The sequence below is a fragment of the Herpailurus yagouaroundi genome, unplaced genomic scaffold, assembly GCF_014898765.1.
Source record: "Herpailurus yagouaroundi ecotype Mexico unplaced genomic scaffold, PumYag 566, whole genome shotgun sequence".
Taxonomy (NCBI): domain Eukaryota; kingdom Metazoa; phylum Chordata; class Mammalia; order Carnivora; family Felidae; genus Herpailurus; species Herpailurus yagouaroundi.
The window spans coordinates 1,070,518-1,142,606 of record NW_024412783.1 but is presented as its reverse complement, the minus strand read 5'-3'; the positions used below and the strand labels follow the sequence as shown (position 1 = coordinate 1,142,606).

At 37.2% G+C, this 72,089-nt stretch overlaps 1 protein-coding gene and 2 pseudogenes across 1 annotated transcript; 1 reads left to right on the top strand and 2 right to left on the bottom strand.

Moving 5' to 3' along the window:
• Positions 1-6,676: 6,676 nt before the first annotated feature.
• Positions 6,677-7,654, bottom strand: LOC121023613 (olfactory receptor 2T8-like). Its single transcript, XM_040465563.1, has one exon. The coding sequence runs from the start codon at positions 7,613-7,615 to the stop codon at positions 6,677-6,679; it is 939 nt and encodes a 312-aa protein (XP_040321497.1). The 5' UTR covers positions 7,616-7,654.
• An 11,399-nt stretch (positions 7,655-19,053) lies between these two features.
• On the top strand, positions 19,054-63,166 carry LOC121023589 (piggyBac transposable element-derived protein 2-like; annotated as a pseudogene).
• Positions 63,167-70,043: 6,877 nt separating this feature from the next.
• Positions 70,044-72,089, bottom strand: part of LOC121023588 (olfactory receptor 2T27-like) — a 2,475-nt pseudogene continuing 429 nt past the window's right edge.

Here is a 72,089-nt window from a genome sequence, read left to right as displayed (position 1 = left end):
ACCCTGGGGCTTAACTCTAACCCTAGCCATGGCTCTGGACCTAAATGGGCTCACCTCCTAGGTCTTAAGAAAGAATTGAATTGGCACTCATGAATGGCACATAATTATTCAACAAAGGACCCAGAAGGTCACCAAGACACTTATAGGATTGACATAGAGCTACAGAAGGGGATCCTAAGCCAAAACCTAAGCCTAGCCCACACTCTTGGCCAGCCCCTGAGCCTAAACCTTAAGCCTGACCTGCACCAAAATATGCACCCTCAGCTCACCCTTGTTGGGAGATCACTGCACTGTTGTTGGTTTTGCCTTTGACACCTCTAGAGACCTCAACCTGAAGACTGAAGCTCAAAGTAAAGTGCACCCTCAACTCTGCCCTCTGGGGAGATCACTGCACTGCTGTTAGTTGAGAACCTGTCTCCTCCTAGGACCTAAATCTAATCCTAGCCATCGATATGGTTTTAAGAGGCCCCACCACATGTTGTGAGCCAAGAATGGAATTGGTATTTATGGCCCAGATAGATTTCCTCACCAAAGAACCCAGGAGTTCCTCATGATATTACATGGTCATGATGGGTCTGCAGAAGAAGGTCATGAGCCACAGTCTAGGCCTAGCTGAGACAATCAGCCAGCCCATGAACCCAAGCCGGACCAGCACCTTAACACATACCCTCAATTAAACCCTCTAAGGAGATCATTACATGAATGTTGGTTCAGAGCCTATATCCTCCTGGTTTGTAATACTAAACCTAGCCATAGTTCTTGTCATGTTTCATAAGGAGGCCCACCACTTAGGTCTTAGCAATGAACAGAATTGGGGCCCAGGCCCATCACAGAATTATTCAATGAGAAACCCAGAAGTTCTCATGACGTTTATAAGACATTGACGGGGTTATATAAGGAGATTCTGAAACTAACCTAAACTTAGCCCACACAAGAGGCCACCCCAGAAACCAAACCCTAACCCTGAACTACACCCTAACATGTGCCCTCATCTTAGCCCTCCAGGAGTATCTGTACTTTGCTGCTGACTCCTCCCTGGACCTAATCCTAACTGTTTGTCTCAGCTCTGGCCAGTGGTGTCCCAACTCCAAGGTCTGAGGAAGGAATGGACCTGAGGCCCATGAACAGTGAAAAATTATTCAGGGAGGAACACAAAAGTCCACTTGAAATGTTCATTTCCAGGATGTAACTACAAGAAGGGATCCGAGCTAAAGCAGAAGTCTCATCTACACAATTGACCAAACCCTGCTCAAACCCTATGACTGACCTGCACCATAACACATGACCTCAACGTAGCTTACAGGGGAGGTAGATCACAGTAATGCTGGTGAGTCAAGCCCTAATACTTCATGGAATATAACACTACACTTAGTCATGGTGTGGCTCTAAGCGTGTCCACAGAGTAGGTTTGAGGAGGTAAACGACTTAAGGTCCATGTTTGGCACAAATTATTCAGTGAGAAAATCTGAAGTTCACCATGATATTTATACAGGAGAGATGGGGCTACAGAAGGAGATCCTGAGTCAAACCTTCAGCCTAGCCAACAGCCTCAGGTGGACCTTGAACTCAGTACCTAAGGAAGACCCACATAACAAGTCCCAACACTCAGCCCTCCAGGGATATCACTGTACTGCTGTTGGTTCAGACCCTGTTCCATTCCAGGGCCTAAACCTCACTGTAGACATGGATGTGGCCTTATGGCACCTTGGAGCAAGGATGGAATTGGTGCCCATGGCAAGGAGAGCTTTCTTCAGGGAGGAAGCCAGACATTCCTCATGATATTTATACAGCCTGGATGGGAGAAGCAGATCATGATCCAAAACCTATCCCTAGCTGAGACTATTGGCCAGCCCTTAAATCCAAATCCTAACCCTGACCAGCACCCTAACATAAGCCCTCAACTCAGACTTTTGTGGAAATCACTACATGGCTGTTCATCCAGGTTCTGCATCCTCCAGGGGCTTAATCCTTACCCTAGAAATGGTTCTTGTCTTAAAGCGGTCACCTCCTATGTCATAGCAAATATAAAAATCAGGGCCCATGCCTGGCTGAGAATTATTTAGCAAGAAGCCCAAAGGTTCCCAATGACATTTAAAAGGCAAGGACGGGTCTACAGAAAGGATTCTGAACCAAAGCCTAAACCTGACCCACACAAACTATCAGCCCTTTACCCAAACACTAAGCTTGACCTGTACTGTAACACTCACCCTCAACTCAGCACTCAGGGGGATAACTGTCCTGCTGTTGATTCGGACCCTGTCCCTTCCCTGGACCTAACACTAACCCTACACTTGGCTTTGTCCTTATGGGGCCCACGTCCAAGGTCTGAGGAATGAATGGACTTGAGGTCCATGACTGACACCGAATTCACCAGGGAGGAAGGGAGAAAATCACCATGACCCTTTCATGTTGGGGATGGATCTATAGAAAGGAATCCAGGGCTAATGTGTAAGCCTGTACCACATGACTGGCAGACCACTGAACCCAAATCCTAAGCCTTACCCACACCCTCACATGTGTCTTCAACTTAACCCACCAGGGAGATCACTGCACTGCTTGCAGTTCACCCCTTGCAACTGCTGGGAACTGAAACTTAATCCTAGCCATACCTCTGGCTCTAAAGGGGTCTACCAAGTAGGTCTGAAGAGAGAAGTGACTTAGGGCCTTTGAGTGGCACAGAATCACTCAGTAAGAAAGCCTGAAGTTCACCATGACATTTCCAGGGAGGGATGGGACTACAAAAAGGGATTCTGAGCTGAAACCTCTGCCTAGCCCACTGAGTCATCTGGCTCTTAAAGACAGATCCTAAGACTCAGCCACACCCTATCAAACACTGTCATCTCAGCCAACTGAGGAGATCACTGCCGGACTATTGGTTCAGACCCTCCCCCCTCCCAGGACCTAAATCCAACCCTAGCCATGGATCTGGCCTTAAGGGGCCACTCAGGGGCAGAAATCCTGCTTTCGCAGAATCATTAATTCTGCTTGAAAGGAATGAAATAAATGGGAAAAGGATTAAAGTAGGATGAGAGTCACACATGTTTAATGCAATATCAGATGTCTGGTTGTGGCTGGTAGAACGGAGAGAGCAAGTCTGTGTCTGAACAAATGCGGGGATGAGGTGACCCTGCACCCACATCACCCTGTCCCCTACATGGGTATCTTAATCCTCACAGCATCTCTGAGCAATCAGAACCAATCACCATATATGAGAGGAGGAACTGAATGCTAATGTCCTTTATGGCTGCACTTTTCTTATCCAGGACCCATATCTGAACCTGGCCTGTGGCACAGAGCTTGGTAAAGTCTACGTGTACTCCACAGCTGTCCAGGGGCTAAAAAGAAAGCAAAAGGGGATGATATCCTTGGGACCAAATATTAGTGACAGTGGTAATGATAGTGGGAATGGAAATGTCTGGCCAAAATTAAGTGGGACTGAGCACTATTTAAAATAGCTAAACAACAATAAGCAACAGAGAGATCTATAACATATCCTTCTCCTGTCGTAAGGTTGCCCATTATTTTAGGAACTTCTGTGCCATGTATTCACATGTAAACAAAAGCTTACACATGCTCTCTTAGTACTAAGAACTAACTCTCCTCCAGGACAATTTTTGCCCTTCTCACACTTGGCCTAACTTGCCGATGAGCAAACATGTGGTTACTGTTACATCTCATCAGTGATAGTGACAGTGGTAGGTCACCATCAGTGATAGATCAGTGATGGTGACATGGACCAGGACTATATTTCACACTACTGGATCCTTCTAAAAGTCGTCATCAAATACAGGCGATTTGCTACATAACAGTGGTGAAGATTATCTTCTGGGCAGTGTTTGAAATTCTATCAGTCATTTGAAATGTAAATGAATATTTATTATAAATGAGTAAAATATGGTCCTATTTAATAATCATTATCAATGTGACCAATTGAATAAAAACAATAAATTCAAATAAATGAAACAGCATTTTATTTATTTATCACAGAAAAGTGATAACTATGGATGAAACATAGATTTTATTGGCCAGCAAATGTTTACAAATAATTAAATGATAATAAGTAACAGAACAGTAGAATTAATTCTAATGCTTGTACCATTATGTGGTTTGCTAGGTTTCATAAAGAATAATAAAAATTCATAATAAGAATATAGCCTTAAAGAATGTAATATTGTCAGTTATTTAATTTCCACTACATCCCCAAGGGTTCAGGAAAAAATGGTTTTTGTCCATATTCAGAAAATGAAAAGAGATTTGAAGGAAATGAAGAGTACACAATGTACTTCATCCTTGCCAAACAAACTTCAGAAAAATGGACATCATGAGAGAACTTTAGGTACTTTCTATACTGTTTTATGTCTTCAGGCTATATGCCACACAAGCAACGTGTTAGTGCTTGTTAGTGCTATTGATACCATATAAATACAATCATACATTGAATTTAAGAAACAAAATGGACATAGGGTCACATAGGGTAAGGGGTGAAAAGGAAAGGGAAGAAAAGAATAAGAGACTCTTTTTTATCTTTTTATTTTTAGAGAGAGAGATTGCAAGTGGGAGAGAGGTAGACAGTGAGAGAGAGAATTTAAACAGACTCCGTGTTCAGTGTAGAGCATGATGTGGGGCTTCATTCCACAACAATAGAATCATAACCAGAGACGAAATCGAGTTGGTCACTCAACCAACTGAGCCACCCAGGTTTCCCCAAGAAACTATAGAAAAAAATTGAGGGGCAGTGCATGGAGGATGGGCTAAATGGATAATGGGCATTAAGGAGGGAACTTGTGTTGAGAACTGGATGTTATAAATGATGAATTACTAAATTATACATCTGAAACCAATATTACATTATATGTTAACTAAGTAGAGTTTATATAAAAATTTTCCAAATAAAATTAAGAGTTCTGAAAAATAGAATTCAGATTAAGCTAAAATGGCAAAGATAAGAAAAATGTAAAATTAATTTCTAAACTTATTTTAAACTATTCCTAAAGTACATTTCGTATTTTATTGTTAAGTCTTTGGAGAGTACCTATATATGAATTCGTAAATATAGAGATGTGTTAAAATATATGTATATATTTATAATGGTTTTCTATGCAAAAATAACAACTTCTGCAAGGGTTCCAATTTTATTGGCTGAAAATTATTGTAGGTATATAATCATTAACCAGGAAAAGTAAAGAAATATACCCTGAAAAAACCCTAGAACCCTAAATTCTGTAACTTATTTTTTATGCTTTTCATTTAGGCAAAATTTACCTACTACAGAAAAAATGTATCAGATTTTCAAGACATGATACCACCAATAGAATTGAAATATTATGTTATGATGCATAATTAAACAAATAAGCAAATAAACTTATAAATCAAGCCCAATGGACGTTAAGGAAGAAATGTATTACATAAATAGCACTTTAATGAAAATAATTAACTTTTGAAAATGGAATAAAAGCAGATTTGTCAGAAAAACATAGTAACAAGTAACCCAAATATAATTTAATTTCAAAAATTCCAAATAATTCTGTGAATATTATATACTGCTTGCTACAAAACCACCACGTTTTTTTTTTTTTTCCCTTTGGAAGTATCTAAATGGGTTTTTTTTTGTTTGTTTTTGTTTTTGTTTTTGTTTTTGTTTTTGTTCCAGAAAATGAAAATTGGTAGTTCAGAAAGGAAGATAAGTACATTGCCATGAGTTAATAAAAACATCCCCAGAAATCATTAGGGAGATAAAAAATAAAACCAAGATGAGTAAGTATATCCATGTTAGAATAGCTAAAATGAAAAACAAAGTTGACATTACCCACAATTGCTGCCAATAGGAGCAAGTGGTACTCCTGTGACTTGCTGGTGGGCATGTAACATTGAACAAACATTGTTACTGTTACACTGTTCACTAAAAAACTAGACATGTATCTATCAAATTAAGTAAAAACATTTGATTACAAAAATGATTTTAAAGCTATTTTAGTAATAACAGTTACAGACTGAAAATAGCCCACATGTTCATCATCATAGTAGTATCTAAACAAAGACATTTAGATTCAGAGATGGGAATATTAATCAGGAACAAAAAAGGAAACATCTGATTAATGTAAAGTTGTGGCAGAATCTTTAAAAACATATTGAGAAAAAGACAAAATATATAGAAATCTACCTATTTTGTATTTTCATTGGAGAAAAATTCTAGAATAGGCCAAACTGCAGCATAAAGATACAAATGTGACCAGTGGTAGTATATTGGTTGAGTGGTTTTACTGGAAAAGGAAATGAAAACACTTCTGGTCTGGTGAGAATTGTCTTTTGCTAGTGAGTTAAGTTACAAGTCCAAGTTGGTGACACTGGTTGAATATTAAGCTTCAGGTGTGGGCATTTTAGTGTTTGTAAGTTAAACCACAATTTAAAAGAAATTAACAATAAATGTTCAAAATCGTTTGGCTACTTAGTTCAATTCTTTGAGCAAATACTTATTAGGTGGTGTGATGTAAAAACATTTTAATGATTTTTGTTTAACAGATTTTTAACAATCCACAATTTTATGTGTTCATGACAGCTTAGTAAAAGATCCAAACTACAGATCTGTGCCTGCATTTCAAAGTAAAATAGTAATAACAAAGATATAATGCACACAATTTTTTTCTCTAGCAAATCCCACACAACCACTTTTACAATCTTAGTCATGACTTAAGGCAGAACACTGACCCAGACACTTTCTCAGGGCTAACTTGACTTCTCTGTTCCTCAGACTGTAAATGAGGGGGTTCAGTATAGGGGTGAAGATAGTATAGAACACTGACACTACTTTATCATGGTGAGCTGACCTGGAGGATTTAGGTTGCATATAGGTAAAAATTGCAGCTCCGTAAAAGAGTCCCACCACAGAAAGATGTGAGGAGCAGGTGGTAAAAGCCTTTTTGCGGGCTTCTCTAAAACGCATCTGGAGAATTGCAGCAAGGATAAGACTATAGGAAATCAGAATGAGAGAAAATGGGACCAGGAGCATTAACACACAGCATATGTACATCACATACTCAAAGACAAACGTGTCGGCACAAGCTAAACGCACCAGAGTAGGGGCCTCGCAGAAGAAATGATTGATCTCATGTGCATCACAAAATGGAAAACTCAGGGTAGCAGCAGCCTGCATGAGCCCATCAGCTGCCCCCAGGACCCAAGACCCCACAGTCATTCTCAGGCATAATTGCCAGTTCATGAGGATGGGGTATCGCAGTGGGTGGCAAACAGCCACATACCGGTCATAGGACATGGCTGCTAAGAGGAAGCACTCGCCCCCTCCCAAAGTGATAAAAAAGAAGATCTGCAACCCACAGCCGGCAGGGGAGATGAACTTCTCTCCAGTCAAGTAGTCAGTAACCATTTTGGGCACAATGGTGGAAACCAGCATCATGTCCATGAGGGAGAGTTGACTCAGTAGGAAGTACATGGGTGTGTGGAGTCGGGCATCTTGATGAATCAAGAAGATCATGAAGGCATTGCCCACTAGGGAGGCGAAGGAAGTTGTCACAACTATCACAAAAAGAAATAGTTTGGCTTCTGTGTGGTTAAAGAGTCCTAGGAGAATGAAATATGAGGTGGTGTTCCCGTTTTTCATGATTTCAAACAGGAATGATGCTGGAAATGAAGAAGTAGATGACAGAGATCATTTGCAGTGCTCTATTTCAATTACATATTACTTGATAATTACATGACTGAAAATTATAAAACCTATTTAAAATCTTTCATTTGCCATTTTCAAAATAGTTTAATATGGACATAAAATTAGTTACAACTTTTTCCATTTTTTATCACTTTCAGAGTTTTCAAAATTAGTACCCCCACCTTTACTATTGATTAATGGGCACAATTAATAATTCTTTTGATAAATTACAGGAATATGGTAAGTATGTCTGTTGCACCACATGACACCAACATAAGTGAACATTATTCACATAATTTGTAATTTATAATTGTGCCTTGCCTTGTATCATGTGTAGTCAGTATTCTTAGAAGCTGAGTTAAATCTATGTGTTTAACTATATAAAACCCAAACCCTTCAAACAGGAGTCACACATATAAAACATCAATATTTACTGAAACCTGTCAAAATCAGATCATCTTTCTTGATATCATTTAATTCAGAAAGGTATTGTTTTTCCAAAATAAAAAAAAAAAAGGAGTCAGAGGCGGAACTTATATTTTCATGTCTATGAGCCAAAATACTGAGTCTGCAGAAGGCATATGATTTAATTCAGAATTGTTAGTACATTTAGTTTAACTTTTCTGTGTTATACACTGAAAAAGGTAATGAAATCAGGCTATTTCCCTCAGTGTGACACTGTAATACTAAGTGCAGAATTTCATTAACTAAAAAAGCACTTTTTATAATGAGATTATTCCCCCTCAAAGTCACAGAAACACAACTTTATTGGGTAAAGTAGAGAAAATAAAAATTCTGAATTATTCATCTAGCCACAGAGGTTAGTTAATTTCTTCTGCAGTTCAAAAATAATCTAAATCTTTAAAGGCATTTTTATCTCTGATCTATTATAACTTGTTGAATAAAACCATAGCTGCAGACATGGGGATACACATTCTTTCTCAAAGATATGGTATAATTCCATGAAGTTATATAGCAGAAGGAGTCCATCTCTTCCATGGACATTCCCTTTGCCCCCACTTTACATAGACGTTCCCTACTTGAGGTCCTTTCAAGATGGAGAAAGGCAATACAAAAGAATTGCTCAATCCCTAACTCCAGTTCTTGAGCATCATTACTGTACTGGTAGTATTCTACTTGAGAGTTTTAGTTGGTTATTTCAAAATCAGACACGATGAAAATACACTTCCTCCTTGTCAAATGTATTTTGCATTTGCCAAAATTCTGTGATATGCACATCCTCATAACATTAACATGTAGTCTGTACCCTTAGTAACTAATGGAAATCTCTAATTTTGGAGTTCAGTATCAGTTTCCTGAAGAACCTCAAACCTTCTTATTCATTTCTTTGGCTTGTGGGCTTCTTATTTTTCACTATTTCCATCTCCCTATTGCTGAAGATTGATAGAACTTTAAAATTATTTAAAAATCAGTGGGTAACTTATTAATTGTAGGATGTTGGACAAGTTTCTTAATTTTTGCTACTCTCTTACTTATTTTTGAGTGTACTGTCAGTACATCGGCATTAAATATGTTCATATTGTTGTACAATCATTACGAATATTAACCCCTGGAAACTTTTCATATTCTTAAACTGAAATTCTTGTATCCATTATACAATAAATGCTTTTCCTTTTTCCTCCAGAACCTGACAAGCACCATTCTATCTTCTGCCTCTGTATACTTGACTAATCTAGGTACTTCATATAAGTGGAGTTATACAGTTGTGTGTGTGTGTGTGTGTGTGTGTGTGTGTGTGTGTGTGATTGGCTTATTTCATGCAACATAATTGTCTTCAATGTTCATCCATGCTGTAATATGTGTCAGAATATTCTTCCATTTTAAGGCTGAATAATATTCCTTTGTATGCATATACTATATTATACTACATTTTACTTATTTACTCATTCCATCTAAAGACATTTGCGTTGCTTTTACTCTAGTTGTATTCTTAAATAACTTTTTAATGGGATTTTTGATAACATATGCTCATTATTGGTTATTTTGATTAGGTGAGTATATATATAGTATAATATATAGTAATTTGTGCTAAATTTTTGCTTACATCATGCAAGATAAGTGTGTATGGTTTTAGAGAATATTTACAACTTAAATGCATTTCCAGATTAAAAAATGCATTTTATTATTATGATATTTCTACTTGTGGTTGTGTATTAATGAATATGAAATAATTAACTACTTCCTTTTCAAAAGATATGTGATAACACTGCACTTTTTTTAGGTGAATAAAATGTATAAAAATAGTCAACATAATATCATTGACTAGTTAGAGTGCTCATAGTGCTTAGAATATTTAATGGAAAAATCAACTAAATATGTCAATTACATAAGATGAGTGGAAGGTATTTACATTTTCCTAAAATGTGATAATATATAATTATTTGTTTAATTGAAATCCTACATATCTTTTCATATTACACAAGTAAGACTATTTTCCACTAATTGCAATGCTTGTAAACCTACACAAATAAGATTCTAAAGGATAATTTCTAAAAATATTGATGATGGATACAAAGTGCAATGGAAACTTAAAATGAAGAATTAACTTATCTTGCAAGTAAAGTATCTACAATGGTTAAATGGAATAATGAAAACTCAATATTTACTAGTGTGACAATATGAAAATTTAATACTTTGGGAAAGTATTTTCTTTTTCATCTTCACTATGGCTTGAGAACATTAATGATTTATTTTATTTTCTTCTGTTTCCATAGAATGCCACTTAGAATACAGCTAAACTTATGATGTCTTTAAATCACAAACTCATCTCTTTTGCAATGCTATTAGAAAACACGAATATACCCTCTATTTTTTCTCATAAAGTAATCATAGAATATTTAGGATCTGTCTGAAAATTTTCCTTCTATATTTTTACGATCCCATTTGCCATCACTTAGTATTACAATTATTAATCTTCCACCTCAAGATACTTAGATTAGCCAATTCTTTCTGTATAAAATATAATGGTAACAACTAAATCATTTATATTACTGAATTGACAAGTTGTTACAAGACTTCCAATCTGATTAAGTTAGCATTCATTTTAAATCTTCAGATTGTAGGATAGATAACAGAGTGGATTTTATATGTTAAACTGTATAGAAAGTGTACAATTACTGCAGATTTTCTGGAGTTCAAAATTCATAAACAAATTACTAAACGTTAAGAAATTAGTGTGACCTACTCACATAAAATGATGTCACCCCACAGGCTTGATCTGAATCTCATTTGAGCAACATTATCCTGAAACACCTCTTGTAGTCTCGCAACAACAAAATTGCTCATATCAGAGTCTGCAGTGACCTATTAAGGGGTGTGGCACCTTGACATATTTTGCTAAAAATACTTTCTTATTAATATGCTAGTGCTGCATAGGTTTGACTCTTTGGATGCCAATGGTGTTTAATTTTAAAGGGTTTTAGAGATTTCATAACTGAAATATACTTTCTTTGGCCCTGTCAGAAAGCTCTGATTCATTAAGATAAGAGAGAAATTTTACAAGGAAAAGTAAATGTACATAAATGATCTTGGAAAAGGATGATGATTTAAAAATACACTAAAGAGTAGATTTGTCTACCCTGGAGTTACTTGGTTTAATTTTGATAAGGAGGAAATGTTAAATAATTTGTTTTTAAGAGACAAGCTTTTGTCAAGTAATTAAAATGATGAAATGCATATGTGGAATTTAAGAAATGAAATAGATGAACATGGAGGGTGAAATGAGAGGCAAACTATAAAACAGACTTTTAAATATAGAGAACAAACTGAGAGTTACCACAGGGGAGGTGGTCAGGAAGATGGGTTAAATGGGTAATGGGTATTAAGGAGGGCACTTTCTGTGATGAGCACTGGATGTTATATGCAGGTGATGAGTCACTAAATTCTAAATATAAAACTAATATTACACTGTATGTTAACTAATTGAAATTTAAATAAAAACGTGAAAACAAAAAAAAACATGACATGCATGGTAAAGTTCAGTTGTTCTTTCCTCTTTGAACTAACTTGACAGTATTATTGTGTTTCACAAATTTCAATTTTTATACCTATATTATTTTATTTTATAGCTTATATGTTTCTCTGTATCTAAGTAACAGAATATATAATCATAGAAACAACAGCTATAGCAGATTGCGTTTGTTGTGCCAATCTCTTTGCAATTAGATTCTATCTGGGTTGCTTTTACATGATTTTATCTATGTTTGTAGTTTATATTTTAAGTTTCTGGGCAAACCTTTGTTCTTAGATTCATTTTTACCTCTTCTGTGACCTTGAATTTTGTAAGAATAAATGTAAGTATCATATTCCACATCTATATCTATATCTATATCTATCTATATACACACACACATATAATATATATATATATATAATTACATACATATATTTTATAATTACTTATATTATATATACATATGATGTATTTATAAATTATAGACACACACACATACCTTATGCATCATGGAATAGTTGATGGGAAAAGCTACCTCTGTAAAATTGTAAGATGTTTTAGTTGCTTAAATCAGGTTTTCTGTAGTAATCATTTTATTTGTTTGGAAAGAGAGCATATCATGGATTTCAATATGCTTCTGAATTTGCATGTTGAGTAGACTTTGTGCAATGTCAATCAAATGCTATGTGGTTACCAAAGGGAATGAGAATGAATATCAGAGAACCTCAATGTCAAAAAGAGGAGGGCATACCACAAAGAACTCCATTAGGAAACTGAAATTATAGTGAATCTGTGTTTCCTAAATTGAAACAGTTTAGGTTTATTTTTAAATATGTGGGCATAATTTAAATAAACCAACAAATTTTTCACCAGACCCTCATTTTAACAAGAACAAGGTATTTTGTCCATTGATCCTCCTGAAGAAATGTGGGGATGGAATAATTTCCAGACATCACGAAAGAGACTGTGTGGAAAAGTCCATGTAACAAGTGCTGAGACCTGGACAGAGTGCAGAGCTAAGAAGCCACAGATCAGCAGGAGAGAAGCAAATAAAATAGCATCACATAAGTTGCAGGAAGTTTATCATGGATTTCCCTTAGGAATAAGTCCCTAAGAATGAAGGAATCAGAGTTGGCCACAGGGAGATGTTGAACCGTGTTGCAGTTATAACAAAGTTCTCAGTTACCCCAGGAGGAATTCTAACATGTTCCTTATAAGTTGTCTTGCTATAGGGAAAGGGGTTCCTCTTGCACCCCAACAAGAGCATTGATAGGATGTGTGGCCTTCAACCAGGAAAGGAAGCATGGCCTTGGGCTATGTTGTTCAAATAAGAACAGTGTTCTTCACATAAGAACAAGTTCTTGAGAGGCACTTAACTGAGGGTGTCTGACTAGCACTCCTAAACAACTGGGGAGTAAATAATTTAATCCTGAAAGGGGAAGGAGAATATGGGAGCACAGAATAGTAACGTGCATACTCTATAAGTAACAATCAGAAGTCAATATGGAGGGGTCTCTTGGATATCATTCACACAGCTTTGTTCCTGCACATAGCATGTGGCTCGTGTGATTGTTGTGCACAGAGACTTCTAACAAGAATGATAATTCAGTAAAAATATGGTTTTCTTCCAGTATAAGACACATTGTAGTTTGGAATTTACCCACAAGGAGTATGCTGGTACTAAGAGCTCAAAACCTCTATTGGCAGGCCTAGTTTGTTTTTTGTTTGTGTGTTTTGTTTGGAAGAGCTGCTAATATGTCTCTGATAAAAGCATTGGTCCTGAACCAGGAACCTGGAACTCCATCCAGAAGAGCAAAAGTAGAGGTGCCTAGCTGATTCAGTCAGTTGAGCATGCAATTCTTGATCTTTGGGCTGTGAATTTGAGCCTCACATTGGGTATGAGGATTATTTAAAAGTAAAATATTTTTAAAAAGAGCAAAAATAGATGTGATGGATAGCAGAAATTTCTCACTTTGTAGTGAGAACTTCTCAATTTTAGTGAGTTCACTCCCTTATAAAAGAGTGTTCTGTAGTGTTAGCTCAGAGTCTATAACAACAGCTCTCAAAAGATGTCAGGATTTTGCTTTCCCTAGGATCCCTTTGCTCTGTACCCTAGACTAAATTGCACCCTCCCAAATTTCAATGTTGGATACCCTGACTACAAATGTGGAAGGTTTAGGGGATAAGACTGTTACAGAAATAATTCTGGTTAAATTAGTTCATATGGGCATGACCTCATTGTAAGGTTTAGTGTGCTTATGAGAGAGCACTAATCCTCTTACTCTTCTCAATGATGAAAGGCCATATGAGGCAGTTTTCTGTAAACTAAGAAGAAAGGTCTCACTTGAAGCCAAATTGGCATGTAGCTTGATCTTAGACTTTCTGGCCTCCAGAGCTTAAGAAAATAAGTTTCTGATGTCTAATTTAACCACTCTATGTTACTTTTTATTCAAGCCTGAGCTGACAAATCCGTTCTGGTATGTAGATGCAAGTTTCTTTGGAGAAGGATTGATATATAGTGCCAATATGCAATTATTCTGTCATTGTTGGACCTTTCTTCAAAGTGACCTGGTGGCTTTCATTAGATAAATTCTGGGACTGGATATTGACTCAAAATAGGAAATAAGAATGTACTTTTTTCTGATGAGAGCTTTTATCAGACTTTGACCCCTCAAGTCTTTATCTTAGTTTTATCAGTTAAGCAATACTCTGGTGGCTGCACATATAGCTCAGCTTAAGAGTGTCAGTGTCCATGTTCATTTAGTAAGCTATGTACACCATACCTTTAAAGTGTTTTATACAAAACATGGGCCATGTTATGCCTGGGCCCTTTCTTTCCCACTTATATATGTAGCTCTGATTACTCTGCAATATATTTGTCTATTAATCTGGCCAAAATGGACAGCTGCTTATGAAATTCTCAATGATGCTTTTGGTATTTCCAGAGTGCATCCAATATCACTCTAGGCTCTTTTGGGGGATCATGGTCACCTGGAAATGCATGATAAATGCCAACATGTCCTCTGTTCTTTACTTTTTCATAGTTTATCAATAGTCAGCCAAGATCAGTCAGGCATCATCATCTTACCTATTGTAGGTCCTCGTGGTGGTTACTTTTTGCCTCAACTATCGTACCCAGTTATTTTTTAATTCACAAGCAATGCTGCTTTTTAAAATCATTTTTATGACATGTAATAGACATATAACACTGTATGAGAATAAGGTGGACAATATGATAACCTGATACATGTATAGATTCCCAAATAGTTACCACAATAAGGTTAGTTAACACATTTTACTCCTCACATAATTGCCATTTTATTTCTGTTGCTATGGCGATAACATTAAATCTATACTCTCATAGCACCTTTCAAGTATCCACTACAGTGATCCTAAGTGATTATTTTAGTCATGACTCTATACATTAGATATAAACAAAATATAATTCTAGCAGGTAAATTCCAGGGCTCATAAAATTGACAATAATATCTGTAACAAGAAAAAGAGCAAAGTTTGCAAAATAGAAATTATTTCTGTCAATTAACAACACTTTTTCTTATTAATAGAGGATGTATTTGTCTTTCCTCTGTTACACCCTGGGCCAATCACTTTCTCAAGGCTGCCTGGAAAGGTACAGGAAAATAAACATACAGAGAAAATGATCCATGGGAGAAAGACCTATGGGAGATGGAGATGGCTCCTTCACATAGTGATAACCACCTTGTTAAGGTAGTTGTTAACATGATTTTTATAATTGAGATAAAACTGGTGTATAACAGTATTTTAATTTCAAGTGTAAAATATAATAAGACAATATTCGTATACATACAAAGTGTTCACCACAAACATTCTAGTTACCGTTTGTCACCATTCAGTTAAACCCCCTTTACCCACTTTCCCCATTTATGAAAACTGTTCCCTCTGTTCTCCCTGTTCCAACAATTTGTTCTCTGTATCTAAGAGTATGATTTTGGTTTTGTTTATTGTTTTTAATTTTTTAAAATGTTTTTATTTATTTTTGAGACAGAGAGAGACACAGCATGAGCAGGGGAGGAGCAGAGAGAGAGGGAGACACAGAATCTGAAGGAGGCTTCAGGCTCTGAGCTGTCAGCACAGAGCTCAATGTGGGGCTCAAACTCACGGACTGTGAGATCATGACCTGAGCCGAAGTCGGACGCCCAACCGACTGAGCCACCCAGGTTCCCCATGTTTTTGTTTATTTTAAATTCACCCCATAAATAAAATCATGTGTTATTTTTCTTTCTCTGACATTTTACTCAGAAAAATACACTCTGAAGAGATTGGAAGATGGATGCTAAGAGGAAGACCCTAGGCACACATCTTCCCACGAATACAACTATATAACTATCAAATCATCTTAAATACCCCAGAAATCAACCTGGCAGAATCAGACTGTCAGAACAAACTCCACAACTAAAATCAGAGAAGAGGCCACATCAAAGAATGTAGAAAGTGTGAAGACACAGTTTGGTAGAGAAATGGATCATGGTTGCTGCATTTGGGTGGGAGCAACAGACATGGAGAAGGGTAAGAGACAGACTAACATACAGAGGAGGGTATAGGGAAAACAAATTCCCAGAGCAATTGGATTTAAAAATGAGAGAGACTGAATTTTGTGACTTTCGGCAACAAACTGGGCTTCAGCCTGGATTCTCAAGTCAGCAGCCTTTACAGGTATACAGCCTGAATGGCAATGGGGCTACTCTTAGAGAAAAGACAGGGAAAGAACTTGCCAACAAACATCATGGAAAGACCCTTTGCAGAGCACCTGGAGCACACAGTGGGGAGGTTATCTGGTCATCTTGGAGCCTGTCCCAGAGAAGCAGCATTCATGGAGAGACTCCTCTGGGAGAAAAGAAACTTGCAGGCATCACTTCCCTCCCCACACTCAGCATAAGCTCAGGACTACCTGTGAGAACCTATGCAGTGCAATCACTAGCTACCTAACTTGTTTACACCAAGCTGTGCCCCCAATTCTCTGATAGAACTACCTTTCCCTGTCACACTTGCCTCAGTCCAAACACAACATGTTCTTTCCCCCCAGAAGACCTGCCCATCCCCCTGCCCACATCCCATCTCCCAAGCCTAGAGTTTTGCAGAGTATCAGTTCCAGCAGTGGACATAACTCATTTCACAAGCAGACCAAAGCACACCTATTTAGAACTCACCACATTCAGGTAAGGGACCAAATGCTGTTCACAACATGCAAAGAAAGCCTAAGCAAAAGACTGGACTGAAGGATAAAATGACCAGAAGAAAACATCAAGGTATACTCAAAACACATTGGATATATTTCCATGAGGGTCAGGCCCTGGGAAACAGTGAATACTACATGGCGGGGGTGGGGGGACTACACAATCTCTCCTCCATAAGGTCATCATCCTCAAGAACAGCAGACATAGCTGACTTTCTTAATATACAGAAACAGGCACAGAGATGTAGACAAAAATGGGAAGACAGAGGAATTAATATCAAATGAAAGAACAACACAAAACCATGGCCAGAGATCCAAGCAAAACAAATATGAGTAACATGCTGTATGGAATATTTAAAGCAATTATTGTAAGTATATTCACTGGGTGTGGTAAAAGAGTGGAGGACATGAATAAGACTCTTAATACAGAAATAAGGATAACAGGGACATCTGGGTGACTCAGTCGGTTAAGCAGGCCTACTTTGGCTCAGGTCATGTTTTGGCAGTTTGTGGATTTGAGCCCTGCATTGGGCTTTCAGCTGTCAGTGCAGACACTGCTTTGGATTCTCTGTCTTCCACTCTCTCTGCCTTTCCCTACTCACACACTCTCTCTCTCTCACAAAAAGAAATAAACATTAAAAAAAGGAAATAAGGAATAACATATAAGAAACAAAGTGCTCAATAAATGAAATAAGAAACATGCTTGATGAAATACACAGCAGGCTGGAAGAAGTAGAAGAATGACTCATTATCCAGTAGACAAAGCATGAGGAAGTAACTAATCTAAGCAAAAAAAGAGAACAAGAATTATGCAAAAAGAGAAAAGACTTAGAGAACTCAATGGCCCAATCAAGTAGAATAACATTCATATTATAGGAGTCCCAGAAGAAAAAGAGAGAGAAAAGGGGCAAAAAAAATATTTGAAGAAATAATAGAAAACTTCCTAATCTCTGAAGGAAACAGATATTGAGATCCAGGAGGCACAAGGAACCTCCCAAAAAATCAACAAAAGCAGATTCACTCCAAGACATATTCTAATTAAATTGGAAACTATAGTGATAACGAATGAACCTTAGTGGCACCTGTGTGGCTAGGTCGGTTGAGCTGAGCGTCTGACTTCAGCTCAGGTCATGATCTCACAGTTGGTGGTCTTGAGCCCCTTGTTGGGCTCTGTGCTAACAGCTTAGAGCCTGTAGCCTGCTTTGGAGTCTGTGTCTCCCTCTTTCTGCCCCTCCTCCACTCACACTCTGTCTCTAAAAAATCAATAAATGTTAAAAAAAAAAACAATGAACCTTAAAAGCAGCAAGATAAGTGGCACTTCAGTGGCTCAGTCAGTTGAGCATGTGACTCTTGATTTTGACTCAGGTCATGATCTCACAGTTTGCGGGATTGAGCTCTGCATCAGAGTCTGCACTGACAGTGCAAAGCCTGCATTGAATTCTCATTCTTTCTCTTTACCCCTCCCCCACTCTAACATGAGTGGGTGCTCTCTTTTATCAAAATAAATTTATTTTGATAAAGTTACAATTTACATTTACAATTTACATTTTTTACAATTTACAATACAATTTACATTTACAATTACATATGGCTTCCCTGAGAGCTCAGGAAAGCCTACAGCATTAAAAGTTGAAATTTTCTGTATCATTTCCCCTTTTTGATCAATAATATTTCTTCAGAAATAAATAATAATCAACTTTATGTCATTATGTCCCTCAAGGCCAGGATCTGCCTCAGATCCATCAAGTCTCTCATTGCTAGGTATGAATAAGCATCTTTTTATCTAGAGTTCATTGTTGGGGGCTCACTTGTTTAAACAGTAGATAATGAGAAGCCTAAAAATGATATATGTTTTCTATTAATTTCAATTGTTGAGCAAGCATAATACGTGTATTTGCCCTAGATTATCTCATCTTACATTTGGTATAGCATTTATAACAATGATATGTGGATAGAAAAAGGGCTCCAATAAGTGCAACCTGAAAAAATAAATGCAGTGGTGGAATGGCTTTGAATAAACAAGAGAAAAAAAAAACAGATAATTCATCACATATGACTTGCATTTTTAATATTTAAATCCAAGTTACTTAACATAGAGAATAATAATGACTTCGAATGACTAAGGAATAGAATTTAGTGATTCATCATTTACATAAAACACCCAGTGCTCATCCAAAATGTGCCCTCCTGGAGGGAGGAGTCAACATGGCAGAGAGGTAAGGGGACCGGAAGTTCCCTTGTCCCTCAAACACAGCAGTATTGAGGCCAGAAGACTTGGAATTCCAGGAATTCAGGCTATAGAGTGACAGAAACATCTCCAGGGGCCCATGGTGCCAACTTGATGGGCCATCAGTGTGTGATTGCAAAGTGGGAGAGATAAAATGGGCAGTTTAGGCATGCAGAGGATGGATCTCCTTTTGTGAAGAGACAAAAGGAAGAGAAAGAGAGGGTGAGAAAATGTTGAACTGTATTTGGACAAGAGAAAAAAAACACAGACTGGGATACAGAAAAAAAAACAAAAAAAAAACAGAGAAAGAACCAATTTCTAACTGCCAAGCTTTCTTCACCCTATTCACACACCTGGAGAGGAGGGGAGCCAGGCCCAGGATCAGTAGCTAGCTCCAAGAAGTAGTCAGAGAGAGCAGTCCACTCTCTTGAGTGCTGTGGGAATAAAGCAAATAGCCATTCAAAGGACAAAAGACCTTGTATGACCCCGCTGGCCAGAGGCTCTTTGTCAGCTGGCTGGTGGAGTGACAGCACCCCAGAACTGGAGACACTGATTGGTATTCTTTAAGACATTAGGGTTTGAATCCAAGCCAAGAGGCCTGGAAGGCAGGGTAGATGGTGGAGCATAATATAGCAGCCCACTCATGCCTGTTCAGCACTGTGAAGGGCCAGAGGACCTTTGCTGGCAGGTGGGGTGAAGTGGCATTTCCCCATAACCAGGGCAGGTGGAATAGGATCTTTTAAGACATTGGGGTTTGAATCCAGCCAAGCACCTGGGAGGCATGGGAGACTGTGGCGCAGAGAAAAACTGGACCACTTGAGCCCATATGGCACTGTGAAAATCCCATGAACAGAGTGGTTTCAGACACCTGGTCTGGGGAAGAGAGACTTGGGTATGGTCATGTTTCTCCCCATCACCAAGGTGGGTTTTGCAGAACAGACAACAGGTCCAGGGTGGAGGTGGGACCTGCCTACACCAAACCATGTGCCTCCATGCCAGGTAATTGTATATGTCACAGAACAAGATTGACACTGAAAGAACCAGACAGTCACAACTTCAGACCAATGAAGCCACTGGTCCCGAGGCGCCGTCAAATATTGGTCCAGTGGTTTTGCATTCTTTGATTTGATTTCTGGTCAATTATTACTTTAGGTTTATGTTTATATATTTATGTTATATTTATATTATGTTATGATATATTATGTTATATATATATATATATATATATATATATATATATATACACATATGTGTGTTTGTGTGTGTGTATTTTTCTTCTTTTTCTTCCCCTTATTTCTTTCCTTCTCTGGTCTGGTTATTCTGGTTTTTGGTGTGTTTAAGCAGACTCTTTTTAACTATTATTTTTGCACCTCTTCTGTATCTTCTTTATTTATTTTTTTCTCTCTGGACTAAGCCATATAGTTTCTCTGATTCTCTGCCTGGTCAATTGTGTTTTTTTTTCTTTTTTTCTTTTCACTGCCCTTGACATTTATCTCTTCTATAGGATAAGGTCTCTTCCACCACCCCATCCTTTTTTAAAAAAAAAATTTCCAGGGATACTTCAACAAAAAATCAAAGCACAATTAGTGGAAGGTCTAAAACACCAATGCAAGTAGGGAGATAAAGCAATTAGAGTCACAACACAGAACATGAAACACACTCCAAAAACACCTCCTGAAGGGCAGGACCCAGACAGCATAAGAATCCTTTTAAATATGGAAATGCTCACAGGCGCACGACTCATAATAAGCTATTAAAACACATAAGGGACAGAAAACTAGCCAATATGATGAAATGGGCGATTTCTCCTTAAAATAAATTCCAGGAATAAATGACAGATAAGGATTTCCTGAAAAATGGATATAAACAATATAACTGACCAAAAATTTAGAATAATAGTCATAGGATTAATAGGTAGCTTGAAAAAAAAAAGCATAGAACAGAAGAGAATATATTGCTGTTGAGATCAAGGAACTACTAAATAGTCATAACAAACTAAGAAATCCTATAAATGAGGTGCAAAATAACTATATTCAGTAACAGCAGGGATGGAGGAGGAAGAGAGGAGATTAAGTTAAATAGAAGGTAAAATTATGGAAAATGATGAAGCCAAGAAAAAGAGAAGAAAACACTAGACCATGAGACAATTAGAGAACTAAATAATTCAATGAAATGTAATAATATTCATATCATAGGAGTTCTGGAAGAATAAGAAGAGAGAAAAAGGGGCAGAAGTTTTACCTAAACAAATTATTGCTGAGAAATTCCCTAATCTAAGGAAGGAAAAGAACTTCCAAGTCCAGGAGGCACAGAGAACTCCCTTCAGATTTAACAGGAATATCTTATCCATGGCATATCATAGTGAAACTGGCAAAATTCAAAGAAAAAGAGAAAATTCTGAAAGCAGCTAAGGACAAAAGGACCCTAACTTACAAGGATAGACACATAAGAGTAGTAGCAGACCTGTCCACTGAAACCTGGCAGGCCAGTAGAATGTGGTGGGAAATATCCAATGTGAAGAATAAAAAAATATGCAGCCAAAAATCTTTTATCCAGCAAGGCTGTCATCCAGAATAGAAGGAGAGATAAAAGTTTCCCATACAACAAAAACTGAAGGAGTTCATGACCACTAAACCAGCCCTGCAAGAGATTCTTAGGGGGACCTGTGAGTGGAATGCTGCAAACACTACAAAGGACCAGAGACATTGCCACAAGCATGAAACCTACAGATAACACAATGACACTAAATCCATATCTTTCAATAATAACTCTGAATGTAAATGGACCCAATGCTCCAATCAAAAGACATAGGGTGTCAGAATGGATTAAAAAAACAAGGCCCATTGTCGACTTGAAGGGAACTTCAGATTGAAACTGTGGATGGAGAAGCATCTATCATGCTACTGGAAGTCAAAACACAATTGGAGTAGCCATTCTTATATCAGACAAACTAGAATTTAAACTAAATGCTGTAACAAGAGTTGGAGAAGGGCATTATATCATAATTACAGTTCCTATCCGTCAAGAAAGCTAACAATTATAAATGTTTATGCTCCCAACTTGGGGATAACCATATATATGCATCAATTAATCACAAACATAAGAAATTTTATTGATATGAATACTGTAAGTGCAGGACACTTTAATACTTCACTTACAGGAACGGGCAGATCACCTAGACAGAAAATCGATAAAGAAACAATGGACTTAAAGATGAAGTCAAGCTTTCACTTTTTGCAGATGACATGATATTATACAGAGAAAACCCCATAGATTCCACCAAAAAACTGTCAGAAGTGATACATGAATTCAGCAAAGGGGGAGGATACATAATTAATATACAGAAGTCATTGCATTCTTATACACTAATGATGAAGCAACAGAAAGACAAATAAAGGAACTGATCCCATTCACAATTCCACCAAGAATCATAAAATACCTAGGAATTTTATGTTTAGAAAAACATAAAATTATGTTTCTGTTTAGAAAATGGTGCTGGAAGAACTGGACAGCAACATGCAGAAGAATGACACTAGACCACTTTCTTACACCATTCACAAAAATAAACTCAAAATGGATGAAGGACGTGAATGTGAGACAGGAAACCATCAAAATCCTAGAGGAGAAAGCAGGAAAAAACCTCTCTGACCTCAGTCGCAGCAATTTCTTATTTGACACATCTCCAAAGGCAAGGGAGTTAGAAGCAAAAGTGAAATATTGGGACATCATCAAGATAATAAGCTTCTGCACTGCAAAGGAAACAATCAACAAAACTCAAAGACAACCAACGGAATGCGAAAATATATTTGCAAATGACATATCGGATAAAGGGCTCCTATCTAAAATCTATAAAGAACTCACCAAACTCCAGACCCAAAAAACAAATAATCCAGTGAAGAAATGGGCAGAAGACATGAATAGACATTCAGATGGCCAACAGGCACCTGAAAAGATGCTTAACGTCACTCTTCATCAGGGAAATACAAATCAAAACCACACTGAGATATCACCTCACACCAGTTACCATGGCTAAAATAAACAAATCAGGAAGCTATAGATGCTGGAGAGGATGTTGAGAAATGGAACCCTCTTGCACTGTTGGTGGGAATGCAAACTGGTGCAGCTGCTCTGGAAAACAGTGTGGAGGTTCCTCATAAAATTAAAAATAGATCTATTGTATGACCCAGCAACAGCACTGCTAGGAATTTACCCAAGGGATACAGGAGTGCTGATGCATAGGGGCACTTGTACCCCTATGTTTATAGCAGAACTTTCAACAATAGCCAAATTATGAAAAGAACTTAAATGTCCATCAACTGATGAATGGATAAAGAAATTGTTGTTTATATACACAATGGAATACTACGTGGCAATGAGAAAGAATGAAATATGGCCCTTTGTAGCAACGTGGATGGAACTGGAGAATGTTATGCTAAGTGAAATAAGTCACAGAAAGAAAGACAGATACCATATGTTTTCACTCCTATGTGGATCCTGAGAAACTTAACAGAAGACCGTGGAGGAGGGGAAGGGGAAAAAATAAGTTAGAGAGGGAGGGACACAAACCACAAGAGACTCTTAAAAACTGAGAATAAACTATGGGTTGAGGGGTAGTGGGAGGGAGGGGAAATTGGGTGATGGGCACTGAGGAGGGCACCTGTTGGGATGAGCACTGGGTGTTGTATGGAAACCAATTTGATAATAAATTTCATATTAAAAAATAAAAAAAAAGTAGCAATGGCCTTGAATGATACCTTGGACCAGATGGACTTGGCAGATACATTGAGAACTTTACATCCAAAAGCAGTAGAATACACATTCTTTGCAAGTGCACATGGAACATTCTCCAAGATGGATCACATACTGTGTCACAAAACAGCCCTCAGTTAATATAAAATAATTGAGATCATACCATGCATATTTTCTAGTCACAACAGTATGATACTTGAGATCAACAACAAGAAAAAATTTGGAAAGCCCCTAAATGCATGGACATTAAAGAACATCCTACGGAAGAATGCATTGGTCAGCCAGGAAATTAAAGATTACATATATATATATATATATATATATATATATATATATATATACACACACACACACACACACACACACACACACACGCATGCACGCACACACACACAACAAAGGAAAATGAAAACAGGACATTAGAAACATTTTGACATGCAGCAAAGACAGTCCTAATAGGAAAAGGCATTACAATCCAGGCTTATCTCAAGAAACAAGAACAATCCCAAATACAATATATAACAGCACACCTAAGAGTACTAGAAACAGAAGAGGAACGAAACCCCAAAGTCAGCAGAAGAAGTGAAATAATAAAGGTCACAGCAGAAATAAACAATTTGGAATCCCAAAACAAAACAAAACAAAACAAAACAGTAAAACAGATCAATGTATCTAAGAACAGGATTTTGGAAAATAAACAAAATTGATAAACCTATAGCCAGATTTTTCTTTTTTTTAAAATGTTTTTCAACGTTTTTTATTTATTTTTGGGACAGAGAGAGACAGAGCATGAATGGGGGAGGGGCAGAGAGAGAGGGAGACACAGAATCGGAAACAGGCTCCAGGCTCTGAGCCATCAGCCCAGAGCCTGACGCGGGGCTCGAACTCATGGACCGCGAGATCATGACCTGTATAGCCAGATTTTTCAAACAGAAAAGAAAGAGAACCATAATGATACAATCATGAATGGAAATGGATTTATCACCACAAATCCCTTATAAATAAAAGCAATTCTCAAAGAATATTATGAGAAATTATACATCAAGAAACTGGACAACCTGGAAGAAATGGACCAATTCCTAGACACCCACACACTACCAAAATTCAAACAGGAAGAAATGGGAGACTGAAGAGACCCATAATCAAAGAACTTGACTCAGTTATCAAAAACCTCCCAGCAAATTAGAGTCCTGGGCCATATGGCTTCCCAGGGGAATTCTACCAGACATTTAAAGCAGAGTTAATACCTATCCTTCTCAAGCTGTTACAAAAACATTGAAATGGAAGGAAAGCTTCCAGATTCATTTTACAAAGCCAGCATTACTTTGATTCCTAAACCAGACAGAGACCCCACTAAAAGGAGAATTACAGGCCAATTCCCCTGATGAAAATGGATGCGAAAATTCTCAACAAGATACTAGCAAATTGAATTCAACAGTATATCAAAAGAATTATTCACCATGATCGAGTGGGATTCATTCATAGGCTGCAGGGCTGGTTCAACATTCACAAATCAATCAATTTGATACATTACATTAATAAAAGAAAGCATAAGAACTGTATGATTCTGTCAATAGGTGCAGAAAAAGCATTTGACAAAATACAGCATCTTATAATAAAAACCCTCCAGAAAGTCAGGATAGAACGAACATACCTCAACATCATAAAAGCCATTTATGAACAGCACACAGCTAATATCGTCCTAAATCAGGAAAAATGGAGATCTTTCCCCTGGTGATCAGGAACACGGCAGGAATGTCCACTCTCACCACTGTTTTTTAACATCGTGTTGGAAGTCGTAGCATCAGCAATCAGACAGCAAAATGAAATGAAATGCATCCAAATTGGGAAAGAAGTGAAACTTTCACTTTTCACAGATGACATGGTACTCTACATGGAAAACCCTAAAGATTCCACGAAAAAGCTTCTAGAACTGATACATGAAATCAGCAAAGTTGAATAATACAAAATAAATGTGCAGAAATCAGTTGCATTTCTATACACAAATAATGAGGCACCAGAAAGAGAAATCAAGAAATCAATCCAATTTATAATTGCTCCAAGAACCATAAAATAGCCAGGGATAAACCTAAACAAAGATGTAAAAGTGCTGTATGCTTAAAACTATAGAAAACTTTTGAAGTAAATTGAAGAAGACGCAAAGAAATGGAAAAATATTTCGTACTAATGGGTTGGAAGAACAAACATTGTTAAAATAACAATACTAACTAAAACAGTCTACACATTCAGTGCAATCCCAATCAAAATTGCTCTGACATTCTTCTCAAAGCTAGAACAAACAATCCTAAAATTTGTATGGAACCACAAAGGACCATTTATAGACAAACATACATTGAAACAGAAAAACAAAGTGGGAGGCATCACAATCCCAGACTTAACCTCTACTACAAAGCTGTGATCACCAAGACAGCATGGTACTGGCACAAGAACAGACACATAGACTGATGGAATAGAAACGAAAGTGTACAATTGAACCCATAAATGTATGGCCACCTAATCTTTGATGAATCAGGAAAGAGTATCTAATGGAAAAAAAAAGACAGTATCCTTAGCAAAAGGTGCTGGGAGAACTGCATAGCACCATGCAGAAGAAGGAATGAAAGCAAAATTGAATTATTGGGACCTCATCAAGATAAAAATCTCCTGCACTGCAAATGAAACAATCAACAAAACGAAAAGCAACTGATGAAATGAGAGAAGATATTTGCAAATGACATATTGGATAAAGGGTTAGTATCCAAAATATGTAAAGAACTTACCAAAGTCAATACCAAAATCAGATAATCCAGTGAAGAAATGGTCAGAAGACATCACTAGACACTTTTTCAAAGAAAAACTCCAGAGGGCCAACAGACACATGACAAGATGCTCAACATCACTAATCATTAGGTAAATACAAATCCAAATGGCATTGAGATACCACCTCACGTTGGTCAGAGTGGAAAAAAAAAAAAACTCAGGAAACAACAGATGTTGGTTGTCAAGGATGTGGAGAAAACGGAACCCTCTTGACTGTTGGTGAGAATGTAAACTGGTGCAGCCACTCTGGAAAACAGTATGGAGGTTCCTCAAAAAATTAAAAATAGAATTACCCTTTGACACTACTAGGAATTTATCCAAAGGATACAGGAGTGCTGATACATAGGAGCACTTGTACCCCAATGTTTACAGCAGCACTTTCAACAATAGCCAAATTATGGAAAGAGCACAAATGTCCACCAACTGATGAATTGAGAAATAAGATGTGGTTTATATATACAATGGAAACTACTTGGCAATGAAAAAGAATTAAATCCTGACGTTTGCAACAACATGAATGGAACTGGAGGGTATTATGCTAAGTGAAATAAGTCAGTCAGAGATAGATAAAATGTGTTTTCACTCACATGTGGAACTTGAGAAACTTAACAGAAGACACTGGGGGAAGGAAGAGGAAAAATAGTTTCAAACAGAGAGGGAGACAAACCATAAGAGATCCTTAAATACAGAGAACCAACTCAGGGTTTATGGGGGGGGTGAGGGATGAGTGAAATGGGTGATGGGTATTGAGGATTGTACTTGTTGGGATGAGCACTGGGTATTGTATGTAAACGATGAATCACAGGACTCTATCCCCAAAACCAAGAGAACACTGTATACACTGAATGTTATGTAACTTGACAATAAATTATATATATAAACAAACAAACAAATAAAAAGAGCCCTCCTAAATGGCCGTCATCATTTAGCCCATCTCCCTACCCAACACCCGACCAGCAACTCTCATTTTGTTCTCTGTATTTAAGAGTCTCTTATGGTTTGTCTCCCTCTCTGTTTTTATCTTATTTTTGCTTTCCTTCTGCTTTGTTCTGCTTTGTTTCTTAAATTCCACATGTGTGAAATCATATATTTGTCTTTCTCTGAATGACTTATTTCCCTTAGCATAATATATCCTAGTTCAATCGACACTGTTGCAAAATACAAAAGTTAATTGTTTTTTATTGTTGAGTAGTATTCCATTGTGTATATATATATATATATATATATATATATATATATATATATACCACATCTACTTTATCCATTCATCAGTTGATAGGTATTTGGGATTTTTCCATACTTTGGCTATTGTCGATATTGCTGCTATTAACATTGGGGTGCATAAGCCCCTTTGAATGGGCATTTTCATATCCTTTGAATAAACTCTTAATAGTGAAATTGCTGGGTCATAAGGTAGATCTATTTTTAATTTCTTGAGGAACCTCGACACTGTTTTCTGAGCAGCTGCACCAGGTTGCATTCCCACGAGCAGTGTAAAGTGTTCCTCTTTCTCCTCTTTGCCAATATCTGTTGTTGTCTGAGTTGTTAGTTTTAGACCTTCTGACACGTGTGAGGTAGTATCTCATTGTGGTTTTCATTTGTATTTCCTTGATGATGTGTATGTTGAGCATCTTTTCATATGTGTGTTAGACATCTGGAAATCTTTGGAAAAGTGTCTATTCATGTCTCTTGCTCACTTCTTCACTGAAGTATTTGTTTTTAGGTGTTGAGATTGATATGTTCTTTATAGATTTTGGACGCTAGACATTTATCCCATTTTTCATTTCCAAATATCTTCTCCCATTCCATCTGTTGCCTTTTAGTTTTGCTGATTGTTTCCATCACTGTGTGGAAGCTTTTTATCTTGATGAGGTCTCAGTAGTTCACTTTTGTTTTTATTTCTCTTGCCTCCAGAGACATATGCAGGTAGAAGTTGCTGTGGTCGAGGTCAAAGAGGTTGTTGCCTGTTTTCTCCTCTAGGATTTTCATGGCTTCATACCTTTGTGCCAGTACCAGACAGTCTCAATGATTATAGCTTTGTAATACAGTCTAAATTCCTCAAATGTGATGCCTACAGCTTTGGTTTCTTTTTCAACATTACTTTGCCTATTCAGGGTCTTTTCTGGATGCATACAAATTTTAGCATTGTTTGCTCTAGCTTTGAGAAGAATGCTGGTGTAATTGTTAGGGATTGCATTGAATAAGTCGATTGCTTTGGGTAGTATCAACATTTTAACAATATTTGTTCTTCAAATCCATGAGTATGGAATGTTCTTCATTTTTGTGTGGAAGAAATCCATCCATTTTCATAGCTTACTATATTTTTCAGTGTATACATATTTCACCTCTGGTTAGGTTTATTCCTAGGTATTTTATAGTTTTGTGCAATTTTAGTTGGGATTGATTCCTTGATTTCTCTTTCTGGTGCCTCATTATTGGTGTATAGAAATGCAAACAATTTCTGTACATTTATTTTATATCCTGTATTTTTACTGAATTTATTTATCCATTCTAGCAGTTTTATAGTGGCGTCTTTTGGGCTTTCCACATCTGGTATAATGTCATCTGTGAAGAGTGAAAATTTGACTTCTTCCTTACTGATTTGGAGACCTGTATTTCTTTTTGTTATCTGAATACTGAGGCTAGGACTTCCAACAATATGTTGAATAACAGTGTTGAGAATCAGCATCCCTGTCATGTTCCTAACCTTAGGAGGAAATTTCTAAGCTTTTTGCCATGGAGGATATTAGCTTGGATATTTCATATATGACCTTTATAATCTTGAGATATGTTCCTTCTATCACTACTTTCTTGAGGGTTTTTATTCAAGAAACAATGCTGTATTTTGTCAAATGCTCTTTGTGCATCTCTTGAGAGGGTCATGTGCTTCTTATCCTGTCTTTGATTAATGTGATGCATCATATTGTATATTTGAAGATATTGAACCAGCTTTGTATACTGGGAATAAATCCCACTTGATTGCCTTGTCATCAAGATAGTATGGTACTGACACAAAAACCGACACATAGATAAATGGCACAGAATACATAACCCAGAAATTCACCCCCAAATGTATGGCCACTGATCTTGACAAAGCCAGAAAGAATATCCAATGGAACAAAAAAAGCAAGCTCTTTTAATGTATTGCTGGATCTGGTTTGCTAGTATCTTATTGTGAATTTTTGCATCCATATTCATCAGGGACAATGGTCTGTAGTTCCCCTTTTTAGTGGGGCCTTTGTCTGGTTTTGGAATAAAGGTAATGCTGGCCTCATAGAATGAGTTTGGAAGTTTTCCTTCCATTTCTATTTTTTTGGAGCAGCTTCAAAAAATAGATGTTAACTCTTTAAATGTTTGGTGGAATTGCACTGGAAAACTATTCAGTCCTGGACTCCATTTTATTGGGAGACTTTTTATTATTGGTTCAATTTCTTTACTGAATATGTGTTTGTTCAAATTTTCTATTTCTTCCTGTTTCCATTTTGGTAGTTTATATGTTTTCAGGAATTTGTTCATTTCTTCCAGATTTCCCAATTTGTTGGCATATGATTGCTCGGGTATTCTATTTATTGATCCTATTTCTGTGGTGTTGGTTGTGATCTCCTTCATTTGTGATTTTATTTATTTGGCCGTTCACGTTTTATTTTTGATCAATCTGACTAGTGGTTTATCAATTTTGTTAATTCTTTCAAAGCACCAGCTCCAGATTTTATTGATCTGTTTTACTGTTTTGTTTTGTTTTGATTTTTGTATCATTGACCTTTGTTCTAATCTTTATTATTTTCCTTCTTCTGCTGATTTTGAGCTTTATTTGCTCTTCTTTTCCCAGGTCTTTTAGTTCTAAAGTTAGGTCGTGTAGTTGACATCTTTCTTCCTTCATAGGAATGCCTGGATTGCTATGTACTTCCCTCTTCTGCATTTGTTGCATCCCTAAGGTTTGGGACAGTTGTGTTTTTATTTTTATTGTCTTCCATGTAATTTTTCACTTCCTCTTTCATTTCTTTGTTAACCCATTCATTCTCTAGTAGGATGTTCTTTAATCTTTATATACTCATGGGCTTTCCAAATTTTTTCTTGTAGTTTATTTTGAGGTTCATAGAATTGTGGTCTGAAACTATGCAACATATGATCTCAATCTTTTTGTTCTTGGTGAAGGTTGATTTGTGACCTAGTATGTGATATATTCTGGAAAGTGTCCATTGTGCACTTGGGAAGAATATGTGTTCTGCTTCCTTAGGATAAAATGTTCTGAATATATCTGTTATGTCCAACAGTCCTATGTGTCATTCAAAGCCATTGTTTCCTTGTTGATTTTCAGCTACATGATCTATCCATTGTTGTAAGTGTGATTTTGGAGTACTCTACTATTATTGTATTATTATCAATGAATGTATTTATCTTTGTGATTAATTGACTTATATGTTTGTGTATTTTCACATTGAGGGCATAGGTATTTACAATTGTCAGATCTTGGTGGATAGACCCATTAATTATGATATAATGTCCTTCTTCATCTCTTCTTACAGTCTTCACTTTAAAGTTTGATTTGTCTGATATAGATAAGGTTACTCCAGTTTTATTTTGATTACCATTAGTGTGATAGATAGTTTTCCATCCTATCACTTTCAATCTGAAGGTATCTTTTGGTCTAAAGTAAGTCTCCCGTAAGCAGCATATAGATGAGTCTTGTTTTATTATCCATTCTGATACCTTATATCATTTGATTGGGGCATTAGTCCATTTACCTCTAGAGTGAGTACTGAAAGATATGAATTTAGAACCATTGTGTTGCCTGTAGAATTGGTGTTTCTGGTACTGTTCTCTGTACTTTCTAGTCTTTGTTGCTTTTGGTCTGTTTTGTCTTGTCTTGTCTTGTCTTGTCTCAATTCAAAGAGCCCCCCTTAAAATTTCTTGCAGGGCTGGTTTACTGGTAACACATTCCTTTAGTTTTTGTTTGTCTTGGAAACTCTTTATCTTCCTTCCATTTTGAATGACAGCCTTGCTGGATAAATAATTCTTGGCTGCATATTTTTTTTCTGATTCAGCACATTTGAATATATTCTGCCTCTCCTTTCTATCTTGCCCAGTTTCTGCGTATAGGTCTGCTGTGGACTTATTTTTTTCTTTGTGGCTTTCATGATTCTTTCCTTGTCTGTGTGTTTTGTGAATTTGTCAATGATATGCCTTGGTGATGATCAGTTTTTCTTAAATCTAACTGGAATTCTCTGTGATTCTTGGATTTTAATGTCCGTGTCATTCCCCAGATTAGGAAAGTTTTCCCCTATATTTCACTCACAGAAACCTTTTGCCTCTTTTTCTTTCTTCATCTTCTGGGACTCCTATGATTCGGATGTTATTCCTTTTAAATAAGTCACTGAGTTCTCTAAGTCTTGTACCGTGACCTTTTGCCTTTGTTTCCCCCTTTTCTCTGCTTCATTATTCTTCACAATTTTATCTTCTTAATCGCTGATTTGATGCTCTGCTTTGTACATTCTTGCTGTTGTCTCATCCCTTCAAGATTGCATCACAGTTACAGATTTTTAACTTTGGCCTCACTAGATTTTATTTCTTTCATCTCCACAGAAAGAGAGTATCTGGAGTCTTCTATGCTTTTTTCACCCCAGCTACCATTCTTATTATGATGGTTCTAAATCCTATTCCAGACATCTTACTTTTATCTTTGTTGATTAAGTCCCTGGCTATCATTTCTTCCTGTTATTTCTTTTGGAGTGAATTCCTTCATTTTGTCCTTTTGGAGGAAGAAAAAAATTAACAAAATAAAAAATAAATTAAATTAAAAAAATTAAAATAAAACAAAAAATAAAATAAAAGAAGCTAGATTCTTTGTGTGTTTTTATCTTCTTGTTGAAAGAAGCTTGATAGCAGAGAGGAAAAAGGAAAGGAAGTTTAAAAAAATGTTAAGAAAAAGTTTAAAAATTAAAAAATACATATATAATAAAATAGAATAAAAATTTTAAACAATAAAAATAAAATAAATAAAAAGTATATTTTCTTTTTCTATATTCAAGAAAAAGAAAAAAAAGGAAGAAAAAATAAAACAATATAAGAAAAATCAGAAGCAAAGAAAATGAACAAATAAATGAATCAGCAAACAGAATGAAATCTGAGTGACATTACATCCAGTCTCCCTTAGAAATGAAACTATGAAGCACTCTATACTCCATACAGTAAGGAGGTTGAGTGACTTGTACTAAAATTCTAGGGTATGTACTTGGAAGGCACAGTTCAGTGAGGTTTGGTATAATAGCTCGGTTCTCCACTAACTGGTGCTGCTTAGCTCAATGGAGTGGGTTAGTGTAGGACACATGTGCAGGAGAGGAAGAAAGGGCTTCACTGGGCTCTGTAATCTCTGGTGCAGGAACTTTGAGATCTCTCAGACCCATGATCAAGCACCCTTCCTTTGCCTTAGGCTTCTGTCCTCTCTTCACCTCTATCCTGTCCAGTTCCAAACTGTCTGCCTACCAGGTTGTATCTCCCTCCAGAGTTGTATCTCAGATAGGGCTGTGTTTCAAAAGCCTGCACTTCAGAGATTCCCCATGTCTTGGACCCACACCTAGTACCTGTGGGAAGGTCTAACTGAGCAATGGCCAGGTATCTGCTTGCCCCAGAAAATATTCATGTTATGCCCAGCAGAGGTTCAGGGATTACGGCAAATCACAGCACCCAGTCAGCACCCGTTTTGCCACACCCTGGTGTCTTTGTTCCCATACCAGCAAATGTGGTTGCTCTCCAGGGTCCTCTGGGACCTTATGACCTCTACCAAATGTTCTCCAAGGAGGGGGACCACTTCTCTCATGTGGCACACAGACCCCTCAGACCCCCCTCCCTCCTTCTGGGGATTCACCCTACTTCCTCACCAGAGCATCGCCAGGCACTGAGTTCCAAAACTTCAGATTCTATGCTCCACTGTTTATAGAATCCTGGTGATATTGAATATCTCTTTTTTAGTCAGTGGTTTTGGACAACAGATTTCTTATTCATTCCCCTGAGAGTGTTTTCACTCCTTCTGTCTTTCTCTCCAGCTACTTTCAGTAGGAGTGCTTTTGTTGCACAATCAACATATGCTGCAATCTCCCCCTTTCTCTTTCTCTCTCTGTCCTTTCTCAGTGAAAACCACTCCCTTACTTCTGTGGCTTTTCTTTCCCCCAGTTTACCTCCCCACACTGTGTGCCTGCCAAGTTCTGTGGCTCCAGGTATGCAGATTGTTGCATTAATCCTCAGATCAATTTCCTATGTGTTCAAAATGGTTTGATGGTGATGTAGCTGCATTTCAGGGATGAAACAAGCTCAGGGTCTCAATGATGCTCCACTGTCTTTACTCCTGTTGATATTCTTGAATTAATTGTAAAACTTGTTTTCCTCCTTTGTCAACAGTTATTTGTGCTTTATGGAATGTTTGTGATAATTGATTAAAATTTAATTATATTATTAGTTATTATATGTAACATTTTCTCTGGCAAATTGATTCCTGTAGATATTATATCTTGGGGTGTGTGCAGTTCCATTTCCCAGAGCATTTGAATATCAATACCTATGTTAGAAAAATTGTCATTAACCTGTGGTGATAGTAGTTGTGTGACAAATCCAGTTTTACACCAAATAGAGGTGAAAACACAGGAAAATACATTACAATACATGTGAACGATTTTTATAGAGGTGTTCTGTTGCCACCCCCCCCCGAAAATTTCTTTTACCAATATACCATATGTTAGATTGATCTGGTTTCATAATAATAAGGCAGGTTGTTGTAAATTCTGTACTCCTTTATTGTTCTGGACAGAGGTATGTCACTTTTATCATCACAAACACCGATAGATATTCACATACAAAATGTATTATTATGCAGTAAAGTCCATCTTGCTCCAATAGGAAGAATACACATAGAATTAATAAGCATCCCAACTACCCACTAATTGAACATCATAACTATGATTTGTGACTAATTTATGCATAACGGCAGTGGGAGAACAATGATGTAAGTTACAAGTTCCTTTAGTAATTTTCTGTAGGTTAGGGTGACTATGTAGTTTCCATAAATTAATATTTTGGGCTGCTGCTGTTAACACAGATGACATTGATTCATTGTCAGTTTTAATACATCTGAATTAATTTATCAGATAAACCTTGTTGCCTTAAACTGCATGTCTTTTCCCATTGCTGAGCACAGGCATTTGCTGCCATAGGGTTTTGGGTTTGGACTAGCCAATTTATCAGTTTTAAGTTATCAGCCCAGGTAGCTTTACAACATTGACTCTCATCTTGAAGTATCTACTCTAGTTTCCCCTTTTCTACAAGTTTATGTGTCTTTTCAGTATACCTTTACTTAGTAAAGGCAAATTCTGCTTGCCCTAAAATTCCAAATTCTACACCAAGGCTCCCAAAGCTTGCTTTGTTCTTTGGAGCTAATATTGTTTAATCCACCATAGGTGCTATTGTCATTGTAATCTAACAGAATTAGTACAGTTAGGGTACAAATTTTGAACCCCCAAAATGTTGAGTTCTCCATGTAATATTAATTGGGTATTAGTTACTTCTAAGTACAATTTGGTTTGGGTGTATCAAAGGGCTTCACATAACCTTCCTGATCTTAATAGTCAAATTAGTATATGGGGGAGGTTGTGACCACCAAGCGTTTTTTTTTTTTCTTTCTTTCTTTTATTTTTTTAAAGGTTTTCATTCCTTTTGTTTGTTTGTCTTAATTTATTCCATCCAAAAATCATGGCTCGTGTATACATTGAATATTTTGACAGCTAGGACAAGCTGCTGCTAATAGTTGTCTTTCATATTCTGCAATCTTTTGCAAGATAATTATTTAAATTTATTGAAACACAGTGATAAAATTGTTGAATATTATAAATTGTATAGGTAGGATTTGAATTTGGTGATATTTATTGGAACATTCATCCTATCATGTGTCTCCTATAATAAATATATCCCAACAAGTAAGCACCAAAAGTTAAAGGCAATTTGAGATATTCCATGAAGTCATAAACATGTGGTGTAAGTTGTCATTAGAGTGTATATCTGTGGTGCTCTTGCATGTGAGATTAGCAAAAATAGCATGTAACAAGATTTTATCAGGGTGTAATGGAAAAGGGGGTGGAGATAAACATTCAGGTTTAACATCATCTAAGTTTACAGAGTTACAAACATAATGAAAAAAGAACAGGCCTGGTCCTCAATCTTAGGAGTAGATGCCTACTCAGTTGCCATCTGCTTCTCATCCTGGTTAACAGCAAATGTTGTTTTAGGAGGAGCCCAGTGTCAGAAATAAGAGTTGAAGTCCAATCGGGTGAAGGTGACTTTTTTTAAGATGAGAAACATGGATCCATGAGTTTATCTCCTTTAAGTTGGAGGTACAGGAATATGTTAAGAGTACCTGATAATGTCCTTTCCTTCTCTCTCTCTCTCTCTCTCCTTCAACTGGGAACTCATTTAGGAAGGAGTCAGAAATCAAAGCAGTACTTTGTTTTAGGATCTGAATTAGGCCTTGGCAAGAGGATAGAATATTACCTTTTAATAAGGTGGGCTCATATTACCCTTCATTAAACCTCATAAGTCATCCTGTTATCATTTCGAACAGGTGAAGTTTATGTTTGCCTAAAGGAGTAGACCTGAAGCTCAAGCACACCAGGGTAGAGGTTTTGGCCATGGTAGGTTAAAAGCTTCAGTAAATTTTGTTAATTAAATTTTAATTGTGCCATTAGTTCTTCCTACCGATCCAGAAGATTGAGGATGAAAGCACAGTGAAAATGCTGCATTATTGGCCAAACATTGCATATTGCTTTGTTCTTTGAAATGGGAGCCTTTGTCACTATGTAGTTCTGAAGGAATGCTCCAATCAGGAATAATTACTTTCAGTTAATATTTTAGCTACTATGAGGGAAGTAGCTCTCTGACAGGGAAAGACTTTGACCCAATGAGAAAACATGCAACTCATAATCAAAACACATTTATATCCTTGAGTAAGCAGTAAATGAATAAAGTTGGTTTGCCATCCTTCAAAGGGACCCTTTGGGAAGGGAAAAAACCTGGAGATCCATGGAAGGCTTGTGTTTATGACAAATTTTACACCATTTATATAGCTTATAAGCATCTGTTGGAGAGAGTTTCCAAATGTATTGTTTTCCCCACATTACCATTTTTCAGATCCCTAATTAATTAATTGATGAAAATTTAATAAAAGGGGCATGTGGGAAGTAATAGAAACAATGTGTTTTCCATTGGCCCTTCCCATATCTGTGAGGGGTGGTCTAATTTTCTTCCTTCTTCTTCCATGGTCGTTGGTTTTTGTTTTATTTTTTTTTTCCTTAGAAGCATTTTTTTTGTGCCTGCAAAATATTTTTTTATGTTCATTTATTTATTTTGAGAGGGAGAGAGCATGGGTGAGGAGCATAGACTGAGGGAAAGAAAGAATCACAAGCAGGCTCCATGCTGTCAGCACAGAGCCTGACATGGAGCTTGATCTCATTAATCCTGAGATTACAACTAGAGTTGAAATCTAGAGTTGGACACTTAAACGACTGAGTCATCCAGGTGCTACAGGAAATGTTTATTTTAATTAAACGGAATTAGGATTAAAGGAACACTCAAGAATATGGGTAGACTTCAACTTTAAGGCTGCCTGTTTAACAGCTGAACTAGATAAATGGTTTCCTTTAGTTCTGCGGTGTCTGCCTTGCATGTCCAAGAATTTTTATAATAGAAAGTTGCTTTAGTAATTGTATAGCTTTCAGTAATTGGAATGCGTGTTTTCCATTTTTAAGTTTGTCTAGTAGAGGTCAGAAATTCTCTTTGTTTCCATAGCACGCCAAAGTAATGAGTGGGTCCAAAAGCATAATGGCTTTCACTATAAATATTAGCCATTTTACGTTTTGTTAGCTGGCAAGCCCTGATAAGAGCTTACTTAACAGTTGAGTTTACTTAACAGTTGGTAAATAAGAGCTTCCAGTAATATCAGTTAATGATGTGATAGCGTGCCTAGCTTGGTAATGTCCTTGTTCATCCTTAGATATACTTGTTTGGGGACCATGTTTGGTCTGTATAATCAAGAGTCATTCCCTGTAAATCATTTCCTGGTATAAGAATATAATTGGTTAACATAATACAATCATTGCTATTAAGGTGTGAAGTGCCCTCTGGTGTGAGTAGTAAAGTGGCAAGGTTCAGATTACGACATTGCATTAGCGTGTTGTTGGTTGCAGTTAATCAGAGTAATTCATAAGAAGCAAGTTGGCTAGCAGAGAACTGTAGGATATGATGATAATTCAGAATGGCTTCAGTTAAGGGAGTCACATAATTAAAAGACTGCTCATAATTATTTCTTCGGTGGCTTTACAGAGGAGTGCTGTGGCAGAAAATGCCCATTAACAAGGGTGGGGTGGTGGAATCCCTTAGTTACCGAATCTTGTTGTGGCTATAATATCCTGGTGGCCAATAGTAATCACTATGTTTTTAAGCTAATACTCATAGGGAATGTCCTTTATCTTCATGTTTAAATAGGAAAAAAAAAGGTAATTTATAGGTAAGTTGACCTAAAGCAGGGGTTTGAGTTAATGTAGACTTTAGTATTTCTACAGTTTTTCAACCTTCAGGGGTCAAGGTTATGGGGCCAGATTGGTTTAACTTTAACAGATTTTTTTAAAGTTTCCTTATTTATTTGTGGGTATGAGAGAGACATAAAGAGAATCTAAAGTAGGCCCTGTGCTGTCAGTGTGGAGCCTGACACAGGCTGGACCATGAGATCATGACTTGAGCAGAAACCAAGACCTATAAACTTAACTGACTGAGTGCCCTTATCTTTAATAGATTCTATAAAGTTTGAACTATAATGGGAAAAATCAGGCATCCAATTTTGGCAATAGCTTATAAGCCCTATAAATCCTCTTAGTTGTCCCTTGGTTTTGGGTAAATGAAAACCCAAAATTCCTCTTATTGTTTCAGCATTTGTCAATAGGCCATCTTTTGATATCATCCTAGTCTCGTGGTATTTTACCATAGGTAAGCAAAATTGCAACTTGTCTCATAAGATTTTGTGGTCCTAAAAGACCAGTTGTTTTAACAAAATAGTGTCCTTTTGACAATCTGTTTCTGTGTTTAAGCATAGCAGTAAGCCATCTACATATTGAATGAGAGAAGAGTGTTGAGGAAAAGTCTCATTTTCAAAATCAGCTTCTAAGATCTGGGAAAAAATATGTGGGGTTTTCACCATATCCCTGTGGCCTTACAGTCCAGGTATATTGATGACCTTCCTAGGAGAAGGCAAATAGATACTGACTATCCTTATTTGCATGAATGTTAAAAAAAGCACCACATAGGTATATTACTGAAAAATATTGGGCATAAGTTGGTACAGCATAAAGTCTTGTGTGGGGATTAGAAACTCTAGGTTGTCTTGGCATGACGATGGTGTTTACAGCTTTCAAATCTTGGACACATCTGCATATTTACCATAAGTTTTTTTGTTTTTTTTTTAACCAGAAATACTGCAGTATTACAAGGGCAAGCACCAGGAATAAGTGCCTTTTTTATGTAGTCTAGAATAATTGGCTAAATCCCATTTGTGGGTTTGGATTTTAATATATATTGTCAAATACTGGGCAGGTTTGGATTAATCTATAGGTATTTCATTTGGAGTGGCACACTTGATTTTTCTTATATCACTAGAAGAAGTAAACCATAATTGTTCTGGAACCTGAGATAATAAATGTTTACTAAGTTTACAGACTTGATTAGCTTGATTTAAATCCATAATCCTTTCAGAAATATATTTCTGAGTTTCAATCATATTTTCTAAATTTAAAAACAATTTTCCTTTCTGTGAGAAAGAGATATGAGTATTATATTTGTCTAAAAATCATGACAAATTAGATGGATTGGATCACAATCTACCAAAAGTAAAATATGATGTCCTGTTACATCTCTGAGTTGGAAAGTCATAGGTTTAGATTTATATACCTGAAGAGGTTGATTTGACACCCTTATCATTTGGATCATTTCTTTACCCTGAAGAAGAGGACCCTGTATCACAGTAAGGTTAAGTACAGATCATGTGTCTCCTGTGTCCATCAAAGCCTTATTAATTGCCCCTTCTATAATAACATCAAATTCTCCCAAGGTTTTGGTAAGGGTTAAGGGGATTGCCTTCTTGATTTTATCAGAGCAACCCTATTCTGTTTTTTTTTTTTTTTTTGATGTTTTCAAATTCCACTTCAATTTATGACACTCTCTTTTAATATGACCTAACTTTTTTAGAATAGTAACATGCATAATCGTAAGTTGGATTTTGATTTATCCTTGGTGTGATTTTTTCTGAGGTTTAGTTAACTGTTGAAGCTGAAAATTCATGACCTTGGTAGGTTCAGCTTTCTCTTGTTTGTTATTTTTGTGTTTTAGATGACTGATATGGAAAGGATATGAGGGCAGAGGTGACTAATGAGGCACATTCCACATGAAATTTTCTAATGACAGTAGCCAAGTCTTCATCCAAGCCTTCTGAGAAGGCAGAATTTAGTAATGCATTATTTTGATGATCTTGAAAACTCACAGGAGACCTCCCTGAAAACTTTAAATTCATAAAAATAAAACATGCACTCTCCTGGTTTATGTTTATATTGTTGAATTTTAGTCCAATTGATTTTTTAGGGAATATGGTAGATATTGCCTGAGATAGTCTACGAACAATATATCTGCCTCTTTCTAAACCTGTTGATTCATATTTAGGAAATTCCTCCACAGGGTTTTTCCATTTATATTTTATCCATTCATACCTTGGCTTTGCTGTTAGAACCAGCATATGTATAAGTTGCTATAAGTCATGAAAACCTGGCTTGTATGCCTTTAAAATAAGGTCAAATTCCTGAACAAAACTTATAGGGTCCTGCAATGCTTTGGGGACGTCCTTAGTCAGATTTTTAGGTTCTGTCCTTGTTCAGGGAGCATAAATAAGGGCTGGTTCACCTTTCCCTATAAATGAGCTTTTAGACCTTTTCCCTAAATGGAGCCGCAATAAGCTTTATATCTTTGGTAGCTAGATTATGAGGCTTAGAACTTTCAGAAGAAAAAGATTGTGGGGGTAGGGTAAACAAGTCAACCGAAGAGTGCTCAGTTTGAAGCGGGTATAGAAAAGTAGGGAGAGAAGGAATTTCAGTAGCTGTTTGGGGCACTTTATCCAGTTTTTCTGTCACTTCTAAAAGTATCTAATTAGTTTCCTGTAAGGAAAACAGTTTTTCATTATCTTTTTTTTATTTATATATGAAATTTATGAAATTTATTGTCAAATTGGTTTCCATACAACACCCAGTGCTCATCCCAAAAAGTGCCCTCCTCAATACCCATCACCCACCCTCTCCTCCCTCCCACCCCCCATCAACCCTCAGTTTGCTCTCAGTTCTCAACAGTCTCTTATGCTTTGGCTCTCTCCCACTCTAACCTCTTTTTTTTTTTTCCTTCCCCTCCCCCATGGGTTCCTGTTAAGTTTCTCAGGATCCACATAAGAGTGAAACCATATGGTATCTGTCTTTCTCTGTATGGCTTATTTCTCTTAGCATCACACTCTCCAGTTCCATCCACGTTGCTACAAAAGGCCATATTTCATTTTTTCTCATTGCCACGTAGTATTCCATTGTGTATATAAACCACAATTTCTTTATCCATTCATCAGTTGATGGACATTTAGGCTCTTTCCATAATTTGGCTATTGTTGAGAGTGCTGCTATGAACATTGGGGTACAAGTGCCCCTATGCATCAGTACTCCTGTGTCCCTTGGATAAATTCCTAGCAGTGCTATTGCTGGGTCATAGGGTAGGTCTATTTTTAATTTTCTGAGGAACCTCCACACTGCCTTCCAGAGCGGCTGCACCAATTTGCATTCCCACCAACAGTGCAAGAGGGTTCCCGTTTCTCCACATTCTCTCCAGCATCTATAGTCCCCTGATTTGTTCATTTTGGCCACTCTGACTGGCGTGAGGTGATACCTGAGTGTGGTTTTGATTTGTATTTCCCTGATAAGGAGCGACGCTGAACATCTTTTCATGTGCCTGTTGGCCATCCGGATGTCTTCTTTAGAGAAGTGTCTATTCATGTTTTCTGCCCATTTCTTCACTGGATTATTGGCTTTTTGGGTGTGGAGTTTGGTGAGCTCTTTATAGATTTTGGATACTAGCCCTTTGTCCGATATGTCATTTGCAAATATCTTTTCCCATTCCATTGGTTGCCTTTTAGTTTTGTTGGTTGTTTCCTTTGCTGTGCAGAAGCTTTTTTATCTTCATAAGGTCCCAGTAATTCACTTTTGCTTTTAATTCCCTTGCCTTTGGGGATGTGTCGAGTAAGAGATTACTACGGCTGAGGTCAGAGAGGTCTTTTCCTGCTTTCTCCTCTAAGGTTTTGATGGTTTCCTGTCTCACATTCAGGTCCTTGATCCATTTTGAGTTTATTTTTGTGAATGGTGTGAGGAAGTGGTCTAGTTTCAACCTTCTGCATATTGCTGTCCAGTTCTCCCAGCACCATTTGTTAAAGAGACTGTCTTTTTTCCATTGGATGTTCTTTCCTGCTTTGTCAAAGATGAGTTGGCCATACGTTTGTGGGTCTAGTTCTGGGGTTTCTATTCTATTCCATTGGTCTATGTGTCTGTTTTTGTGCCAATACCATGCTGTCTTGATGATGACAGCTTTGTAGTAGAGGCTAAAGTCTGGGATTGTGATGCCTCTTGCTTTGGTCTTCTTCTTCAAAATTACTTTGGCTACTCGGGGCCTTTTGTGGTTCCATATGAATTTTAGGATGGCTTGTTCTAGTTTCGAGAAGAATGCTGGTGCAATTTTGATTGGGATTGCATTGAATGTGTAGATAGCTTTGGGTAGTATTGACATTTTGACAATATTTATTCTTCAAATCCATGAGCAGGGAATGTCTTTCCATTTCTTTAAATCTTCTTCAATTACCTTCATAAGCTTTCTATAGTTTTCAGCATACAGATCCTTTACATCTTTGGTTAGATTTATTCCTAGGTATTTTATGCTTCTTGGTGCAATTGTGAATGGGATCAGTTTCTTGATTTGTCTTTCTGTGGCTTCATTGTTAGTGTATAAGAATGCAACTGATTTCTGTACATTGATTTTGTATCCTGCAACTTTGCTGAATTCATGTATCAGTTCTAGCAGACTTTTGGTGGAGTCTGTCGGATTTTCCATGTATAATATCATGTCATCTGCAAAAAGCGAAAGCTTGACTTCATCTTTGCCAATTTTGATGCCTTTGATTTCCTTTTGTTGTCTGATTGCTGATGCTAGAACTTCCAGCACTATGTTAAACAACAGCGGTGAGAGTGGGCATCCCTGTCGTGTTCCTGATCTCAGGGAAAAAGCTCTCAGCTTTTCCCCGTTGAGGATGATGTTAGCTGTGGGCTTTTCATAAATGGCTTTTATGATCTTTAAGTATGTTCCTTCTATCCCGACTTTCTCAAGGGTTTTTATTAAGAAAGGGTGCTGGATTTTGTCAAAGGCCTTTTCTGCATCGATTGACAGGATCATATGGTTTTTCTCTTTTTTTTTGTTAATGTGATGTATCACGTTGATTGATTTGCGAATGTTGAACCAGCCCTGCATCCCAGGAATGAATCCCACTTGATCATGGTGAATAATTCTTTTTATATGCCATTGAATTCGATTTGCTAGTATCTTATTGAGAATTTTTGCATCCACATTCATCAGGGATATTGGCCTGTAGTTCTCTTTTTTTACTGGGTCTCTGTCTGGTTTAGGAATCAAAGTAATACTGTCTACATAGAATGAGTCTGGAAGTTTTCCTTCCCTTTCTATTTCTTGGAATAGCTTGAGAAGGATAGGTATTATGTTTGCTTTAAAGGTCTGGTAGAACTCCCCTGGGAAGCCATCTGGTCCTGGACTCTTATTTGTTGGGAAATTTTTGAAAACCGATTCAATTTCTTCGCTGGTTATGGGTGTGTTCAAGCTTTCGATTTCCTCCTGATTGAGTTTTGGAAGAGTGTGGGTGTTCAGGAATTTGTCCATTTCTTCCAGGTTGTCCAATTTGTTGGCATATAATTTTTCATAGTATTCCTTGATAATTGTTTGTATCTCTCATGGATTGGTTGTAATCATTCCATTTTCATTCATGATTTTATCTATTTGGGTCATCTCCCTTTTCTTTTTGAGAAGCCTGGATAGAGGTTTGTCAATTTTGTTTATTTTTTCAAAAAACCAATTCTTGGTTTCATTGATCTGCTCTACAGTTTTTTGAGATTCTATATTGTTTATTTCTGCTCTGATCTTTATTATTTCTCTTCTTCTGCTGGGTTTAGGCTGCCTTTGCTGTTCTGCTTCTATTTCCTTTAGGTGTGCTGTTAGATTTTGTATTTGGGATTTTTCTTGTTTCTTGAGATAGGCCTGGATTGCAATGTATTTTCCTCTCAGGACTGCCTTCGCTGCATCCCAAAGCATTTGGATTGTTGTATTTTCATTTTCGTTTGTTTCCATATATCTTTTAATTTCTTCTCGAATTGCCTGGTTGACCCACTCATTCGTTAGTAGGGTGTTCTTTAACCTCCATGCTTTTGGAGGTTTTCCAGACTTTTTTCTGTGGTTGATTTCAAGCTTCATAGCATTGTGGTCTGAAAGTATGCATGGTATGATTTCAATTCTTGTAAACTTATGAAGGGCTGTTTTGTGACCCAGTATATGATCTATCTTGGAGAATGTTCCATGTGCACTCGAGAAGAAAGTATATTCTGTTGCTTTGGGATGCAGAGTTCTAAATATATCTGTCAAGTCCATCTGATCCAATGTCTCATTCAGGGCCCTTGTTTCTTTATTGACCGTGTGTCCAGATGATCTATCCATTTCTGTAAGTGGGGTGTTAAAGTCCCCTGCAATTACCACATTCTTATCAATAAGGTTGCTTATGTTTATGAGTAATTGTTTTATATATTTGGGCGCTCCGGTATTCGGCGCATAGACATTTATAATTGTTAGCTCTTCCTGATGGATAGACCCTGTCACTATTATATAATGTCCTTCTTCATCTCTTATGACAGCCTTTAATTTAAAGTCTAGTTTGTCTGATAGAAGTATGGCTACTCCAGCTTTCTTTTGGCTTCCAGTAGCATGATAAATAGTTCTCCATCCCCTCACTCTCAATCTGAAGGTGTCCTCAGGTCTAAAATGAGTCTCTTGTAGACAGCAAATAGATGGGTCTTGTTTTTTTATCCATTCTTATACCTTATGTCTTTTGGTTGGCGCATTTAATCCATTTACATTCAGTGTTATTATAGAAAGATATGGGTTTAGAGTCATTGTGATGTCTGTATGTTTTATGCTTGTAGTGATGTCTCTGGTACTTTGTCTCACAGGGTCCCCCTTAGGATCTCTTGTAGGGCTGGTTTAGTGGTGACAAATTCCTTCAGTTTTTGTTTGTTTGGGAAGACCTTTATCTCTCCTTCTATTCTAAATGACAGACTTGCTGGATAAAGGATTCTCGGCTGCATATTTTTTCTGTCTAGCACACTGAAAATCTCGTGCCAATTCTTTCTGGCCTGCCAAGTTTCAAAAGAGAGATCAGTCACGAGTCTTATAGGTCTCCCTTTATATGTGAGGGCACGTTTACCCCTTGCTGCTTTCAGAATTTTCTCTTTATCCTTGTATTTTGCCAGTTTCACTATGATATGTCGTGCAGAAGTTCGATTCAAGTTACGTCTGAAGGGAGTTCTCTGTGCCTCTTGGATTTCAATGCCTTTTTCCTTCCCCACTTCAGGGAAGTTCTCAGCTATTATTTCTTCAAGTACCCCTTCAGCACCTTTCCCTCTCTCTTCCTCCTCTGGGATACCAATTATGCGTATATTATTTCTTTTTAGTGTATCACTTAGTTCTCTAATTTTCCCCTCATACTCCTGGATTTTTTTATCTCTCTTTTTCTCAGCTTCCTCTTTTTCCATAACTTTATCTTCTAGTTCACCTATTCTCTCCTCTGCCTCTTCAATCCGAGCTGTGGTGGTTTCCATTTTGTTATGCATTTTGTTTAAAGCGTTTTTCAGCTCCTCGTGACTGTTCCTTAGTCCCTTGATCTCTGTAGCAAGAGATTCTCTGCTGTCAGCTATACTGTTTTCAAGCCCAGCGATTAATTTTACGACTATTATTCTAAATTCACTTTCTGTTATATTATTTAAATCCTTTTTGATCAGCTCATTAGCTGTTGTTATTTCCTGGAGATTCTTCTGAGGGGAATTCTTCCGCTTGGTCATTTTGGATAGTCCCTGGCGTGGTGAGGACCTGCAGGGCACTTCCCCTGTGCTGTGGTGTATAACTGGAGTTGGTGGGCGGAGCCATAGTCAGACCTGATGTCTGCCCCCAGCCCACCGCTGTGTCCACAGTCAGACTGGTGTGTGCCTTCTCTTCCCCTCTCCTAGGGGCGGATTCACTGTGGGGTGGGGTGGCCTGTCTGGGCTACTTGCACACTGCCAGGCTTGTGATGCTGGGGATCTGGCCTCTTAGCTGGGGTGGGTAGGCAAGGTGCACGGGGGCAGGAGGGGCAGGCTTAGCTTGCTTCTCCTTAGGTGATCCACTTCAGGAGGGGCCCTGTGGCAGCAGGAGGGAGTCAGATCCGCTGCCGGAGGTTTGGCCCCGCAGAACGCAGAGTTGGGTGTTTTCGCGGAGCGGAGCGAGCAAGTTCCCTGGCAGGAACTGGTTCTCTTTGGGATTTTGGCTGGGGGATGGGCGGGGGAGATGGCGCTGGCGAGCGCCTTTGTTCCCCACCAAACTGAGCTCTGTCGTCCAGGGGCTCAGCAGCTCTCCTTCCCTTTGTCCTCCAGCCTTCCCGCTTTCTGAGCAGAGCTGTTAACTTATGACCTCCCAGCCGCTAAGTCGCGCTTGCTGTCAGAACACAGTCCGTCAGGCCCCTCCGCTTTTTGCAAGCCAGACTTGGGGGCTCTGCTTGGCCAGCGAGCCGCCCCTCTGCCCCGGCTCCCTCCCGCCAATCCGTGGATCGCGCACTGCCTCGCTGCCCTTCCTACCCTCTTCTGTGGGCCTCTCATCTGTGCTTGGCTCAGGTGACTCCGTTCTGCTAATCCTCTGGCGGTTTTCTGAGTTATTTAGGCAGGTGTAGGTGGAATCTCAGTGATCAGCAGGACGCGCGGTGAGCCCAGGGTCCTCCTATGCCGCCATCTTCCCTCTCCATCGAAAGAGAGAATTCTATCATGTCTTTCACAAGTTACTAAACACCAGTTAAAGAATACTTCCCATTAAGATGGTTTAGACTTATAGTTGGCTCTCTTCAAATGTGCACATAAGAAAATCAATTTAGACATGTCAAAAGAACCCTACTTGGACCATCTAAGGCTCAGGTTATACTTGGTTAGATCTTCCCATTTATATAATCACTTGGAGGTAGAGGATTCACATGTGTTACAGATTGCCAGAGTTCCAGTGAGTGGGTGTTGATTTCTTGGGTTTGTTCTACCTTTGATGGATGGTTCCCTGTTCCTTTTGATTTCAGTTTAATTTTAGAATAGTGCTTGAATAATGTCTAAGGATGTAAAATGTGGTGGATCAAGAGTGTGCTGCTTATTAGTGTCACTTCCATGTGGCAGTGATGTACTCTTGTGTGAGTCCCAGTTTCTTCCACTGGCAAATTAATACAGCTGTGGTAGCTCAGGGGATGATGATCAATCCTTTTGTCTGCATCCCTGAAAAAACCAATCTTTAATTACCTTGTGAGATGGATATTCCTATGGGACCACTACACATCCCAAGGAATATCCTCATATACTTTCAGTAAGCTTTTAGTCACCTGAAAGTGCCTTTTGGATGGATGGAGCAATTGTCCCTTCTCTTCAGAGATGAATGACTCAGCCTTTCATATTTTTATCCATGATTTTATCTAAGCCTTATGTTAATAACATCAATTAGTATAATGCCAAATTAAACAACCAATCCATTTTAACTCAATTCCTCCCAGAAAACATAACTGGTGACTTTAGTAGCTCAAACAAAAGTCAGGACCTTCAACTCAGGTTGAGTCTGGATCAGGAGAACTTACCTAACATATGTGAGGCGCTTAGGGGTCAGAGGAGCACAAAAGATCTGTGCTGGTACTAAGCTCCAAGTTCCAAATGATCTTCGGGTGATCTTGGGTGACTTGTTCTGATAACCTGCCAACTACACCATGAAATCTTGATGTAAAATTAGCAAAAATTTTCAGTTTTTCCCCCCTTAAAAGAAAAAAAAAAAACAGTACTATTTGACCCCAAGTGATGACAGCTGCCCAGCATACAAAATCTTCAAAAAAAAAAAAAAAAAGACAGTGACCCTGAGAGAAAATTTTTAATGCAGAGGTTATACATGTTTTGTTTTGTTTTGTTTTGTTTTGTTTTGTTTACATCAGAGTTAGAATTTACCATGATGGAAGACATTCCAGAAGTTACAAAGTTTGTCTTTTGCTTTCAGTATGACAGGTTTGCAAGCTTCAGAGGAATGGGAACATAGGGAGATTTTTACTCTTATTTTTAGTTAGAAATGTTTATTTTATGTTATTTGTTAATGAAGCATATACATCATGTGTGCTCAGGGCAGAGATACAGCCTGTGGGGCACCTGGGTGGCTCACTTGTTAGAGTGTTGAACTCATCATTTTGGTTCATGTCATGGTCTCACAGTTTCTTGGGTTTGAGCTCCACATCTGGCTCTGTATTGATGGCATGAAACCTGTTTAGGATTTTGTCTCTCCCTCTCTTTCTGCTCTCCCCCCACTCATGTTCTCTGTGTCTCTCAAAATAAATAAATAAATAAAGTTAAAAAAAAAAGAAATATAGCATGTACTTTGGTGTTTGGTTAAGTCATTCTGACCTTGGTGAAATTTGAAAGTATAGCTTCCTTGAGAGCCAGAAATAGAGCCCACAGTATTAAAAGTTGAACTTTTCATACTCTATTTCACTTAGAATAATACTCCCTAGTTTCACCCATGTCTTTGCAAATGGAAGATTTCTTTTTTTTTTTTTTTGATGGCTTATTGTGTGTGTGTGTGTGTGTGTGTGTGTGTGCGTGCGTGTATGTGTGTTTCTCACATATTTTTCATCAACTCATCTATAGATGGACACTTTGGCTATTTTAATAATTTGGTTATTGTATATAATGCTTCTATTAACACTTGAATGCATCTACCTCTTTGAACTACTATTTTTGCTTTTTGGGTAAATACCTGGTGATGCAATTGCTGGGTCATAGGATAGTTATATATATATTTTTTTACTTTTTGAGGAATCTTTTTTTCAAAGTGGTTGCACCCATTTGCATTGTTATCAACATTACAAGAGGGTTATTCTTTCTCCACCTCCTTGGTAATACCTGTTATTTTCTGTGTTGTTAAGTTTAGCCATTATGACAGCTGTAAGGTGATATCCCATTGTAGTTTTGGCTTGCATTACCCTGATGATGAGTGATATTGAGCATCTTTCACATATATGTTGGTCATCTATATGTCTTCTTGGGGAAAATATCAGTTCATATCTTCTGCCAATATTTAACTGGATTATTCATTTTGGGGATGTTGGGTTGCACAAGTTCTTTATATATTTTCAATACTAACCATTTATAATATATGTCATTTTCAAATATCTTCTCCTATTCCATAGATTGCCCTATAGTTTTTTGTTTTGTTTGTTTTTACTTCTTTCCTTCTCTGTGCAGAAGATTTTTTTTTTAATTTTTTTTTCCAACATTTATTTATTTTTAGGACAGAGAGAGACAGAGCATGAACGGGGGAGGGGCAGAGAGAGAGGGAGACACAGAATCGGAAACAGGCTCCAGGCTCTGAGCCATCAGCCCAGGGCCTGACGTGGGGCTCGAACTCCCGGACTGCGAGATCGTGACCTGGCTGAAGTCGGACGCTTAACCGACTGCGCCACCCAGGCGCCCCTGTGCAGAAGATTTTATTCAGATATAGTACCAATAGTTTATTTGTTATTTTGTTTCCCATGCCTTAAGAGACATGTCTTAGAAAGAAGCTGTTGTTGCGAATGTCAAATAAGTTACTACCTGCACACTCTTCTAGGATTTTTATGGTTTCAAATATCACAATAAAGACTTTAATCCATTGGGAATTTATTTTTATGAATGTTGTAAGACAGTGGTCATATTCATTCTTTTACATGTAGCTGTCCAGTTTTCCCAACACCATTTGTTGAAGAGACATTCATTTTCCTATTGGATATTCTTTCCCACTTAGCTGAAGAATAATTGGCCATATATTTGGGGTCAATTTATAGGTTTTATATTATGTTCTGTTGACTTATGTTTCTATTTTTCTGCCAGTACGATACTGACCACATCACTAGAGATTTGCAATATAGCTTAAAGTCCAGAATTGTGACGCCTCCAGCTATACTTTGCCTTTTTTAAGAGTGCTTTGGCCATGTTGGGTCTTACAAATTTTGGGATTGTTCGATCTCTGTTAAAAATGTTGTTATATATCTATTTTTTAGTTTTAAATAGTTTTGGTTTATTTTTGAGAGAGAGGGAGAAAGAGAGAGACAGAGTTTGAGCAAGGGAGGGTCAGAGAGAGACAGAGACACAGAATCTGAAGCAGGCTTCATGCTCTGAGCTGCCAATATAGAGCTGGACACGGGGCTCAAACCCACAAATCATGAGATTATGACCTGAGCCGAAATCATACACTTAACCCAGGTGCCCCATTTTTATTGATATTTTTATAGGGATTGAATGAAATGTGTAGATTGCTTTGGGTAGTGTAGAAATTTTAACAATATTCATTTTCCTGCTCCATGAGCATGGAATGCATTTCAATTTCTCTGTGTTTTCCTCAATTGTTTTCCAGCAGTGTTTTATAGTTTTAAGAATACAGGTCTTTCACCTGTTTGGTTAAGTATACTTAGGTATTGTGTGGTTTTGGTTCAATTATAAATGGGATCAATTCCTTAATTTCTTTTTCTGCTGCTTCATTATTAGTGTATAGAAATGAATTTTGTAAATTTTTTAATGTTTATTTATTTTTGAGAGAGTGAGAGACAGAGACAGAGGCAGAGACAGAGAAAGCATGAGTGGGAGAGGGGCAGAGAAAGAGGAAGACACGGAATCCAAAGCAGGCTCCACTCTCTGAGCTGTCAGCACAGAGCCTGATGCAGGGCTCAAATCCATGAACCATTAGATCATGATCTGAGCTGAAGTCAGACACCCAACCAACTGAGTCACCCAGGCACCCTGAAATGAAACAAATTTCTAATATTGATTTTGGATCCCATGCCTTGGCTGAATTTGTGTATCAGTTCTAGCAATTTTTTTGTTGAATCTTTTGTTTTTTCTATCTAGGGTATCATGTCCTTCGTGAATAGTGAATTTTGACTTCCTCCTTACCAATTTGTATGCCTTTTGTTTCTTTTTGTTGTCTGACTGCTGAGGCTAAGAATTCCAGTATTATGTTAAATAGCAGTGGTAAGAGTGCTCATCCCTGCCTTGATCCTGACTGTAGAGGAAAATCTCTATTTTTTCGCCATTAAGGATGATATTAGCAGTGGGTCTTTCATATATGGCCTTTACGATGTTAGGGAATGTTCCATCATACATACCTTGTTGAGGGTTTTTATCACGAATGGATGATATATTTTGTCAAATAGTTTTTCTGCTTCTATCAAGAGCATCAAATGGTTCTTATCATTTATTTTATTAATGTGATGCATCACATTGATTGATTTGCAAATATTGAAGCATCTCTAACACACAGGAATAAAAACCATTTGGTCATTGTGGATAATTCTTTTAATGTACCATTGAATTCAATTTGCTAGTATCTTGTTGAGAATTTTGCATCGGTGTTCATCAGGGATACTGGCCTATAATACTTCTTTTAAGTTGGGTCTTTGTTTGGTTTTGGAATCAACATAATGTTGGCTTCATAGAAGGAGATTGGAATTTTCCTTCCACCTCTATGTTTTGGAACAATGAGAAGAATAGGTATTAAGTCTGTAAATATCTGGTACATTCCCGTAAGAAGCCACCTGGCCATGGAATTCTGTTTCTTTGGAGATTTTTGAATACTGATTCCATTGTTTTGCTGCTTATGGGTTAATTAAACATTTCCTTTTCTTGCCTTTTAACTTTCAGTAGTTTGCATATTTCTAGGAAATTTTTTCCATTCTTTACAGATTGCCCAGTTTTTTGAATGTAACTTTTCATAATAGTCTCAGACTTGTTTGTATTTCTGTGGTGTTGGTGTGATCTCCCCTCTTTTCATTTGTGATTTTATTTATTTGGGTCCTTTTTTTTTTTCTTTTTGATAAGTCTGGCTAGGATGTTATCAGTTTTATAAATCATTCAAAGAACCAGTTCTTAGTTTTCTTGATTTGTTCTACTGGGCCTTATGTGTTTTTTTTTTTTTTATATGTTTATTTCTGTTCTAATCTTTATTATTCTCCTTCTTCTGCAGGCTTTAGGCTTCATTTGCTGTTCCTTTTCTAATTCTTTAGGTATAAGATGTGTCTGTCTGCTTTTAAAGAGAAGCTTGATCCAAATATAACAATAAATAAAAGTAACAAATATAAACAATAAATAAATAAATAAATAATCTGATAAATGGATAATTTTTTTTTCTGTATCCAAAAGTAGAAAACAAAAACAAAAACAAAGAAATATACATCCTTTTTCCCTGAGAACTGAGGCTTTGCAGCTCTCTATGATAAGTAGACTTGGTGCATGCAAAGGTTTTGTGCTGGGTTAAGACCTGCTGTGCTGATTCTCAGACTGACTTGCCTTACTGAAGATGTACCTTCATGGTGCAAGGGGACAGATCTTGGTTTAATTTGCTCAGGTGTACCCTTGTTGGCAAGGTTTTGCTCACTGAAGTCCACCAGTATTGATGGGTGAGGGGAAAAATGGTACTTCCCCACAATCTTATCTTGAGCTCACACCTGCCAACCTTCCTAAAATCATCAGAGAAGAGCAAATGATCACTCTCTCAGTGTTCTTGTTTTTTGTCAGAACCTTATCTTCACCCTGTTGTCTCTGAGGTGTCTGCCTGCCAGGCAGAACAGCGCTAAATTGTTTTATCACAGATGCAGGTGGGTTTTAAATCTTCAAACTTCAGAGACTCCTGCAACATGGACCTGTAATGATTCTCTGGGGGAGAATATTGCTGTGGTATGGAAAAGTGCTGGCTTGTCATAGAAAATGGTCACGTGACCACACAATGGCTCAGAATTTATGATAAAGCACATCAGAAAGTCAGCACCAAGCCTCACTTCTCTCAGTCAGCGACTTTACTCCTATGCTGGTGAATGGGGCAGCTCAGTGGGGCCCAAAGATTCTTTTGTCTCTGGAAAGGTCATGCCACCATTCCCAAATGCACTCCACAAAAGAGAAATTTTGTCCCCGTGTGACCCAGGGGATCCTCAGACCACAGTGCCCACTCCCAGATCTCTGCCCTTCTTCCCCACCAGAGCACCACTAAGCCTGACAGATGCGACCCTAGGAGTCGTCTGGAACTCTAAAACTTCATTCAGACTTTGTGCTCTGTTGTTTATAAAGATTTGTGATATTAAGCCACTCTTCTTTTCCTAGTCAATGGTTTTGGTAAAGAGTTTCCTTATGTAATCTCCTGTGTGTGTGTGTGTGTGTGTGTGTGTGTTCACTCTTTTTCCACTTTTTCTCACTTTCTTTCTCTTTCACTCTTCCACTCTTCTCTCCATGATAAGGACTTCTTCCCTTCCACACTGCCTACAGCTCTTTTCTCTCCCAAGCCAACTCTCAGCAGATCCTACCTTCTACTGTCATAGACTCTAAGTCTAAAGTTCTCTTTTGGCCAGCAAAAAAAGTGTACACAGGATTAAAGCAAGAGATGGCTAAAGTCTGGGAAAAGACAAGAGCCCAACTAAGTGTCCTTGCTCCATATTTATTCAGATCAGAAAGCTTACAAGTGTGATGAGCAGACAAAGAAACTAGGAACATTAACTTGGGGACATGAGGGAAAACGGTTTTTTTTTTTTTTTTTTTTTTTTTTAAGATATACAGTGGTTGGGGTTTTGGTCTATATAAAGTAAAATCTGGGTGCTGGGCAGATGGGTAGATGGTTGATAACAGCAGACAGGATGCACCGTGCCTATTTATCTTTGCTAGCTAGGGGATGAGACAAATAGGGGGAATAATCTCATGGTTAATAAGGCACCTTTTCTTTTGTTAACCATCTCCATTCTGGGCTGCTTTGCCTACAACACAGCAGTCAATAGTCAAATTCACCAATTTACTTAACCTGGCCCTATTCTCCTGTGAAAGCAGCTTTTCTGCTATAGTACTAAACTGGGGTGTTTCCACCCTGAATATCTAATCTTGTTTATTTCATATTCCTATGTATTGGGCACCTTTGTGCCTTTTCTATTTCAGGTCTTTGTCTCTCCCTCTCTATTCTGGTGGCTCTACACCCCCTCTCTATTTTGGGGTGCCTTTACACCTCCCTATTTCTGTCACTTTTGTGCCTCCCTATTTTAGGGGTGCCTTTGAACCCCCCTATTCTTGGCATGCCAATCTGGTTTACCAAAACTCGGGTGTGAGCATTTTCTGGCTTTGTATTTATTTTCTTTAAAAAAAAAAATACTGTTTATTTTTGAGACAATGCGAGAGAGTGCAAGCAGTGGAGGGGCAGACAGAGGGAGACACAGAATCAGAAGCGGGCTCCAGGCTCTGAGCTGTTGGCACAGAGCTGGACATGGGGCTCAAACTCACAAACCATGAGATCATGACCTGAGCCAAAGTCGGACGCTTAACCGACTGAGCCACTCAGGCACCCCTATATTTCTTTATGACTTGTTAACCCATTGGTGAAAGCCTGTGGGATTCCTAAGCTTATCCTCTACATTCTAACAGGTGGTCATTTTTCTGCTTGTAGATATGCAGCTTTGTTCTTTTAGTCCTCAGATTTCTTGTGTGTTCAGAATGATTTGATATTTATCTAGCTGTATTTAAGGGGCAAGACAATCCTAGGGTCACGCTGTTCCTCTACCTTTTTAACTGCTCCTCCATTCATCTTTGACGGGCATTTGAGTTGCTCCCACCTTTTGGCTATGATGAATAGTGCTGTTAGGAACTTGGGGTGTCTCTTGGAGACACTGCTTTTAATTATTATTATTTTTATTATTATATGCCCAGAATTATTGCTTCATATATAAGTTCTATTTTATTTCATTTTTTCAAGATCCACCATACTGTTTACCTATTGTTGTACCATTTTATATTCCTATGAACAAGGCACAAGAGTTCTAAATTCTCCGTATCTTTTCCAGCATTTCTATTTTTTTAATTGTCTTTTTAATAGTGATCATCTCAGTGGCTGTGAGGTGATATCTCTTTATAGTAGTGGTCTGCATTTTTCTAATGATTAATAATTTTAAGCATCATTTAATATACTTACTGGTCATTTTGTATCTTCTCTAGATAAATGTATCTACACAGATTCTTTGTCCACTTTTTAAATCTGACTGTTGTTGGCAGTTGATTTGCAGAGGTTTTAGTATATTGTAATTTAAAAAAAATGTTTATTAATTTTTGAAAGAGACAGACACAGATGGTGAGCAGGTTAGGGGTAGAGAGAGATGGAGCCACAGAATCTGAAGCAGGCTTCAGGTTCTGAGCTGTCAGCACAAAGCCCACCTTGGGGTTCAAACCCACAAACTAGGAGATGATGACCTGAGCCGAGGTTGGATGCTCAACCAACTGAGCCACCTGGGTGCCCCAAGTTTTTGTATATTCTAGATATTAACTTGTTATCAAATATATGTTTTGCAAATATTTTCCCCATTCCATTAGTTGTCTCTTCACTCTCTTAATTGTATCCTTAGATGCACTTCTAAGTTTTATGTGTCCTCATTTGTCTACATTTGCTTTTGCTGCTAGTGCTTTGGTGTCATAATCAAGACATCATTGCCAGATCCAATGTGAATCTTTTCTCTGTTTTCTTTGAAAATTTTTATAATTTTAACTCATATTTAGGTCTTTGAGACATTTTGAGTTAATCTTTGTATATGATGTAAGGTAAGATTCCACCTTTATTGTTTTGCATGTAAAAATCCAGTTTCTTCAACACCATTAGTTAAAGAGACTGTCTTTTGTGTACTGAGTAGTCTTTGTATTTTTTTGAAGATTACCTGACCTAAACATAAGGATTTATTTCTGGCTTTGTTATACTTTATTGGTGTATATATCTGTCTTTATACCAGTGCCAAGCTGTTTCGATTTCTTTAGCTTTGCAATATGTAATGAAATGAGGCAGTGTGGATCCTCCAACTTGGTTCTTCCTTTCCAAAATTATTTTGGCTCTTTGGGGTCCCGTGATTCCAAATAATTATAGGATAGATTTTTCTATTTATGCAACCAAAAAAAGTACTATTGGGATTTTGATAGAGATTGCACTGAACATATAGATTGCTTTGGGTAGTAATCACATTTTAGCTGTATTAAGTCTACCAACCTATGAACATAAGATGTCTTTGTATTTCTTCGTGATTAGAACAAAATTGCTTTGGTTTGTGTTTGTCATTTTCAGTGTACTATTCTTTCATCTGTTTGGTTAGGATTCTTCCTAAATATTTTATTCTTTTAAATGCTGTGGTAAATGGAGTTGTGCTCTAAATTTTCACTTAAAATTGTTCATTATTAATGTAGAGAAATGCAACTGACTTCTGGTGTGCTGATTTTGATTTCTGGAACTTTGCTGAATTTGTTTATTACTTCCAAGTTTTGTTTGATCTTTAGGATTTCTTCATGAGATCATATTATGTGCAAACACTATTTCTTCCTTTCTAATTTGGGTGATTTTTACTCATTTTTCTTGCCTAATTACTCCACCTAGGATTTCTAGTACTGTGTTTAATAGAAAGGCCAGAATAATCAATTTCATCTTGATCCTGTTTTTAAAAGAAAAACTTTCACCCTTTCACTATTTCATATGATATTAGCTGTGATTTTTTTTCATATGTGATGTTTATTAAGTTGAACTTGTTTCCCTTTATTCCCAGTTTGTTAACAATTTTTATCACAAAAGTGTTGAATCTTGTTAACTGTTTTTGTTTCTGCATTATATGATATGAACATATAGGTTTTGTCTTTCATTCTGTCCACATGGTATATTACATTTGTTGATTTTTTTCTCATGTTGAACTATTCTTTCATTCCAGAAATGAATCCCACTTTGTTGTAGTGTATAATCCTTCTAATGTAGTATAGAATTTACTTTGCTAATAACTCTTTCTGGAGTATCAGTATTCATCAAAGATAATCGTCTTTAGTTTTCTTCTTGTATCTTTGTCTGAATCTAGTATCAGTGTAATTCTGGCTCAGTTATTGTATTTTCAGCTCTGAATTCTTTTTGTTGTTGTTTTTTTAAAATGATTTCTACCTTTTTTCTGCATTCTCATTTTGTTCATGTACTTTCTGGTATTGTATAGTTTTTTTTTTCTATATGTTCTCTCATTGAATACCTTTAACAAATTATTTTGAATTCTTCACCAAGAAATTCAGTAATCTCCCTTCCTTTATGATCTATTTCTGTAGTTTTATTTTGTTTCTTTCATTGAGCCATGTTTTCTGGTTTCTTTGTATGCTTGTAATCTGTTGTTGAGACTTGGCCACTTGAAAAAACAGCCTCCTCTCTCAGTCTCTATGGACTGTTTTGTTTTGTTTTGTTTTGTTTTCAGGGGAATACTTTATATGTCAGCCCATCTAGAAATTTGGGACCTCACCAACATTTTCTGGTGATATATTCTCTGGACTTGAGTGTGTACTTTAATTGTCTCAATTATCATAAGCTGCTTGTTCCTAATTTTTTCTCAGGAGTTTGTAAATGTTTTTTCTCTCCCTGTTTTCTGTTTGTAGAACTTTTGAATTTCTGTAGCTCTGGTATACTGTGACACTTGCCTACATTTTCTCGATTGGATCTCGATAGGATCATTTGTCATCTAAAAATTTATGCCCTTGAAGGAGTCTTGGCACTAGGCAGGGAGACACTAGAAAAGACCAAAAAAAAAAAAAAGTTCATATTATAAGAAAGAGAAGCCTAAATAAAGGAACTTTGATAATTTTTTTCCAGTCCTTTCTTGTCATTTGAAGAGAAATTTGAGTTCTTCCACTGGTTCACAAGAATAAGATGTCATATTAGCTGGCATAATAGTTTCCTGTGAGGAAGGTACAGGTTTAATTCTTGATACAGGAGTCCATGATCTTTCTATCTAATTTTATCTAATCTTACTACAGTGCGATCACATAATATGACCAGTAGGGGCCCTTCCAGTTTGAAGTTAAATCACCTGCTGCATTAGACTTCCAATCCTTTAAACCATGTCTCCTGGGTTTATATTGGATGTGTTTCTAGGAACTGTCAGTTCAGGTTTAGGGAGGATATGCTTTGCATATTCATTTAGAGATGTATGAATTGACACAGCTTCAAGTGAATAATTTAATAAAATAATATAGTCTTTTTCTATCAATAGGTCTACAGTGAGAAAATGGGTTTCATATACAATTGTTGGGGGAATCACCTAATGAGGGAGCACAAGGCAAACTGACAGGCTGAAAACACCCCCTATCCCCAGGTGGGATATGTCTACTATTCCTCAGGCACTTTTGTCCGCCAAAGAACAAAGGAAAGGGGGAAATAAATGGCTAACTGATAGTGATCACAGTCATGCAAGACAAGAGTCTCCATCAGTTTACAAATATCTCAGTAAATTACAAGAAAACAGCAATCTTATCAATAGCCTAATATTCAGAAACCTATAGAATTAATTTGTAATGCACCAATTTTGAATCTGAGAGACCATCAAGGAGGGGATACTGATGCAAACGCTTGAGGGTTTATTTGCAAGCTCCAGCTTGGGCCCAAGTATACCTGACACAGCAGAGCTGGGACTTGGACCCCTAGGTTAAGAGGCATAGCAGTTTTATAGGGGCCAGTGGCCATTGAGATTGTAACACACACAGAAAGTTGCATAGTCATGTCAGTCCACACGCAGGTGGCCAATTGAATTACAAGTTACCCTATAGTAACTGTTTGAACTAGCTTATCACTCTGGTCAGAATTGATGTATTGATGTGCAAGTTTGGTGGGCAAAAGCAGGGTTTGCATTCTTTGGCGGTTAGGGGTTCCGCACTCCTATATGAGCTGGTTTCCAGTAAGGGTGTGCTCAGCGGCTTGACTAGGGTGGGGGAGTGTCTTAAGCAATAAGTGGGTGAGTACATGAGATGGTGGGTGTAGCACAAAATGGAGTTAGTCTTGCTCTGCTTGTCCAAGGGTAGGGGATTTTTGTTAAATTCCTTGGATCCCACAAATTTTCTGGAGCCCCAATATCAGCCTCCCCTCCATAATGATGTGGGAAACAAAGGCAGAAGGAAATAGATAGAATTAAATTTCCTTATAACCTGCAGGCCATTGGCAAATACCTGAGTCAGGCAGAGTAAAAAGTGTCCCCAGGAACTCCCTAATGTCTTAATGTTAATGCTTTGCTAGAGGGAAAAACAACCTAGCTTGACAATAGCTAGGCCTGCAGTAATCTCTGAGTCTTCTTTATAATGTGAAAATCTCTTTGGAAACTTCCCTTTGACTTTACTTCCCCCAACTTCCATATATATAACCAGTCTCTTCACAGATTCCAGGAAAGCTCTCCTTGCCCATGAGTCCTGTCCCCACGCTTTAATAAAATCATCTTTTTGCACCAAAGACATCATTAAGAATTCTTTCTTGGCCATCAGCTCTGAATTCCAGGAACCCCACCATCATCCCCAAACCTCGTCAGTATCATTTAGAATTTCTCCTCTTTCATTAATAATTTTGTTGATTTGGGTTCTCTTTCTTTTTTTTTAAAGTGTAGATAGGGAAAAATCTGTTATAAGATGGCCAACAGGACTGATAGCAAAAATTCTAGAGTCCAAAAAAAGACTCCTTTCCAAGTTCTATCCTACCCCTCTTGTTGCACGTGCCAAATTATTGCTAATGCAGAATGCAGAAGAAACAGACTAAAAATTGTTCCTTCTGTAAGGGTTAAATTGTAGTGTAGGGCTAATGCTTAGCTTGAAAAATAACAGCTTTGTTTTGACACTGAAGGTTGGGAGATAACAGCCTTGCTTTGCTCTGGTAAACTATGCCTCATACCCTTGTAAATTAGGCTTCACCAATTAGGGAAATAAAAGTTCAAAGAAAAGAGCATCAGAGGCAGGGTCAAGGAGATCCACTGGTTGCAACTTAGAGGCAGAAAGTCTAAAATAAACACCTCATTAGGCAACTGTTTCTAACTCATCTGGAACCTGTTTCTTTGTTCTGTTCCCAGGTGATGATAAAACAATGTGATCGGTTATAAAAACTCTGTACCCCGGCTGTTCGAGGCCGCACTCTTATCAAGAGTGTTGGTCCTGATCGGTCGGCCTTGCCTCTCATTGTAATAAACTTTGTTGTGACTGTCACTGGTGCCCATAGCATTCTGTTTCAGGAGTCGTGTGGATGCAACACTTCTGCTTATGCTCAGGGCTCAGACCTCTGGAGATTGATTTCCTTAGAGCCCGATCATGTAAAATAAATCTCCTGCTTTCCAAGATCTCTGAGTGCCACTTGGTTCTTTGGGTGATCCAGACCAGTTCCCATAACAGTGAAGCTAGAAGTTTGTCCATTTTGTTCATCTTTTCAAAAAGCTAATTCTTAGTTTTCTTAATCTCTTCTATTGTTTTCCTTTTCTCCATTTTATTTATTTTTTGCTCCAATCTTTTATTTCTTTTCTTATGCTAACTTTGGGCCTAGGTTATTTTTTTATTGTTCCTTGAGGTATGAAGTTATCTTTTTTTTTTTTTTAATTTGGGATCTTCTTATTTTCATTATGTATGTGTTTATAACAATAAACTTCTCTCTGAGAACTGCTTTTGCCGTATCCCAACTGTTTTAGTATGTTGTTTTTCCTATATTATTTGTCTCAAGATACTTTTTTATTTCCCCTTTAATTTATTCTTGGATTCATTGGTTGTTAAGGACAATGTGGCTTTATAATGAGTACTTTATATACCTAAGGTTTCTTTCCAATACTGTGTTCAAAAGGCAACCACATGTGGCTATTTCAATTAAAATTACATAAAATTAAAAATTCAAGTTCTCAATCACACTAGTCATATATCAAAACTTTAACAACCATATATGCCTCATGGCTAACATATTAGAAAGGGTTGATACAAAACATTTCCATCATTACAATAATTTTTGTTAGTAATGCTGATCTAGAATAGCAGTTGTCAGCCAAGAATAATTCTGTACCCCATTGATGTTTGCCATGTCTAAAACTTTTGTGGTTTTCACAAGTAAGATATTTGGTATCCTGTTGGTATCTAGTATATAGAGGCCTGGGAGGTACTAAACATCCCATAGTACACAAGACAGCCCCCCATAACAAAGACTCATCCAGGCGCACATGCCAGAAGTTATGATGGTGGAAACTGTGACTTAGAATGTGTTTTGTTGTGAGGTGTAAGGTGGGTATTTTGTTCTTTCTTCCCCTCTAATTAGCCAATCAACTAGATACTATCTCCTGTGTGTATGCAAATTATTACCCTCTGGTTGCTGGTGAAGCTTAAGCTAGAGATTTTTTTTTTTTCTCTTAAATGGTGGACAAAGTCCTATTGCATTGTTAATTAAGAAACTTTTTTTTTAATTGACTTATCTCTTATTACAGATTCTTTGTCTCTGCACATAAAGACGACCCCACGTTCCCAGTTCATCTTAGTTTCAACTTCAAGTTAAGTGCTGTTTGATGAAAGGCTTTATGCAAGTAATTACTCCTCTCTTTTTGAAAGGCCAAGCCTATCACATTTTAAGCCCTTAATCTTGCTGGCCTCACTAAGCAAAGGAAGGAGAGGAGACAAGTGACACTCAGGAAAAGGTGAGGTGGACAAAGCAGTGCATGTGGTACTGAAGTGGCTTTTAGCTCCAGGATCTACATGTGATCAACAAATGTGATTTACTCTCCTCATCTCTTAATGCACAAGATGGTTGCTAATAGGGTTTCTCAGTTTCTGGAAGCATTCCCACTCTAAGGGTATGAACTGCCACATGTAGAAGGCATTTGGAGGCAGGGGGCAAGCAGCAGCTGAGGTAGTGAGACTTGTGGAAACCCAGGATGTTAAGCCTGGGTCTACTGTTACAAACCAGGAGAGACTGGGGGACATGTGAAGATGGTTACTGTCCCCTAATAACCTCAATCTGTCCATGGGAAGGACTTCAGGTTTCTTATCCTTGAAAGTTGGGCTCTCTTCCTGGCCCACACAAAGCATGAGAAATAACTCACTTCCCCAGAGGTCAGACCTATGTAGCCTATCCAAGGAGGAGGATATTTTGAGAAACATCTCCCAATTCACATGCCCATCTTGTGCCTGATGCAATTAGAAGGGACAGATTTGAACTGGTCTTCTCACGCATACATGCATTTTGCAGTTAACAATAAGCTGGACGATAGTGATAGGTTTGTCAAAGTCAGGGCTCTCATTGTCTGGATTAATTGCAATTTCCAGAAACATGCACCCCTAGAAGAGTTCTACAGCTTTGGTGAGTCCATGTGTGAATACTTTGGGCACCAGGGATCCAAGCAGCTGCCTATTGAGAAACCCATGGAGCTGGGCTACAAGATCTGGTGTGGAATAACCAGCAGGGGCTATCTTGTGTGGTTTGTGCCCTCACAGGGCATGCTGTTCACCAAGTCAGACAGGGGCTTGGGCTGAGGAGGCAGTATGGTGGTAAATTTTGTGGATGTTCTTCAGGAGCATGGCTGTCTGCCACAACACATATTTTTTGACAAGGTTTTTATAAGTGTCAAACTCATGTCCATTTTGAGGATAAAGGAGGTGAAGGCCGCAGAAACTTCATGAATACAGGACTGAGCAAAGTCCCCTCAAAGATCACAAAGGATTTTAAAAATGAAGAGCGAGTTCATTTGAGTATAAAGTTGATGAGAGTGAGGAGATCATTGTTTGCTGCTAGCATGATAGCAGTGTGGTCAACATCTGCTCCAATGCTGTGGGTATAGAAACAGTGGGTATGACCAATTATCATTCAGGAATAATCAAAGCACAGAACCAGGTCCGCCAATCATCCCTGGTAAAGCTGTACCAGGAAAAGGTGGGTAGTGTCAGCAGGTGGACCAGAATATTGCCAAGTACAAAGTGAAGATCCGAGGCACAAAGTGGTACTCAAGCCTCATTGGCACTGACCTCTGCAATGCATGGCAGTTACACAAGATCTGCAGCCATGATTCCCAAGCAGACCTCCTGGCCTTCCAGAGATATGTGGCCTGTGTGTATCTAAACAGCAATGTGACAAGGGAAATGAAACAGGAAGCTGGAAACTGAGAGCCACTTTGGCATGATTGGACACTGGGTCATCAACCAGGACAAGATCTAGTGTGCTCTCTGCCACTACAGTGAGAAATGCCATAAGAGTGTCCATTCCAAGTGCTTCAGAAAGTACCACATACAGTGATGTACAATCGGGAGAAGGAGCCCTTTGGGTGTTTCATTTATAATGAGATGTTGACACCTAATTTCATAAAGCAGACAGAGAACTTGTGTTTTATTTGTGTTGGAAAAAGGAGAACTGAATCCCTAATAACTTGGTTTTGTATTTTCTCCCCACTTCATTACTATTACCTTTTACTGTCTTTTATGTTGCCTATATGCACCATAAATTAATATTTATATTAGCAATAATAAATATCTGTAAATGTATAGATTATACTGTCATTTATTTCAAATTATAGGGCCTTTTCTTTTTCTTTTCAAACTTTGATTTTAAGTTCACTTAGTTAACATACAGTACAATATTGGTTTCAGGACTAGACTTCATCACTTACATGTAACATGCAGTGCTCATGGTAACAAAGGACCTGTTAACACCCATCACCCATCTAGCTCGTACCCCACCCACTTCCATCCATCAACCCTGTTTGTTCTCTAACAATCTCTTATGGTTTGTTTCCTTCTCTCTTTTTATACCCCTTCTCCAATACGTTCATCTGGTTTGTTTCTTAAATCCCACATATGAGTGAAATCATATGGTATTTGACTTTCTCTGATTGACTTATTTTGCATAATACATTCTAGTTCTTTCCAGGTTCTGGCAAATGGCAAGGTTTCATTCTTTTTGATGGTTTTGATGGCTGGGTAATCTTCCATTTTATATATGTGTATATAATACACATATATTTTATATTTTATATATGTGATATAAACACATATATTCAATTATTTATACATATATATAAACGCATATATTCAATTTCATTCATCAGTCAGTGGACATTTGGGGCCCTTTATATTCAAATGAAACTTTTGCTTTGGATTATTGCTGACTCCTTGTAAGGACAAGCAAATATAGCTGAAAACTTTAGAGAAACTTTCATGAATAGTAAATGGTTTAATAATTGTTTGTTTATAATAAAATTCATTCTAATAATATAAGCCTGCAAATAACTGTCTATTTCCATCAAGTCTAATATAATTATGTATTTTTACAAATAAAGACTTGAAACTAAGAAATACTCCTACTATAGATTATTTTTGATAATAGGGACAATTCTATAAAATAATTGAAATTTTAAGTGAAGAAAAATATTTAAAATAGACTAATTTAATTGGCTTTTTGTTTAGGTCTATTATCTAACCCCTTCATTTAAAAGATTAGAAATCCAGAACTCTGTGAGAATTTTACCAAGACCTGACATCTAGGAATAATTTATAAGACAGAGGAGTCAAAAGGAAATATTTAGTAAGTAACATGTGAAGAGAAAATGTGTTCCATAGCATGCTTGTGAGGACTTCCCCCACTTTGAGAAGTTGGTGGTTGTTTTGGAGATGGTGGTGGATGAAGCTAGTTCAGGGAAAGAGGCGCAGGTTGCATAAAGGTGAATTGTCGCTGTTTTTCCAGTTATAAAAACAACCTGGATGGAAGATGAGTGGAAGTGAAGACACAAAGAAGTTTTTACAGTATAGTCTTAGAAAATGAAGTCTGCATTGACTATTTTATTTCCTGGTTTTGTGTCTGAGCTTCGACACATTTCACCTGAAAACTCGTGTAAAGGGGAAAAGTCTGTGTTTATTGGTAGGAAAACCAGAGTCTGTGTATTTGTAAGTTCTTGAAAATCTTTTCCATTTTGTTAATATAAGCTTTCCACTTCTGGCTCTGTTAGCAATATTAAAATGTGTGAAACATTTTGAATGTGTGGGAAAGTCCATTTTGTTTATTGTTATTAAGTAGATGCTTGGTTTGGTGAACACAGAAATCAAAGATGGAAAGACTGGATAACCCCAAGAACATGATAACATAGATTTAATCTTAGTGAGAATAGTCCATACATGACAAAGGAATGTCAGGTACTTTTAAATTCCAACGTGAAAGTGGACTCAATTGACAGAAACTGCAGAAAACTGGATGTACCAGTCTACACTGGGGCTCATACTTGGTGGATGACTGAGTGTGCAGAAGAGTCAGTTTTGACAGCAACTTGGTGGCTCTCTCACTGTAACTCAAACAGCTTTGATTTACAACTTCTTGCTGGTGTCCTATGGAATAATTCTGAGAAACTCTGGTGTCAAACATTCTGAAGAAATTCATTCACTGTTACATTAAATTAGAAATATATCTGGGCAGCTCTTCTTGTACAATGCTACGAGGTACTGATGGAGTAAGAAAGATTCGTTCAATTGACTGGATATGTTGTTTACATAATAGCAAATATCCCCATAGTTGGAATCATTCAGCTTGTAGTGCCAGTTATATGCACCTTTAAAACGTTAGCTCTTAGCATTTCTTAGAGCTTAATATAGTGGTTAGTGAGATTGCAGGTAGGACAAGATATAAAATCTTTCTGGAGGTAAGGAATATTTCATTTCTGAGGTTCCAGTGAAAGGGTAAATTGCTTGGATTGTTTGTCTATATCCTTAATTATTAATATGGGAATTAATTAATATTAGGACATGAAAAAGTAATTTTCTAATAATTAAATTACATATAATAAAATGGATATTATAAAGAACCCCCAAAGGTAAACGGTTATTTTCTTTAGAGTGAGGAATATAAAAGACTCAATTATATTTTTTCATAAAATGTATAAAAATATAAAACTTATTTCAGTGAACGAACATTCAAAAATGTTCTCTCTGCAACACTTTATTTTTTAAAATATATTTATTTAAATTTGAGTTAGTTAACATACAATGTAGTATTTGTTTCAGCAGTAGAACACAGTGATTTGTCACTTGTATATAACACCCAGTACTCATGCCAACAAGTTCTCTCCTTAATGCTCATCACCCATTTAATCCACCTCCCTAACCACCTCCCCTCTAGCTACCCTCAGTTTATTCTCTGTATTTAAATCCCTTATGTTTTGTCTCCCTCTATATTTTTATCTTAATATCCCTTAATTCCCCTTGCTTATCTGTTGTGTTTCTTAAATTCCACATAAAAGTGAAATCATATGATATTTATCTTTCTTTGCCTGGCTTATTTCACTTAGCATGATACGCTCTATAGATTCATCCATATTGTTGCAAACAGTAAGATTTCATTCTTTTTTATCACCAATAATATTGGCACTTTAAAACAGAAAGCTGAGGTTTGGGGTGTCAAAGGGAAAATGGCAAAAAAATTTTTGGAAAAAAAATGGAAAAGATTATTATCTTTTTTATTAAAAAGATTATATCTGGCAAAACAATTCAGAAGTGTATTCAAGAAAGGGCTACTGAAAGACATGGGAGACCTGAGATGTAGGAGTAATTACAGATAAAGAAAGAGATGCTGAGAAATAGATAAAAAGAGAAATACCAAGAAATAGATGAGGGAGGGACAGAACAAGAGACAACATAGGTGAAAGTGAGGGGGCATTCAGAGACTATAATGTATATTCATGCTTTCCTTGACTTTGGGCTTCAGAGGAGTTTTCTTTCTTTGAAATTGATGAAGCCATATAGCCACTGATTCCAACTCTTCACATTCTTTTAGCTGTAAGTACTAAAGAATCTTAAGTGCAATAGTGTTAAAGTTACATGGAGACCAGGATTTTCTCAGCTCTAGACTAGACTGACAGAATTTTTTTTTTTTCTTTGAATGACTACGGTGGGCTTATTCCAGTCTGACTTCAGATTTTTGTGTGTGAGGTCTCTGATCTCATATGGGAGAAGAGGGGCACAATTTCCTCACAGATTAAAAGGGAATAATCAGGATGAAAATATAGAGAGAGTCTTCACATCCTATAGGCAAAATAATGGCAACCGAAACCAAGGCAATCAAATGGGTCGCAATTACACCTTAAATAATATGGCAAAACTGTCTGTGGGATGGGAGACGGGGGATGGTTACATTATAATAAAAATGCCCCAAGATGTGGAATTTAAATCATTCAAGAGGAAAAAAAAATCGAATACAGAAACTGAAATTGTTTGGTTAGAATAATTAGAATTTAAGAGTAATTTCATTACAATATTCAGTGATGAGATTCTGTTTAATAGTGAGGATGTTAAATGGGTAAGGGGCATTAAGGAATCTACTCATGAGATCATTGTTGCATTATATGCTAACTAATCTGGATGTAAATTTTAAAAAATAAAAAATAAAAAAAATAAAATAAAATCTGAAAAAAAATAGGATTCTGGTCATCTAATTGTTCATTTCAAAAGAAGAGAACAATAAGAGACCAGTATCAATTCAGTTATCTACAAAACACAATTTTTATTTTAGTGAATCTTAAGTTTATATTAGAGTGTTAACAGTTTCCCCACCAAAGAAATTCCAATCTAAGAAGAGAGAAGAGTTGCTTTCCATTCTACTTTACCCACCTCCTGCCCTGCTCTGTCACAAGTCTTTACTTAGTCATATTTTATCTTCTGAAGTGTCTTATTTCATTTATTTTTAGAACTGTAGGAAATGCAGTTGAACTAGATAACTTTATCTTCTCTTTTTAGACATTTATAGAGAAAGTTTTCCAATTAGATAAGAAATAAGTGGTTTCTGCCACAAAGATTTGTTCTCCATGAAGGTATATTTTTGACAAGGCATTAGACTCTATGTCTTTTTTCCTAACTGCTTGGTTTACCAGAACTCTTTTAACAAATGATATCTGCTACAGTGAGCAAATGGATGAGACCTTTGCCTGAGGATTTTCTTTTCCCAGCCTTTCACATTTATTATCTTAAAAAAGAAGGCAATGTATTAAAACCATTTGTTTCTGCAAGGAGGAAGAGGGCAATTACACAACTTTGTGTGAAGCCACTAGACCTTAAAGCAACTAAGAACTGTGGATCTCATTTCCTTTTTTCAGCTCAAGTCCCATCCAAGTGAACTCCTCCTGCTTCACCCCAGTGTGGAAGAGAGCTCTGCCATACTGAGCTTTTCCCAAACTATGGTACCACTTCACTGAAACAAATTGAAGCAGAATGGCTCTTTGAGTATACTTTTAACCATCTGAGTAGGGCATTTGTAAACCATTGCCTCTTTTCTTTATTTAGTTTAATAGAATATTTATATTGGAAAGAAAAGTTAAGTGCAAGGAATTCAGATTTATTGTTAGAAATGCTTAAAAATGACAGCTGATACCTGAATCAATGTGTATAGGCTAAAGCACATGTCCTTGCATATATCAGCTCAATCACTGCCAAAAATATTTTTGGTTTAGGGGTGCCTGGGTGGCTCAGTTAATAGACATATAACTCTTGGTCTCAAGGTTGTAAGTTCTAGCCTTTCACTGGGTGCAGTAATTACTAAAAAATACTTCATGTTAAAAAACTCAAATTTAAATTTTAAAAAATCTTTAAAGAAAAGGTTTCTGGTTTATAATTCTCCCCCAATCCACCCTGCCCTATACTTCAGTTGGTACATACAATTTTTTCTTGGACAAATAATTTGCATTAATCATCTATATGAAGAATAGCCTAAAATGTTGTTACTTATCCATTTTGTAGATCAAAACATTTTTTCATATAGCCCTCAATATATTTCAGATTTAAAAATGATTTATATTTTCCCCTAGATATTTAAGGATTATTTATACATATACATTATGATTTCCATATATATATACATATATATACATATATGCATATACATATATGTATGTGTGTGTGTGTGTGTGTGTATCTGTCCATATATCTATATATCATCAATATATCTGTCTATCTATCTATCTAGATATATGGACATATACTTTCCTTTCTGGGTGTTAAATAACTGTCTAAGTTTACATTGTGATATTTCAGTCACTCAACAATGAGAATTAAAATGTGATGAATGTACTAGTAAATTATGAAATCCTTTAAGTTCAATTGCTGTCCATTTGGGTTCATACTGTCAGATATTAAGACAGGAATTCTTCCACATTTATAGGTTCAGCTACATTCACTCTATTTCCCTTTCTGCTAAAATTTGAATATTTTATCCTTTGACATTACATGGCAGAAAGTCACTAGAAATGTAAAACAAAAATAAATAAATAAATAAATAAATAAATAAATAAATAAATTCCAGTAATAGAAGCCTGTAAATAACTGTCTATTTCCATCAAGTCTATATAATTATGTAATTTTACAAATAAAGAGTTAAACTAAAAAAAGTCCTAATATTTTTGATAATACAGATTATTTTTGATAATAAGGACAATTCTATAAAATAATTCAAATTTTAAGTGAAAAAATATTTAAAATAGACTAATATAATTGGATTTTTGTTTAGGTTTATTATCTAACCCCTTCATTTAAAAGATTAGAAATCAAGAACTCAATTTAATTCTTATCTTCACTTACAGATCTTTGGAAAATGAAACATCCCTAGACTTTCAGCGGTGGTTGGCCTCTTTCAAGGACTGAAATTGGTATACATTCCCTTTGTAGTTGAATGAAGGATTGCTAATTCAATTACTTTTCTTGGTGAAATTTCATCATCATTAACATCATCACCTCCATCACCTTACATACCAGCATTCCAACTACATTATCATCATATTTACTACCACTATCATCACCACCTTCACCATAAATCATCAACTGGGAGTGCCTAACTCCTGCTGGCCCATAATCTGAGGGTGTGGGCCAAACATTGTCAAAGAAACATAAGATAGATAGATAGATAGATAGATATAGAGACACATGTAGATATATACAGATATCTATCTATATAGATAAATCTCTCTCCATCTCTGTATCTACATATACAGAGAGAGAGAGAGAAAGAGAGAGAATCCATACAGCCTGTGGTCCCATTGCAATTTTAATTATGAAAAGACCAGAACTAAAACCTGAACATCTAAGAAGGCCTGATTTAGACGGAAGTGAAAATAGGTAGTGATTGATATTCATCTTATATTTGTGGTCTAATTTGATGTTAGGCAGCATTCCAACACTTTTATCAGAGCACTCACTACCTCCTCGCTCCTCAGACTGTGTATGAGAGGGTTCATAATGGGGGTGAGGATGCAACCAAGCATAAAGAGAAACTGGTCCAGCTTGGGACTGTGATAAGTATTAGGCCTCATGTAGACCAGCATGGCTGGCCAAAGTAGAGGCTCACCACAGTAAAGTGGGAGGAACAGGTGGCCAGGGCTTTATTTCTGCCCTCCAGGGAGTTCATGCTGAGGATAGCAAGGAAGATGAGAGTATAAGAAAACAGGATAAAGGACAAGGGAATGAGGAGCATCATAACGGTTGTCATCACTACACCCTTCTTACAGGCAGAGATGTGCTCACAGTCCAATTTTAGAATGGCCATGACTTCACAGAGGAAATGGGAAACCTCTCTGGAACCACAGATGGGGAAATAGATAGAATAAACTGTGTGTGCAAATGATGTAATGTAAAGACACCCACATACAGGAGATAATAGCCATCTGCAGATATACTTTCTGGCTTATTATCAGGGTATATCTCAGAAGGTTACAAATTGTCACATACTGGCCAAAGGACATGAGGGTAATAAGGATACACTCAGCAATTACTAGAGTCCAGAATAAAAAAGATCTGAGTTTCACAGGCAACCTGTGAGATATTTCTCTTCCCTGAGAAGTCAGTTGCCATCTTGAGTATAGTGCAGGAGATTAATGTAAGGTCCATGAGAGCAATTTAGCTGAGCAGAAAATATATGTGTGTGTGGAGATGAGAATCCACCCAGATGAGGAAAATAAGGATGACATTTGTGGTGAGAGTCACAATGTAGATCATAAGGATGGCAGAGACAAGGACATTGACATATTTTATACCAGGGAATAGGCTCAAGAGCATAAAATCATATTTGAAGACTAATTTATTTTATCCAAATCTTTGTCTTGTTAGAAGTGATCAACCCTGGGAACAAACCAGATTTGGAGACATCACAAAGATTTATTGGATTCTGTTCCCCAAACGCTTTCCTTTATAACCCTTATCAGCATCAGTAGGCTGTGATATTTCTGCAACTGACAGCAATTTAGCCAATTTCATGGCTAAATAACCTATCTAATGCCTCCAGTTATCTTTTTTATTCACAGAATAAATTTCTTGAATCTTGTATAGTTAATTTCCAGACTTCATCTAGTAATGGTAGCTCATATCCATTACTACCACCTCCCCTCCCTTCTATGTCATTTCTCAGAGACCCCATTCCCATCTCCCTTCTTATACTCTCCCACTGCCATACTTTAACCTTTGAGAAGTATATTACATTTGTTCCATCCTCACCAAATCACAGTTTCCATCCTAATATGTTCTTATCACTATGCTAAATCTTAGAAAGACAAAGATGAATAAAGTATGATTTCTGATGCTAAAGACCTTTAACTTTATTGAAGAAGATATCAGGACCATGTGGAGAAATTAGACAGATGTTATAATGGAAGAATATAGATGATACACTGTACAATGGAGATGGAAAGTAACCTTCATTTTAAAAGGCTAGAGGATTTGCATGATGGAAATCTAACTTCACATAAACTTTTTTATCTTTTTTAACAAAACTACAACCAAAAACTAAACCATCATATCTGTGGGCATTTAGAAGGAGATAGTCTCTTAGAGGGACACCTGGGTGGCTCATTTGATTAAGGATCTGAGTCTTGATTTCAGCTTAGGTCATGATATACAGTTATGAGATCAAGTCCTGCATTGAACCTCACTTTTGTTTCCATGCTGGGCATGGGGTTGCTCAAGATTCTGTCTCTCCCTTCCCCTTTTCCCTTCCCCCACTTAATCATTCTCTCTCTCTCTGTCTCTCAAAAAATAAGTGTGTCTCAGAGAAAAGTTGTGTAGCTTGTCCAAGCTCTTATTATTACTAAATGTTGAAGAGAAGTGACCAAAACTCACATCCCAGAAGTTTTTCCAATTATCCTCCACCCTTAGATCTTTATTAAGTATATTTACTAGAGTTATTATTAAATAAAGCCTTGTAT

Excerpts from the sequence above, each read along its gene's own strand:
- LOC121023613 (XM_040465563.1), bottom strand. The coding sequence starts at position 7,615 with ATGAAAAACGGGAACACCACCTCATATTTCATTCTCCTAGGACTCTTT.